Source organism: Glycine soja, chromosome 13 (genome assembly GCF_004193775.1).
Source record: "Glycine soja cultivar W05 chromosome 13, ASM419377v2, whole genome shotgun sequence".
Classification (NCBI taxonomy): Eukaryota; Viridiplantae; Streptophyta; class Magnoliopsida; order Fabales; family Fabaceae; genus Glycine; species Glycine soja.
The window spans coordinates 22,404,514-22,472,606 of record NC_041014.1 but is presented as its reverse complement, the minus strand read 5'-3'; the positions used below and the strand labels follow the sequence as shown (position 1 = coordinate 22,472,606).

General features: G+C 33.5%; 8 protein-coding genes across 8 annotated transcripts; 4 read left to right on the top strand and 4 right to left on the bottom strand.

The window, feature by feature from the left end:
* Positions 1-7,643: 7,643 nt before the first annotated feature.
* On the top strand, positions 7,644-10,857 carry LOC114382055 (pollen receptor-like kinase 3). Its single transcript, XM_028341286.1, has 2 exons — positions 7,644-9,144; positions 9,768-10,857. The coding sequence occupies exons 1-2, from the start codon at positions 7,896-7,898 to the stop codon at positions 10,337-10,339; spliced, it is 1,821 nt and encodes a 606-aa protein (XP_028197087.1). The 5' UTR covers positions 7,644-7,895; the 3' UTR covers positions 10,340-10,857.
* Positions 10,858-11,973: 1,116 nt separating this feature from the next.
* LOC114381098 (ubiquinone biosynthesis protein COQ9-B, mitochondrial-like) lies at positions 11,974-15,091 on the top strand. Its single transcript, XM_028340284.1, has 6 exons — positions 11,974-12,354; positions 12,493-12,600; positions 13,566-13,727; positions 13,818-13,989; positions 14,466-14,539; positions 14,649-15,091. Exons 1-6 carry the CDS (start codon positions 12,031-12,033, stop codon positions 14,727-14,729), a joined length of 921 nt encoding a protein of 306 aa, XP_028196085.1. The 5' UTR covers positions 11,974-12,030; the 3' UTR covers positions 14,730-15,091.
* A 917-nt stretch (positions 15,092-16,008) lies between these two features.
* LOC114381995 lies at positions 16,009-17,130 on the top strand. Its single transcript, XM_028341224.1, has 2 exons — positions 16,009-16,362; positions 16,425-17,130. The coding sequence occupies exons 1-2, from the start codon at positions 16,114-16,116 to the stop codon at positions 16,749-16,751; spliced, it is 576 nt and encodes a 191-aa protein (XP_028197025.1). The 5' UTR covers positions 16,009-16,113; the 3' UTR covers positions 16,752-17,130.
* A 2,447-nt stretch (positions 17,131-19,577) lies between these two features.
* On the bottom strand, positions 19,578-25,071 carry LOC114381994 (inter alpha-trypsin inhibitor, heavy chain 4-like). Its single transcript, XM_028341223.1, has 13 exons — positions 24,611-25,071; positions 24,313-24,465; positions 23,996-24,208; positions 23,808-23,897; positions 23,601-23,717; positions 23,220-23,489; positions 22,832-22,988; positions 22,563-22,640; positions 21,634-21,734; positions 20,938-21,108; positions 20,588-20,662; positions 20,369-20,476; positions 19,578-20,147 (listed from the first exon to the last, which is right to left on the bottom strand). Exons 1-13 carry the CDS (start codon positions 24,998-25,000, stop codon positions 19,806-19,808), a joined length of 2,265 nt encoding a protein of 754 aa, XP_028197024.1. The 5' UTR covers positions 25,001-25,071; the 3' UTR covers positions 19,578-19,805.
* A 3,793-nt stretch (positions 25,072-28,864) lies between these two features.
* Positions 28,865-34,249, bottom strand: LOC114382564 (protein trichome birefringence-like 14). The gene is made up of 6 exons (XM_028342072.1): positions 33,964-34,249; positions 33,104-33,258; positions 32,518-32,835; positions 31,890-32,138; positions 30,883-31,078; positions 28,865-30,443 (listed from the first exon to the last, which is right to left on the bottom strand). Exons 1-6 carry the CDS (start codon positions 33,978-33,980, stop codon positions 29,615-29,617), a joined length of 1,764 nt encoding a protein of 587 aa, XP_028197873.1. The 5' UTR covers positions 33,981-34,249; the 3' UTR covers positions 28,865-29,614.
* A 2,339-nt stretch (positions 34,250-36,588) lies between these two features.
* LOC114380876 (8-amino-7-oxononanoate synthase-like) lies at positions 36,589-38,559 on the bottom strand. Its single transcript, XM_028339986.1, has 2 exons — positions 37,964-38,559; positions 36,589-36,832 (listed from the first exon to the last, which is right to left on the bottom strand). The coding sequence occupies exons 1-2, from the start codon at positions 38,186-38,188 to the stop codon at positions 36,800-36,802; spliced, it is 258 nt and encodes an 85-aa protein (XP_028195787.1). The 5' UTR covers positions 38,189-38,559; the 3' UTR covers positions 36,589-36,799.
* A 5,944-nt stretch (positions 38,560-44,503) lies between these two features.
* LOC114381821 lies at positions 44,504-45,717 on the top strand. The gene has a single exon (XM_028341042.1). The coding sequence runs from the start codon at positions 44,934-44,936 to the stop codon at positions 45,381-45,383; it is 450 nt and encodes a 149-aa protein (XP_028196843.1). The 5' UTR covers positions 44,504-44,933; the 3' UTR covers positions 45,384-45,717.
* Positions 45,718-58,814: 13,097 nt separating this feature from the next.
* LOC114380782 (protein LURP-one-related 6-like) lies at positions 58,815-60,463 on the bottom strand. Its single transcript, XM_028339830.1, has 3 exons — positions 59,979-60,463; positions 59,423-59,653; positions 58,815-59,308 (listed from the first exon to the last, which is right to left on the bottom strand). Exons 1-3 carry the CDS (start codon positions 60,216-60,218, stop codon positions 59,165-59,167), a joined length of 615 nt encoding a protein of 204 aa, XP_028195631.1. The 5' UTR covers positions 60,219-60,463; the 3' UTR covers positions 58,815-59,164.
* Between the last annotated feature and the right edge of the window lie 7,630 nt (positions 60,464-68,093).

Below are 68,093 nucleotides of genomic sequence, written 5' to 3'. Positions count from 1 at the left end.
GCTCAGCGCATGTTGCAGGCTTAGCGCAAGCTTCTGTTAGATCGTGGGCTTAGCGCGCGTGTTGCAGGCTTAGCGCGCGCTTCTGTTGGATCATGGGTTTAGCGCGTGACGCGCGCTCAGCGCGCGTATTGGACTGGGCCTGCTTCAGATTTTCTTCTTTTCTTCAATTTTTTTGGCCTTTTTGCTTGTTACACCTCCAGTTTTTATATCTGCAGCCAAAATTCAACAAAATATCAATTCTTTAATATTTAAGCGCAAATAACTGCTAAATAATTATTTTTAAAGACAATTTTGCCTTATTTTCTATCATCAAAATACAAATTATTTAGCAGTTATCAAAATCCCCCAAATTAAAACTTTGCTTGTCCCCAAGCAAATCAAATTAAAAGCAGGCTCCGAATGCTTCAACACTTTCAATGGCTACAATTTCTCAGATTCCTCCAACTGGTCCTTTCCGCATTTGTCATAATCCCACAATGGAAGCATGAATTACATCAAGATGAAATTGGTTAGTATCGGAAATCAATCAAGTTGGTTTGCCTCACTTTCCTCACAAGGTTAGTGTTTATCTCTACGCACAAGTGTCTGGGGTGAGTGTTTAAAATTTATACGACCTGCAATTAAGATTCCCAAATTTGCACTTCATCTCAGTTAAAGTTATTCTTACTTACATTTGGTGGATCACTAAGGACTGTTATTGGCTTGTAATGGGGCCTGGCTAGACAAGAAATCATGGTTTTTCTGGGATTTCAAACTTAAGGTTATAAGAGAGCATTCATCCTAGAAAAACTTATACTTAGCCTAGGCTTTATTTGTTTTTCAGCCTTAACACATATGCAATCTATTTTTCTTATTTCCAACCTTAGCACTTATGGCACCTTTTTTTTTTTTTTTTTTTTTTTTTTTTTCCCTTTTTTTTTTTTTTTTTTTTTTTTTTTTTTTTTTTTGGAAAGAGACTTTGGGCTTACAAGTTTTTTTTTTTTTTTGGGTGCCTTATTATGTGCTACTTTTACATTCCCTAGACCATCTTCATTCTACCCATCCCCCAAATTAGGGGTTTATTATGACTAAAACCTTTATGCTCTCTTAGAACCCTAAAATAAGGTTAGAGATATCACAATTAGGCTCAGGGGTTTTATTTAAAATTAATAATTACTAATTTTGGCTCAACAAGGGTGCAAGGGATAAATTTCATCACAGGTTGGCTTTTTGGCTATGTGGCTAAAATAAAAAAAAACATGGCCTTGATCATATCCACCTTATGTTAATAATCTAACAGTCTAAGAATGATGCAAAATTAGGAATTTAAAAACAGACGTTCTCTCATAATTAAGTTCACACAGCTCTCCGGGACAAGATAAAGTTATCGGCTTACCGGAACGTGATCTTTTTCCATCAAGCTAACCTTTTCTCTCTTTGTGATTCATGTCTCACTGTTTGACTGACTCTTGTTTCCAGGAAACCAGTATTTTCACAATTGTCATGTAGCATTTCAAGTGTTGAATCCTTCAGAAAAAGCCTAAATAGTAACTTCACAAATATCATGCAATTTTTATTCAATGACTAAATTTAAACTACTGAAATTAAAATGCATAAAATCAAAATGCACAAATTCAAAATAAAGAAAAGAAATAACACAACTATCCTAAAAGAAACAAATTGCACTTAACTAAAAGAGATAAAGTTAGAAATCTTGGGTTGCCTCCCAGTAAGCGCTTCTTTAACGTCATTAGCTTGACGGGTCAAATGCCTTCAAGGTGGCATGAAGGTCACAAAGAACACATCTTCCTTGCATTTTCGTCTCTTAGCTAGAGACGCCATGAAACTCATGTATGCTGGAAACACCTTCCATATTGTAGCAAGAAAAGTGCTGGTGGTCAAGGAGAGAAGGACACTTAAGGGTTTATCATGTTTTCCATGTCTTTCTTCCTTGACTATCAGTTGATGAGGAGTGGTATTGACTTGGAGAATACTTTCTTGTTGAATTTCTACTTGTGAGTACTTCTTCAATTGTTGTGTTTTCTCCTCATTTCTTTCTATCTCTTCCTTCTTTTCTTCTTCCACATCTTCCTCAGTTAAAATTACCTTGCACTCCTTTTTGTGCTTCATCTCAGTATTTACCGCAAAGGTTTCGGTGGGCTTTTCAGCAACTAGCTTAGCTAATTGTACTTCCAGATTTCTGATTGCTGCATCAGTGCTCTTCTGATGTGACCTTGTTTCCTGCATGAATTGTACCAGCAATTCTTCTAGCCTAGTGTTTTCTTCCTGTGGGCTGGGCTCTTGGTCACGTAGAATGACATAATCATTGGCCGCCATATTCTCTATTAGCTCAATAGCTTCTTCTGGAGTCTTTAACTTGATCTTCCCACCGGCTGAGGCATCAAGGAGCTGCTTGGAATGGGGTTGCAAGCCATCAATAAAGATGTTGAGCTGGACTGGCTCACTAAACCCATGTGTAGGAGTCTTCCAAAGTAACCCATGAAAGCGATCAAGGGCTTCACTCAATGATTCATGAGGGTGTTGGTGGAAGGATGAGATTTCCACCTTTCCCTCAATGGTCTTGGACTCTGGGAAATATTTCTTCAAGAACTTCTCCACCACCTCGTCCCATGTCCGCAGGCTATTCCCTTTAAACGAGCGAAGCCATGTTTTTGCTTTACCGGCCAAGGAAAAGCAAAATAAGTCAAGGCGGATGGCATCTTCAGGCACTCCTACTATCTTCACCGTGTTGCAAATGTCGATGTATGTGGCCAGGTGTGCGTATGGATCTTCAGTTGGTAGGCCATAAAATAGATTCCCTTGAATCAGCTGGATCAAGGAATATGGATATGAGAAGTTGGCCGTCTGCACCTCTGGTCTAGCTATGCTGGTGAAGTACTGAGGTATAATAGGGCTAGAGTAGTCCTCTAGCGTCATTCTCTGTGGACGATTTTCTGCCATAATGCGTTCTTCGAAGAAGGAGTGTGCACTGTTAACAAAAGAAATAACTACCGTGCACGTTATCACAGAATAAATAATTTTTTTTAAATTTTTTTTTTTAAAAAAAAAGAATAAAGTAAGAATGAGTAAAGAGAAAAAAAAATTGAAAAATAAAATAAAGCAGCTAAAATAAATAATAGATAAAAAAAACAAAAAAATAAAATAAAAATAAAAATAGAAAGTGAAAACTAATTGCTTACAAATTGGAATATGCAATTAATCAAGTACGAAAAACAAAGTCCCCGGCAACGGCGCCAAAAACTTGTTAACTCATTGGCAAGTATACCAAATCGTCACAAGTAGTAAAGTTCTCGGAAGTCCGAGTGTCGAATCCACAGGGACTTTGTTTGTACTTAGATTAATGCAAACCCAGTTTAAAAGCAAGAGATAAGAATTTAAGAATAAAAGATAAAGAAAGATAGAAGATAAGGTAAAGAAAAGATAAAAGATTTAAAGATAAAATTAGAAGATAAAAGAATTAAAGATAAAATTAAAAGATAAAGAAAAAGATGAAAGATAAGAAAGATAAAAGATTTAGATAAAAGATAAATTCAAGATAAAATAGTGTTAGGAACTGACTTGCCTTATCTGCCTAGGATGTATGAGTTTATGATTTTTTTTTTTACCAATTCAGGTGATTTTATCCCATCCACATCTATTCATTTACTTGCCCCTGATGCCTCACGATGACAAGTCTATTTTACCTATCTATCCCCCAAATGCCTTTGCAAAGACTCAACAGATAAAATGCATGAAGTTCTAATTCTAGATGTTTGCTTTGACGCATGGGCATAATGCAATCACTCTATGCCTAGCAATGATTTTATTATGATATCTTTTCTTCTCGTTCTATTAGAAGTTATCCTCTCCCGAGCGTCTAACCCCTAAAACTAATGCATGCATATCTTCTTTAAATCTTATTTAGAAGTTACCCTCTCCCGAGCATCTAACCCCTAATAGAATATAAAGATGAGTATGCAAGATAAAAACAGAAAAGAAAATAGGAAAGAAAAACCTGGTATTGCATTGATAAATAGTGAAGAGTACATCATACATCACATTGGCTGGCTTCTAGGCCTGCCAGACCCTAACTAAGGGTTTAGCCACTCATGGCCATTGAGGGTTTTACAATGAGAAGGGGTGAAAGAAAGGGAGTAAATGAAACCCCTAGGAGAGGGGGTTCTGTCGTGGTGTCTCTGTCCCTTGGACTGGCTCTCTATTTATAGTTGCTGAAGTGGGCTTTGGACCTTCGTAGGCGCGCTCAGCGCGACACCCCCTCGCTCAGCGCATGTAGATCGCGCGCTTAGCGCGCATGTTGCAGGCTTAGCGCAAGCTTCTGTTAGATCGTGGGCTTAGCGCGCGTGTTGCAGGCTTAGCGCGCGCTTCTGTTGGATCATGGGCTTAGCGCGTGACGCGCGCTCAGCGCGCGTATTGGACTGGGCCTGCTTCAGATTTTCTTCTTTTTTTCAATTTTTTTGGCCTTTTTGCTTGTTACACCTCCAGTTTTTATATCTGCAGCCAAAATTCAACAAAATATCAATTCTTTAATATTTAAGCGCAAATAACTGCTAAATAATTATTTTTAAAGACAATTTTGCCTTATTTTCTATCATCAAAATACAAATTATTTAGCAGTTATCAAAAATCGTTATTCAAAATATTATTATTTTACTTTGGAAGTAAGTAGGTCGCTGATGTTAACATTAGAACTACACCCTAATATGTCATTGATGAATGCGTGTGTCATGGAATGTTACTTTCAAACTAAGGTTAGTTCTCTAAACGTATACATGGATGGTTTATACGGACAATTTTTTTTATTATTATAATTGGAAACATAATTGGCATGTAGTTTTTGGAGTTACTTTATTGACTTTATGGAGAACTAGAAATAGCTTGATTTTTGAGGGAACTGCAAGTGTTTTGATAAGTGAGCTACAAGCAATAGCCAAAGCACTTGAGAAATATCTTGGCAGAGAAACATCAAAAAGTTGTGGCTTTAGTTAAAGATCCCTTACAGCCAACACACCGTTACTTGCAGGTGCATTTTCTTCAACAGAGACTTTATGGCTAATTATGGTCATAATTTTAGTTGGGGTCTTCATTATTTTAGTGACCCTCCTAAAGACCGTATATTTTTGCGATGGATTGATTTAGTGGGTAAATTCCCTTTGTAATTGGGCCTGGCCCACCTTCTTAATAAAAAAGCCCACATATGGATAACATTTGGTCTCTCGCTATTTAGACCTCGATTTCCCAAGTACAACCCCATACCCCCTTTTCTACCTCTCAATTACACATTATACCCTTTTTCTTAAAGAAGCACACACTTTTTGCTTTTCGAAAATGTCTTTCCAGAATTACATATACCTATTCCAGAAATGTATCTCTGCAACTATGATTCATAGTTTCAAAAATATACTTCTAGAATAGATATATATTTTTTAATAAAATATCACTTGAGAATTAAGATAATTAATGAAAAATAAAAAAGAAAAGATGATTAACACTTATCTTATACCCATAATTGTTAGTCTTATTTTTATCTTATCATTAGTGTTCTTTAAATCTTTTTAAAAATCTTATTTTCATCTTATCTTTATTATTCTTTAAACCCTAATTTTAAACTATTTTTGTCATATATTCGTTATATAATAATGTGTTTTCATCATTATTATATAATATTTTGGGTTTTTCTTCACGTGACAATGCATTTCAAGGTTTGACATAATTAACTAAACTACAAATTGATACTAGGAGTTGTAACTAAATTTCCAGTCACCTGAGAAATGAGAAGGGTTAATTATACTCTGAAAGAAAATAAATGAGAATGATAGTTTTCAGCAGCGAAGAATCAAACATTTGGTGGACAATGCTATTGTTAAACAGAGTTTGGTTTTGCTCATTTTGGGGGACTGCTTCAAAATGAAATTTATAAGTGACAACAGTTTGATGATAGCAAGCAGTTTTTTAGATGTTTGATTTTTATTGCGCCTGGGTAGATTTTCCTATTTTATGCGTCAACTACCACTCTCATGTGGGAGTTTTATTTTGGACATGTGTGTAACAACAAGCATGGTTTGGTGGAAGAAATGAAAGATGAGTTTTGCTTCTCGATCAAAGTCTAACATATTGTTCAATATAGTGTGTGGGAATTGTTCTATATATTGTGTGGGAACTCACTTTTTAAAAAAACATAAAGCATGAGGAGATTTTTATGTTCAAGTATGGTTCTGGACTCTTAGGAAGATTTGCTCTCTTCTCTATACCTCTGGTATTTTGTACTTTTTGCTACACAGTTGAGGCATAACTTGTGCTTTCATTGTTATCAATGATTTTTTATTTACCTGTAAAAAAAGCATCTGAATCCCCCTTCCTATTTTTAATGATCTCCACTCAAATTTTAATTACCGATATATGTAAGTATTTTTTTAATTAGTATATCCTTATTACTTACTTTTAATTAATACAAAATACTATATTGTAAACACATATACATCTCCGTATCAATTATAATACTTTCATGCAAAAGTATATGTAACATGTAATATGAAGCATATCTCATATGTAATCTTTATTATATGATTTTTAAAAAAAAATTACATGAGTAATATCCTAAAAAAACACCAATAATTGATTTATCATTGTAAAGTAATTTCATGTTGATCTTTTAAATGTAAAAACATTTTGTTCCCTACAATATTTGTGAACATAATTAGATTTTTCTGTATTATTTTAATGTTTAATATATGAAAGTCAATCTAAAACATAAATAGAGATGAACACAATCCTCTTATGCGTTCATTGTACTTTTACAATTATAAAATATTGCTGTGAAAATAAATTCATATTTTATCTATTCTAAAAATATAAATTATCTACTAGAGTTTAGAATAACAACTTATTATGATATAAGTGGACTTAAGATTGTAATTTTATCACATTCAATTTAATTACATTTAAAATTTATTTAATTTAAAATTAGAAAAAAATATGTAAAAATATATTATTATACAATAATAACCATTTCAATCGATTGAAACCAAAACTCAACAAGTATACATGACCCCATACAAAATGAATGGATACAAAATTTGATAATTCTTAAGAAAATCAAGAAGAGAATGAAGAGGATGTTGGGAAGCAAGGACAAAGAATATCATACAATCTTGTTATACTTCATTGTTATGATTATCATAATCATCATTTATATATTTAATATATATATATATATAATTAAATACTTTTTATTTTTTTTACTTTTTTGTTTAAATTTTGTTTTCTAAGTTTTAAAAAGATCTTTAATTTATTCTTATATTTTTATTAAATCTTTTATTATATGACATCATAAAGTTGATGTAGCAAATTAATATTGTAATTGATATTGAATATATGTATCATAAATACATTTCAATATTTCAATATGTGAATAGTTTTTAATTTTTACTTTTTATAAACAATATACTAATAACATAAAAATAAGAATAATGTCAATAAAATTAAATATATATTTTGTTATTTATAAAATTAAAAAACATGAATGAGAGTAGAGTAGGGCTAGCGTACTAGTTTTTATATAGACATATGAGAGAAATAGGAATGCATGCATGGGTTGATCCCGAAATGGAGCTGACAGGGTCAACATTCCTGAAAAATGAATGGGAAGCATTTGAAGGAAACAGGTCCATGATTCCAATCCAATTGCTATTCTTAGAGTGGCATGGTAATTCTGGAAGCTCCACCACCATTCGCCAATAATCCATCTCTCAAACACGACAACCTAGCTACCTTTCCCATTCCCGTACTACGTACGCGGCCACCCCATATCCTAAAACACACACAATCAGAGAACCTCAATCTCTCCGAGCAGCGGTCCATTTCTCTCCCGGAACACCCATAAGATTTCCGGCACGGCGATGGCCGCTGTTCGCCTCCTTCTCCTCCTCCTCTTCCCTTTCTCCTCTCTCTCCCTTTCTGAAAACGAAGCCCTTCTCAACCTCAAGAAATCATTCTCTAACCCCGTAGCTCTCTCTTCCTGGGTTCCCAACCAGAACCCTTGCTCCTCCAGGTGGCTCGGCGTCATCTGCTTCAACAACATCATCAACAGCCTCCACCTCGTCGACCTCTCCCTCTCCGGCGCCATCGATGTCAACGCCCTCACCCAAATCCCCACTCTCCGCTCCATCAGCTTCGTCAACAACTCCTTCTCCGGCCCAATCCCTCCCTTCAACCAACTCGGGGCCCTCAAGTCCCTGTACTTAGCCCACAACCAGTTCTCCGGCCAAATCCCCTCCGATTTCTTCTCGCAATTAGCTTCCTTGAAAAAAATATGGATCTCAAACAACAAGTTCTCCGGCCCCATCCCGTCTTCCTTGACCAACCTCGGCTTCCTCACCGAGCTCCACCTCGAGAACAACGAGTTCTCCGGCCCGGTGCCGGAGCTCAAGCAAGACATAAAATCCTTGGACATGTCGAACAACAAGCTCCAGGGAGAAATCCCCGCCGCCATGTCGAGGTTCGAAGCGAAGTCCTTCGCCAACAACGAAGGACTATGCGGGAAGCCGCTGAATAATGAGTGCGAGGCCGGTGGTAGTTCAGAAGTAGGGTCGGGTTGGGGGATGAAGGTGGTTATTGTCCTCATTGTCGCTGTTGCTTTGGCTTTCATTTTTGCGTTGACGCGGTCGAAGCGTCGACACGACGATGATTTCAGCGTGATGAGCAGGGATCACGTGGACGAGGTGGTGCAAGTGCACGTGCCGAGCTCGAACCATAGCAGGGGGGCCTCCGAGGGGGGGAGCAAGAAGGAGTCTTCTTCGTCGAAGAAAGGGTCTTCGCGGGGCGGCATGGGTGACCTTGTGATGGTGAACGACGAGAAGGGCGTGTTTGGCTTGCCCGATTTGATGAAGGCTGCGGCGGAGGTTCTCGGGAATGGTGGGTTGGGTTCGGCCTACAAAGCTGCCATGAACAATGGCCTCTCTGTGGTGGTCAAGCGGATGCGCGAGATGAATAAAGTCAGCAGAGACATCTTTGACGCCGAGATGAGACGCTTTGGGAGACTCAGAAACCTTAACATCATTACGCCTCTCGCTTATCATTACCGCAAGGAGGAAAAGCTGTTTGTCACCGAATACATGCCCAAAGGAAGCTTGCTATACGTCTTGCATGGTACTTACCACACTAATCACCTTAGTATATATAATGTCTCCTTAATTATATAGAAACTTTCGCTTCTTTTGCGAGATAATGTTTGAATCATTGAAGACGCTCTTAGATGATATTTCAACCTTGAACATTAATTGGAGTAATTAACCAGAAACATGCATGGATAAAGAATTAACATCATTATCACTAACGTGTGAAATGGTTAGCAGCTTACCATCTTTCTTTCTAAAGTATGTGATCAGGAGTCCAATCCACAAATCTTACATATAAATCAAGTAGTGTAAGATAATCTAGTATTTATGGTCTCGACTAACGTCTATCTAATATGCACTCAAGTTTTTCAATTAATTGGATAAAATTAACAACAATATTTGATTACATGTTATTGATGAAGACCATAAACCATATAATAATTTTGAGCTAGAGGATACCCTTAGCACTCCCCAAAAAAAAGAACACCATTATCATGTTTGTCTTATTCAATCCGGTTTAGTTCGGAAAGCAGAAAATAGTTAATTCCCGTATGCTCTTTTTTATAAGTTACTCTCTTGTTTATTTTATGAAAATTATATGCATGCAATGCAAGGTAATATATAGTTAAGGTATGTGGTATAATGTTTTTTCAGGTGACAGAGGATCGAGTCATGCTGACCTGAACTGGCCAATCCGTTTGAATATCGTGAAGGGAATTGCGCGAGGGTTGAACTTTATTTATTCAGAATTTTCCAACGAAGACCTGCCACATGGAAACCTGAAATCCAGCAATGTTCTACTAACTGAAAATTACGAGCCTCTCCTAAGCGATTTCGCCTTTCATCCACTCATCAACCCCAACTACGCCATACAGACAATGTTTGCCTACAAAACACCCGATTACGTATCATACCAGCATGTTTCACAGAAGACCGACGTGTATTGCCTCGGAATCATCGTTCTTGAAATCATCACTGGGAAATTCCCCTCTCAGTATCACAGTAATGGCAAGGGTGGCACTGACGTAGTGCACTGGGTGTTCACTGCGATTTCTGAGAGAAGAGAAGCGGAATTGATTGATCCAGAGTTAATGAGCAATCACTCGAACTCCCTCAATCAAATGTTGCAACTTCTCCAAGTAGGGGCTGCTTGCACGGAGAGCAACCCCGATCAACGACTTAACATGAAGGAAGCCATTAGAAGGATAGAGGAGGTTCAGGTTTAAATATGTTGTGTCAATATGCTAGCTTAGTACAAAGTTGCTTTTGTAGGTGAGAATTGCAGTGCAGGCCTAGGAAAGATTGCTTTTAGCATCTTGATCCAACAATCACTTTGTGCATGAGAACCACACAGTCCACGGGGCTAAAGAGAATGATTCCGAGGGAGAAAGAAAGGCAGAGGGTGGCATGCTGTTTCAAGAACTTGATGTCATATATCTAAGTCCAAAAACTATGAAATAGAGCATAAATTGAGAGATGCTGAAGCTTGGAGTTTTGGACAATTTTTGGTCCTTCTGAAGAAGAGAGAAAAATGTCAAAGTCCAAGCTAATTTTGTTGGTGGGCGTGCCTCTTTCTGCTGATAGCAACCCTTGTGAATTGTGTGCAATTCGTATAAGATGAAACCATTTTTGAGACAGCATCGCCCAATTTTACTGCTGACAAGTTTGTACCCTGGGATTTTTCCACTTTTCCTTTTATTCCTATCAAATCCAAGGGATTTCTTTTGATTTCTCACTCCCTTCCCCTTTCCTTTTTATGTGCAGGTTTTTTTTCCCTTTAATTTTAAAGTTAGCTAATACAAGTTGCTATGAGAAATGCCTAATGTCCTATGTTATTTTACCTTCATTTTTGTTAGTTTGTTTTGGCATTTTTTTTAACATTAATTTAAGGTTATAGTTGATCAGCACTAGTGGTTAACCTAATTGAAAGCTTAAAAACTATTTATTTGCTAAAAGTTGATAAGTTAAAAGCTAACTTAATTGCTTTCTCAAACACTTAATTGAATGATAAAAAGTAACACTTTCTAATTGGACAATCATAATTTGTTTACAAAAATGGCATACGACGACCACGACCTTGTAGAATGTGGAGCATATCCAATAGTGATTATCTACGTATTTTAACTCAACTAGCTCCCATAACTCTGTAATTTCTAGGGGTGCATACAATTCATTTTTGTTTGATTTTAAAAGAAAAAAAAACCAAATCAATCAAAACCAATTGGTTAGATTTGATTTTGATTTTTTTCCAACAAACTTGAACTAAATTAACTTGATAAAAAAATGAGTTGTTTTTGTTCAAGTAATTGGGTTGGAATTGAAGCTTTTAAGAATCCTAATTAAAAAAATATGAAAATTTCATAAATATGTTATAAAAAAATACATAAAGTTATCATAAAAATTAAATACAGCCGTGAATTTAGAATACTATTTGTGCATGATGATTGCTTAAGCAAATACTATTGTCCAACAAAAAAGTCTTATTTAATGGAAAAAATGACATTTTTATACTAATATGTAAGAAGAAAATTGTTCAAGTGGTATAAAATTATAAAAAAATGTTATAGAATGTACAAGGAGTCATAAAATGGATAAAAATTCACATATAATATCTTAAGTATTTTTTATATTTTTAATTAAAAATAAAAATTAAGTTTGAAAAAGAGTCGATATTCTAAATTACTTATCTAAAAAAAACATCACAAAAAAAACACTTATTAATTACCATATTCAATTAGAGGTGTTGCATTGAGTAATTAGTTGGAAATGATGTTCTTAAGATTTATTATTCTGGGCGGATGGTCCAACACGTGGCAAAACATTTCTCTGCTACGTGGAACTTAAAACTACTTTCTCCTTAAAAAAACAGCACTCTCCTCGTAAGTCCTGCGTTTCCAGACCCAGTGGAAGTAGCGAAATGTATCGAACGGCGGCGAAGCGGTTGTTGTGCGGTGCAAGATACTACTATAATGGCAACGTTGGACTCCGATTCCGGCCTCCTCAGATATTTATACCCTCTTCTCGCTTTTCCACATCCGAGACTCAACCTTTACCCATTCCACACGCTACGGATCGTACCATTCCAGTCGTCGTCACCACCGAAACCGAAAACCCTAACTCTTCAGATTCGTCCGCTTCTTCTTCACCTTCATCTTCCTCAACAGCTGATGATGCCACAAAACCCAGGGCCAAGTATGAGGACCAACACACTCGCGTGCTTCAGGCCTCGCTCTCTTACGTCGTTCGTTCCCTCTTCCTCTTCTACTATATGTTGATGATTCAATTTCCGAAATTACAATCCACACGGTTGATTTTTTATTTATTTTTTTGCATGTGTAAATTCTATGATTGTAACAACAAGTAATTGTGTTATTTTCAGTTAAAGTTGGGGTGGACAGAAGCTGCGCTAGTTGCAGGAGCCAGGGATGTCGGTCTTTCGCCATCTATTGTTGGATCTTTTCCCAGGAAGGAAGCAGCACTGGTCGAGGTGCATTTTCTTCTCTTTCACATCTCAATCATTTTCACTGTCTTATCTGTCAATAGTTTTTTCTTGCAAGTTATTGTTTGGAGTTGGAGTAGATAATAGAGTAGTGATCTTTAAACCTTCATGTGTAGTCATTGAGGCTATTCTATAATAGTAGGACTGATCTTAGTTTGCTCCTGTATTATGAATTTCTTCATAATACAGGAGGAAAAAATAAAAAGAAGATAAAATGCATCTAACATTTGAAGAAGCTAAATGAAAAGAGCTTCTATAAAAGTCAAGGGCATAAATTGATTTTAGCTTATGCGAGAGAAGTTTAATTTATTTTTATCTTTTTATTTTCTTCTCCTATAAATGTTCATGGACAGAGCCATAAGTGAGGATTGCTACCGCTCGTGTTATGCTATGTCAGGTAGAATGTAGGATGGTACTCTGTCAGTTGCTTCACAATGTTCTACATTATGATGTAATTGCTATTTGCTATCAATTTATACTGTATTGCAATCACATTTTGAGTTTCCGTTATGTGGCAAGCCATCCTCTCTAATGTGATGTTTCACCAAAAGAAAGGGTGAATGCAATAATGAAAGGAGAAAAATGTTCTGTTTTTTTATATGAAATAAGTGACTCAGAACACTTGCTAAGTCAGATATCTTTTTTCCTCTCTGGCATTACGTGTGCGTATGCATGTGCACGGATTCTCACTAGCATCCTATCTTTCTAAGATGTGACCATTGGCGAGCTACAAATTCAGGAGTTGTTAATAATGTTTATCAATATTTTTGGGTTGCTTTATTCGGTTATAGGTTTCCAATGCATGAATTCTCTTCCACTTTTATATTATCTAGTATAATCTAGTGCAATCAGTTTAATGGGTTGCCATTATTTGGAATACTGTTTTCTTGTCGTGCTTATTAGTTTATATGAATTGACCATTTTTTTCTGTCATGTCATAAAACTTTTTTCAGTATTTCATGGATGGCTGCTTACAAAGACTTGCTGATAAAATTGACTCAGATGAGAGTTTACAAAATTTGACACCAAGTGACTGCATCTCTAAGCTTATCAGATTTCGTTTAGAAATGCAAGCTCCATATATATCAACATGGCCTCAAGCTCTTAGCATCCAGGTCTCTGCCCGTTCCCTTTTTCCTTGTTAGAGGCTTAGCTCTCTGAATTATAGACCTGAAAGAGTTTATTTGGAAATAATTTGTTTACAGGCACAACCTGTTAATGTTCCTACAAGTTTTAAGCAGAGGGCAGTGCTTGTGGATGAGATCTGGCATGCTGCTGGTGATAATGCCTCTGACATTGATTGGTATGCCAAGCGCACTATCCTTGGAGGAATATACTCAACAACTGAGATTTATATGCTGACAGATACCTCTCCTGGTTTGTTTTTCTTCCCCTCCCTTTTAAAGACACAAGCATTCATAGAATTTGCTCGATTCTCTCTCATCCATTCATCATTTCTAGTGCTTTTATGCCTTTCTTTTTTATGATGATCTTTCATTTGCGAGTCAACTTCTGGTTCTATGATTGTAGTGACCATGTTCTTTTGATCATGTTTTTTTTTGCTAATGCTTTGAAAATATTAACTGGATTCAATTTTCTGTTCTCTTTAAATCACTTTATCTTCTTGAATCAAGACTGTCCTATTTGCTTCCATGGCAATATATATGAGGATTAATTTGATAAACAATGGAATTTTTTCCCGTCCCATGGAATACTCCAGTACGTGTGTTATCTGTATAGTGAATAAAATGACATTTTGGGAAGAGACCCTGCTGCTTGTGGCTCAATGTGGTAAAGCCATAGCTTGTGAGGACTTTTTTAAATGCTTCCGTGGTTTGTTTTTTTTTTGGCAGATTTCCGTGATACATGGGCTTTCTTGGATGCTCGAGTTAAAGATGCCTTTGATTTAAAGAAAACCATTCAAGAGGTAATCCTTATGTTGTTACTGTGATTGGTTCGTCAAGTTTTTCATATTTCAATTATTTCGAAATATCATGCTTGGTGCATCCAGAATTCTCAGTCATCAAAATTTTCAGGCACAGTATTTGGCAGAAGCTGTCAGTACCGGGCTGGGAAACTCCTTTCAAGGGTTTGTCGGGAAAGTTTTCCAGAGATGAGTCGTGGTGGGAATTTATGCTGACAATGTTTCTCCGAGACATTGATTGTTACCTTGAAGGAGATGCTATATTATACACGCCTAGTAATTACTAGTTATCTTTCATTTATTTCAAATTTGCTGTCTTCGGCCCTTCACTCAAATTTGCTCTTTCATTTAATAATAATTTTAAGCTTGTAAATAATTCTATTGCCATTTTATTATGATACAAAAAACTAGCTCTTTTTTCCCTTCCCCCAAATAGCTTTTGTTTATTCATGTCTCTTACTCCTTGGTATATTGTAATTTCTCTCTTTTCAAAAGCGACGTGTTTGCTGAATTAAATATTTTTTTATAGAAAATTGTTGACTATAATCCTTGGTATATTCATTCATCTATTAAAATGATGTGGGGAGTACTTGTATTTTTTTAGATCCTCTTTGGTATTGGAAATTTTCCAGTAGAGAGGATACACTCTCTAGATATTAGGTTTGCTGTTGACTTTATATTACAAATCGAACAACGGTCTCTAACAAGAGTCACAACATTTGCTCATAATATTTATGACTAATAAGGCTATATCCAATTATCTATGGCAAATATGTCGATAAGTTAATAAAAAGTAGACTAAATCTTGAAGTTAGCTTTTTAAAATTACACGTTATAGTTCTTAATCTTTTACGAATTTTAGTTATTAAATCAATTTTTCAATGATCTGAAACAAAATTAGATTAGTCCCCTGAATTAATCTTTCAAACATCCAATTTATTATCAATTAGAGATTCTTTTTTATAGTCGCTATCAATTATTTTCTGAAATTATTAAATTGTTAAATATTTTATTTCTAGAAGTTGTCTTGTCTGCTAGTAATATGTAATTTAAAAAAAAAAAAACTAATATGGCAACGTTTTAATTTTTTAAGAAAATATATTGGTAACGAATTTTTATTGTATGCACGTAATTTGGACTTTGGAGAACAAATTTTAGAATTGATAAATGAATAAAAATTAAGAATGAATCCTTTAATGATAAAAACCAAAATATACTACATCAGTAATTAAAATATAAAAGCTGATGCCTAAAACGAATTTAAATGAGACAGGTATAAAAGTATTACTCCACCTGTTACTGTATAAACACTATGTTACCTAATTCATATTTGTCAGTTCTTTAAATTAAGAGTATTTATAGTTTATAAATAATTAGTATAAGAAAACATTGTAAATTAGATATTATAAAAAAAAAATATCATTTTAAATTTGAGATATTTAATTGGAAATGGAAAATAAGAGTGTTGGTGGGTGGGTGGATAGTGTTGGGTTTGGAATTTGATTCTTCACCTACCGCTGTTGTAGTTTGAAAATTATATAATGAAAATAAAAATCTAGAGTTTGTGAGGAAGGAAGATGAGTTTGAGGGCATCAGAGATAGCGAAGAAGTTGAATCTGCAACCTCACCCAGAAGGTGGGTTTTACGTGGAGACATTCCGAGACCATTCCGTCCAGCTTTCGACCTCTCAGCTCCCCCCCGAATACAAAGTGGATCGCCCTGTATCGACCTCCATCTATTTTCTCGTTCCTTCTGGGAGTGTGTCTCGCCTCCATCGCATACCCTGCGCCGAAACCTGGCATCATTACATCGGCGACCCTCTCACCGTATGTATATCTTCATCTCTCTCTTTCTTTTTTAACCTAATCTGATATGAATTGTATTGCAGGTAGTGGAATTGAATGAGAAAGATGGGAGCGTAAAATTCACTTGCCTTGGATCAGATCTGACTCAGAATCAGGTGCCGCAGTACACGGTGCCTCCCAACGTCTGGTTTGGCTCTTTTCCTACCAAGGACTTTACCTACTCTGCGGACGGGGTGTTCGGAAGTGCTGAAGCTGAAGCTAGAGATAGTGAGAGGAACTACACTCTTGTAGGATGCACTTGTGCCCCTGCGTTTCAGTACCAGGACTTCGAGCTCGCTAAGCCTTCTTATCTCCTCGCTCGTTTTCCCCAATTCCACCCTCTCGTCACTGCTCTCACATTCCCCGAGTGACTCACACTATCTATCTGTTCTGCTTTTCGGCTTTCTAATAATCATATAGACGCCTTCCTTCTATTTCTAATTAATGCCTCTTTCAACGCGAGAAATAAACATTACTATGTTGTTGTTGTTGTTGTTGTTGTTCTTTTCGACGGAAAACTTATCTTATTACTAGTTTTGATTTTAGGTATTGGTCCCTGCCTCTTTAGAGCGTTGAAATGTTTTACTTGTCAACTAGTATTCTGTTTCCTGTCTTAGCAGTAGTACTTATTCTTCCATTCACTTTCCTAATGAGATAATTATTGGGTAGGAATTTGTTTTAACCCAAATGGAGGATTGGAGATTGTAGATCATTTACTGCATCCAGAGTCATTAATTATTGAATCAGTTAGAAAGCTGATATGTGGACAATTTGCATCAAATATTTAACTTAATTCCTCTGCTATTTATAATTCTGCCAAGCGTGATTTTACTGGTGAAAAATTAAGGCAAGTATCTGGAAGAAAAGTGAAGCTGAGCTAGAGCCCCAACATTTTGAACTCTTAGGCAGTTCATTTGGCACTGAGACTCCCGGGCAAATGAAGGCAGCTCGTAGCTCTATGCTTCTGGTTCTTCAACTTCTTATTGTCCCAAGCATATGGTTATTTTATTTTATAGGACATGTGGGGTTTTTTATTTGTAGGATACCTACCTACCAATAATAATCTGTATGGGGTTGGTGGCATGTCATGCAAATTCTGTGTGTCTTGCAAATACTTGTATCATAGAATTAGTAATCTTAGTGAATACTAATCTAGATGCTTGTTTCTAAAGTTGTACAAATACTACTCGCTTGTTCAAGACAGCTATATATACAGGAAAACAGCCATGAAATAATCAAACGCAAAAGTGCAAAACATTATTATTTAGAAAATTTCGAGTCAACGGAGTTGTACATCATCAGATAATGAAATGCCAGAAGGAACAGCCAATGAACCCCAAAGAGGGGAGAAAAGAGTTTCTTTGAGCACAAACACCAAGCTCCAAGTTTCTAAGATTTTGGGATTTTCTTGACACATGTTCAACTTACTAAACACAGAAACAACAACACAACTTAACCGTGTAAGTGTAAACAACAATTTTAAAAGCAAAACTTAATTGATAGAACCGAAAATGCCGTGGTTATCTGGTTTCAAATTTTAACTGATCGCAATTATCATGCAGATTCTTATCACGGAAAAGAAAGGGGAAACGACGATCGAGCCTCACCGCACCACATGTGCATTTCCTTTCATTTTCTCATTCCTGTATCTTTCTTTTCACTTTTAACTGATAGGTTTGTCTTTCTACTTGTTCTATATGAGATGTGTTTTCTAGAGATGTATATAGGCATCATTATAAATTTCCTCTGCAAAGCATTTAATAGTTATATATAGCCAATCAGAATATGTTTTTGTTTGCTAATTCTTCTAACCACGACTCTTACACCAACGGATTGATATCAAGCTCCATTGAAACTTTTGATCAACAAACAGGCCAACAAAGTCATGTTTGCTTAAGCAGGACATTACTTTTCTCTTTTAGAAGCAAACAAAGATTATTAATGATATCAATCAACAAGAACGAAGCACAAGATAAAAAAATTCGGTGACGTGGAAGAGAGACATACAACAACGGGAGCGCAGTTCATTGTGACTGGATGAGTTCTAAAAAATCATTAGTATGGAAATCGGTGTGGGGTGCAGCTGTGTGGTCACTATGGAACCATCGTAACAAGTTGGTTTTCGGGGAGGGTGTGCTGGACTTTGAATCTGTGTGGAAATAATTAAATTTAGATCATGGGCTTGGCTCAATGCAAAGTGTGAGGAGTTCAAATGGTCATTCTCTGAATGGTATTCTAATCCATTCTATTGCATTTCAAACCTTTGAATGCATTTGGGGTATATTTGTGGTGTGGGTGATGGTTTTCGAAGGGTACGGGATGGCTGTTTTTGTGGTGTTTTCTGGAGGCTTAATTCCATAAGTGGTTGTTGGTATGAGGTGTTTGTTAGCAGGGTTAAGGTTGAAGAAAGTTTATAAGGATGTTTATATCTTTCTTTGTTCTTGGGCCATCCTCCCGTGGAGCATGAATCTTTTATCTGTGGAGTAATTCGGTGTGATATTGTTAGGGGTTGGTGAAGGGAGAAGTTTCTTATTGTTATGTTGTTATTTTATGCAAGTTACATGAGTTTTATTGGGGTTTTGGAGCTGCACACCATTCATCGGGCTGCACCGAATTTGTTAATTGCGGGGACCATCATCACGTATATACACATGGATGAAGGGGCTTTATGTGGGGTTCATGTAATTGCTACATGCTTACTTTACACTCATTTTATTTAAATATTTTGTTACCTCTGGCTACCATTTCTTGGTCTGGATCTTTACTTTGTATTACCTTCTACTGACTTTGGGGTACCACTGGTACCTCCCAGAAATTTTTTTTTAATCTATAACATATTCATTTTGCCGATTAAAAAAAAAAACAAAGAGATGTACGATTATTTTGTTTAAGAATCAGAAGAAAAAATGACTCGGCAAAAAGATAAAATGACCAAGCGATTTGTCAGTTATTCAATCATTTGTTGGATATTGATAGTATGCGATTAACCTTGACATGTTTTGCGTTGAATTAATAATCCTATTTTTAAAACTTCAGACCTCCGTATTCGTAAATATCGTTACTCCTAGTTAGTATGCATCTCTCCTGCAAGACACATGTCATATGTTTATTGACCAGGACCTCATCTATAACGTGATTACCCGGACCATGTATAATTTCTCCCGCGTTGTTAGTGTTTCTTTGACGGCAGATAAAACTTGGTTTTTGTATAGTTCACTTTCTTCTTTGTTAATACAATGGTATAATTTATCTATTGCGAGTTTAAACTTGCACGACTATCATCAGAAAAAAAAAAAAAAAAACTATACAATATAACTAAGGAAATCACCCCATTAAACACAATATACATTTCCAAAATGACAACACTACATGCAGTGATTTCTATATGCAGTAAAATACAACAATCATACAAAAAAATTGATATTTCAGCCTTCGTTTCCAGAACAGCATATATCTGAACAACATGAGATGCAGCCGAAGCATCCTAGACCAATGCAGAGTTGTGCCAATGCGGTTGCACATTGGTTGTTTATCCGGGTACAGCACTGGATGCAGCACATGCAACAGCAGTAACTGCACAAGGTTTCAAAACAATTTGTGGCTGCCTTGAAGATTTCGGGCACTTCAGGCAATTTCGATTCAAATCCTGGAGGAGTATTTTCAGCAGTTGCAGTTAAGTTGCCGAAGCCGATACCTAAATGTGGTAGTAAAATCATTCTCTGGCCTTGGACGGGTGCCTCGAATAGAGGATTGCTCTTTTTTGACGCCTGTTTGCAATGAATGAAAAAACTGATTAGAACAGTCTTTACGTGTGATTTTTTATCCATGTTTGATAAGAACTGTTCTCAGATATTTAAATGTTATATCACCATATAGCTAATTGCCGAAGGATTCAATGACAGAAAATACGTTTCCAGGTGAAAGAATTCTTTGATAAATGGTTTATTTATAAGACAACATCACAAAATCCTCAAATTTTGACACATACTTCTTTCGGTCCAGATGATTCCTTGACTTTCTTTAGATGATCAGTCTCATGTATCATCATTCGTGTATACTCAGACGTAAAGCCAGTCTGCAGGCTCAGTTTTGCAACCTGCCAATTTAATGGAGTGGCATGCGAAAATTTATTTAATAATAAAAAGAAACTGAAATTCACATGCACACATTGAGAAGAGTGATAGCATAGACCAGAGTATTAACAAACCTTTTGTTCTAGTTGTTTATTTTCCATGAGCCATGCTTGAGCAGTAAGATGCTCTATTTGATCTCTTGCAGAAATCTGTTAATAGAGAAAACAGAGCGATATAATGAATAATAATAATAAATGAAATGAAACAAAACTGTAAAAATTGTGGACATTTAATAAACCAGCATCATTAATCTAATCAAAAGACGCCAGGACCATGACTGCAAGAATAAGATGAAGCTAACATATTTATGTTTCTCAGGCATACCAAATAAAAATTAGAACCTCCTCGCTCAGAAATTGTAGTTATAATTTCATATACAAGAAAACTTGAATTTTAAGTATGCTAAAGTAGTAGAGTATTTTACCTTTTGCACAGGAATGTCCTTAGCATTTTGTATCTTCATATCTACTACAAAATTACTGAAATCAGCCAAGATACCTTTGACTTTAAGAGTTTTGGGAAAATTTCCCCTGTATCTTCCAGATAAAATCAATGGACCCTCTGATGAAAGATCGGGAATATGAGGAGGGTATACCTATAACAAATATTGCAGATAATCCCATAAGAAGGAGCCACAAGCACAATTCACCATAGCATTATCTACATGTCCAACTTCAGCATATAATAGTGTGCAACAGAAAATAAATGGTCATAAAGGACAAGAGATGCAGATTCACCATGGCATCACATCAATCTTCATTTTTTAATCATTGAATGTCACTCTAAAGTAGATATAATCAGAAAAAGGCATAATGAAAAGTGTAGATAAAAGCACAATTCACCAAAAACCACCCAAGGTATTAGGGAACTACAGTATTAAGAAGGATGGGAGGACAAGAATAAAAATGAAATGGAGCACAATGGCACATTTTATTGTGTGGAATGATCAATTCAAAGGCAGGGCTGTTGACGATGAACTGAAGGAAAAGAATCAAAATTTCAAATGAAAGAAAGTTTGTTACATGGCATATGTTTGGTAATGACCATGGGATAGAGTGAAAAATGGATAGCAAAATGTTTTTTTCCAATTCATTCAAGCAAGGTACTTTACAAATTTTACCTCAAGGTCATCAAGATCATCCAATGTGTCCATTTTGATATTTGCAAGAATGAGAGATGAAGCTTTGTCAAACAATGTCAGCATTCGAGGTTCAATCAAATCTGGCAATTCAAGAAAGAGGGGTCATTATCCAATTACTTTTTAATGCGGAAAGCGTTAACATCCCTCTCATAGTCATACTAGCCAAGTGAATCTAGTTTGGTTATATTTCAACAATCCCATTATATTCCAACCAAGGGTAATTGAGTCATTCAAACTTCAAGGTTAAAATGTAATTATGAAATCCTTCAGAGCCTAGTGATGTATTATTAAATAGTTTAGGGACCATGTTTGGAAATAATAAATATTGTAAACAATTATTAGATAACATTTCAATAAATATTACAACAAAAATGGTATTACACAACGCAATGAGAGTCGGTTAAAGACCAAATTCTTAGGAATATCATTCACCACAAGATCCCTCTTAACAATTTCCTCCAATGTCATTAGAACATCAATGTTTGGTGATGTTGATGGTCTCTCATGCAACCATTAATTTATAGCTAACAAAAAATTTATCGTGAATAATCTATGTTTGGTATATCAATAAATTTTACATTAGCTGCCAATGGCCTTAAACATCCATCTTCCTTTACCTAGGCTTTTAAATAAATGTTGTGAGTGTAAAATCAATACTCTCTCTCTTCCCTAAATTGCAGATAACTCAAAAGTTCATGCTAGAGTCAACAACCAGATGCCCCAAATAAAATGCCTAGACTATGCAACCAACCTTGTGTAATCATATTGCCTGGTAGGCACATATTTAGTGGCATGGTTTGTGGACCAAAATTTGTCTAACACACAACATCATTTAACTTAAAAAAAATATGAAAGATAAATAATCACAATGCTATGTATTTATTTTTTAAGTTAAATTCAGAACTTACCTACATCCAATGCAGCATCATATTGGCCCCTACCAATCATTGCAAGCATTCGCAAGAAATAATGATTGCAGAATGAACCTGGGGTTAAATGAGTTTAACAAAAGTGAGTGATAGATGAAGAATTTTCTACCAACTGTTAAAATGAATTAGATTAAACTAAGAGCAAGATCTTAAGCAGGTTTATTTAATAACTAAAAAGAATGTCACAATGTTTAAATTTATGACAAGTGGCAAGTTTTGATAAAGGCCCAAAATACTGAGAACCATACCAATGCCAAAAGTGTAAATTCGAGGGCATATTGACTCTCCATTGATCATTCGATTCTTTACCATAGCACAAATTTGTCTCTCATCTTCAACTGTTCCATCTGTAACTAGGAAAACTATTGGAACTGAACTTTGAATATTGGATAGCATCTCTATTGCCTGAGAATAAATGGCAACAAATAAATAAACCGCATTCTAGTCAATGATAGAGGGAAGAAAACAATTACAATGATAAAGTTGAAACAGAACTTGAGGAATGGGTTTTCCATGCATCAAACTGAGCAAAGATTGATTTATCTACTCAGTATCGCTTTGTACAATTTGGTTCTGTATTAACTAATGCTCAATAATATTTATATTAATTAATGAAAAGAAGCATTTTATAGGTACCGTGTTTAACGGATGTGAAATATTAGTACCACTCCCAGCAATAAAGTTCGTGTTAATCCACTCAGTGGCCCTTTCAACAGCATCCCCGGAAGCCAAATCCATCGCTTTGGAAAATAGATAAGTCTCTCCATTAAAGGCTAAAATATTAAATGAATCATCGTGATTAAGCTTAGAGAGAGCAGTCAATAGTGCATTCTTTGTGTCTTCAATTAGCTTTCCCCGCATACTACCACTGATGTCAATAATGAATATGATGTCCTTTTTGAATACCTACAAATTAAGTAATCCCAGAATACCAGAAGTAAGAATAAAAGGACACTCTAAAAAATATATATTAAACATGGCATGTACACCTACAAAGTTTACAGTTATAGTACAAACCTTGTGACTCTGAATATCTCCAGGAGAAAGATACATGTAGAACATCTCTCTTTCATCAAAATCTTGCACAGATGCAGATTCCAAAAGAACACCACCATTTATATGACTTGAAGAAACCTAAATATGCATACAGTGAACCAATAAGATACCCTTTCAAAATCTCATACTACAAAAAAAAAAAAAATGGCCATTACTCATGAGTCTTACAGCATATGAAAAGCTAAAATCGACTTTAGACCATGAGAGAACATCGGAATCATATAAGAAGCCCATACTCCCAGCATGACGCCTCACTTCCTGGACACAGCCACAATAAAACAGTCAATCAGGTATAAACTTACATCACAAGTAAAATTTCAACAGTGTTGCCACATAAAAACAAACTCAACACGAACCTTCAGTGGGTGGCTTATTGTCCTGCACAGAAGCTCAACTCCAGTAACAGCATCCACATTAATTTGTATCTTTTCTCTTTTAGATATTCTCTTCCCCGCAGGGTTAACAAAATCTGGAAAGGTAAACGGCACATTCAAAGAGAACTGGCCTTTGGAGTACACTATTTTCTGAGACCACCGAACTTTAATTGACAAATTGGAACCTCCATCAACCTACCACAAACCAGTTAGAATCCAATCAAAATCAGTACCACAACAAGAAAACTCAACCAAACTATTCAAGAAATCAAAAGCTACGTATTAAGCTATTCATTAACCTGCGGTATAGTTAAAGTAAATATATTCGGGATGAGAAACCCTCCGTTTTGAGGTGGCGCGGAATTTTGGCTCCCATTCTCATCTCCCATGACAACCAGTTGAGTAGAATATGATTTTCTAGAAACGCTGACCTCAACACCTAGAATTGAACCCTGTGAAATTAAATCTGCAACACATTAAAAGCATTACTCAAATTAAACAAAACAAAAACCTCCATGATTACTTCTAATAGAATTATTAATTACCACTATTAAATTTAAACGAAAGGAATCCTTCAAAAAGAAATTATATGCGTACCTGGTGGCTCACGGGAACAGCGATGCGGCAATCGCAGGAGCGGCTTCCCATGACGCAGTGGAGTCTCCAAGTGCCGGAGACTGTGACGAAAGCGGTTTCGTGGTAACAATCAGCTTCCATCTCAATCGCGTTCATCTGAAGCGGAATCAGCGCTGGAGGATCACACCTTCCGTACACGTGCGGTTGGTAGCTCGAGATGTCGGGGTTGTCCACGATCCCTGGATCGGAGATCACCGCGTAGACCATCGGCGCCGAGGGGAGGAACGCGGTGGCCGAGCGCGCCATCGGCGGCGGAGGCTTGGGCGGGGACACCGCCCTGTCCTTCACGAAGTATATGCGCTTGGAGAGCTTCAGCCCGTCGTCGACCGCTTTGGAGAAATCCACGGCCATCGCAGAGAGAAGAAAATAAAAAGTGCTTTGGAATGTGAAGACTGAAGAGTGGAGAATGGTGAATTTGCATTTTGGATTTATAAATAAGAAAGGAAAGGTGGGGGGTCAGTGTGGGGCCTCTTCAAGTACCCGTTGGAACTGCGTCTCTTGAAACGCGTTTTGATATCATGTCGGCAAGTGGAACGCTGATTCGGATTTCTTTTATTCGATTGATTAGTAACTTGCAAATTAGCTGCATTATAATCACAATAATGCTGGACTCTAAATTAATGCCATGCACTGTTGCATTCAATTTCCAAGTCGCTTCTAAATTGTTTTGCTTATCCATTAATAAATCTCCCTGCGCTGTCTTCACCGTTGCTATGGCCCTGCTAATCAAATTATTATGTCTTCGGACGGTGATCCCGGCGTAGTCAACTTGCCAGACTTTCCCATGTCAATATCCTGCATATTTTTTAAATTTAATTCAACTTGTTGCTTTTTTCCTTATATTATCATCATATTATCTAATCATCATTACTCAATTCATCACACATATTAAATTTGTGAACAAAAATTGAACTTGATCATTATATAACACATAATTGGAGAAGAACGAAAATTTTTAAGTGTAATTAAATCTCATATAAAATTTGTTTCATGGTTCATCCAAAAAATCTTAATTATCATGGTTATAAAAATAAAATCATCTGAGAGTTTATAATTATATATTATCAATGTAAATTTTTAGTTTTCTATAAATCTTGGATTAAGAATCTTAATTTTTCAAATTTGATATCTATTTAAAAAAAATTGTGAATGTTTTTTAAATAGTTTCTTACCAAAACTTTTTATAAAGTGAGGTAAAAATCTTACTTTTTCAAATTTAATGTATTTTTATGACAGTAAAAATATTATATTATTCTTATTACATTAAGATAAAAATATCATCTAACTTTTTAATTCTAAAAAAAAAATCTGTAAGTATTTCTAAAGATCAACCAAACAAATTGTATTCATTATAAAAAAAAAAACATGATTCTTAGGATTTCCAAACATCAAAATATTTCTCTCCTAACAAACGTGTCATTCTATTTTCCTTAAAAAAAACGTCATTACGATAAGTTTCTATTGATGAATCTCATATGAATTTCCAAATTATAGATAAATCTTAGATATATGAGCACTATCATGCGAATGCTATTATGACCGTGCTTTTGGGTATAAAAAAACTGGAATTGTGTTTAGCTAGAAATTAGCTATGCTATTGTTGGGATAGTTTATCGGCCTATAAAACATGAGCCATGCACAAGAGTGTGTTCTCCACCCTGGGAGAGCTGCTATATATTTTAAAACCAAGTTTATCGACCTTGATGACGAGACATTAAAGCATTATGAATCCCACGAATTTCTTGGCTATCAAGAGAGTTGTCTTTCTTCATATTTTGAAACCAAGTTCAAAGGAGGAAAAAAAAAGAATCATTATGAATTCTTTGAATTTCTATACCTGAAAAGTTAGTCATTGGCTTGAGCAACATGTAAATTGGGTATTCAGTATCAATGAAAAGATGCAATTAATCAAAAAGAGGAGAACTGGTTTAGAAGAAGCAATGACTACCTTTTCAGGTATAGAAATTCAAGGAATTCATAATGCTTTTATGTATCGTCATCAAGGTTCTCTATAATAGTTGCATTTAAAACATATAATAGTTCTCCCAATGTAGAGAACACACTTGTTGTACGTGACTCATTTTATAAGCGAGTAGATGTTGAAGCCGAGTGGAGCAGAGCACGATGAAGATGATGCACCTGTTATTGGGTTACGATGCTGGTTCGGGGTGCGAGGTGAAACTCGGATATAGATAAGATATTGTTTGCGCATAAGATAATATACTGTACGTGGATTTAAAACACAATAATGTACGCAAATAAAATAAGATATCACAAGTGATAAAGTGACAACACACATGTCAGTTGCGAATCCACTTGCTGGTTCATAAACTATATCGCAGCCAAGGGTGGATCCAGCATATTTTCTCAGTGGGGGCCAAGAAATAGTTGGTAACATTTTTTGATAAATTACCACTTTGTTCCTAAATATAAACTAATAACATTTTTTTGTGTGTGCGAATAAATCGGTAATAATTTAATCTTAATAGAACAAAAATTCTAATTTAGTTATTAAATATGTAAAAAGTATGATAATTATGTATTGTCGCTAAGTTTTGTGAAATTATTTTATAATTAAGATGTAATGTTCAAACAATATTTTGATGTTAAATTATATTTTTCAATGACCAATTTGATATTAAGTGGATATAAAACATAATTGTTACACATTTTATTTGTTTGTGGACTAAAACTGATTTTCTTTGTTTCAAAGACTAAATTATCATTACTTTACACATTTAAAAAGACCAAAATAATCATTTATTTGATTTTTTCACAAAATAAAAATAACACATGCTTTAAAAAAATATAATGTCATGAGAGAAAATCCAAATACTAAAAAAAACTAAATAGTATAAAATAGTAAAATTAGTAACAATTTTTTTAATTTCTTATATTTATTTTGCATTCATTTTAAGAAAAAAAATATCTTATGAGGACCATACCTATTTTTTATGGGAACAAAATTTTCTTTTATTATCCATATACAAATAAAAAAATAATTTGTGTGGGCAATTACCCCCACACATAATTATCCATATACATACTCATGTCATACAACGTTCATCAAAACAGACTTATATATGATAAATAGCATCAATTTATAGCCTACCAGTAATTGTCTTCTGGTTGGATTCATTTCTGAACTCCAACACTTATAATAAGCTCACTTGTATTTAAGAACATCCCACTTGATGAAAATAAAATCTTCCTAAAAACAAAAACAAATTAAAATAAATATACAAATAATCACAAATTAAAATAAATAAATAATTTAAATAAGCAAATTAGCATTTAGTTTCGCATAGTTCTATAAATTCGGACATCTTTGTTTTCTGGTTTAGACTAGAAAAGTGATCAAACATCCACCAAAACTTAATATACGAATCCATTCCTGCCAATTGCAAAGGAAAACAATATCAATACAATAAAATGGGATTTCAAATTTAATGAGGGAAATATTAAAGGAGAGAAAGAGAAAGAATTGCCATCATTATTGGCTTTATCAAAATAGAGAAGCCAGTCGAGGAGATTAAAAAAAAAAAAGACAGCTAAATTAACCATTTTTCAAGGGGAAATTGAAAAAGAAAAAATCAGATTGATGTCAACCAATACCAAAAAGAGAAGAAAAAAACAAAATCCTTTCTTTATGATCCCCTATCAATAAAAATGAGAGAAAAAAAAACCAATACCGTAAAAGATTGCACCTTTGAGTTTCGAGAACAACAACAAAGTATCAACTGAGTTTCGGGGAACATGGTTACGGCCTTTAGAGAAAGCGGGAGAGAGTTAGAGTAACTGAAAAAGATGAAATCTTGCGCAATGTATATGCTCGGTAAAAAATGCACCTTTGAGTTAAGAGAAAACGAGAAGAAAAACAAGTTAGAGACATACTACTCATTCTAAGCATTGTCTACTATTTGATTAAAAACTAAAATTGAGTAAAATTTATTAAATAAAAAATGAGACCACAACATAAAACATTTCTTTATTTCAGTCAATAATAAAAAAAATTGTATCTAAAAAACATGTTAGACAATATGTTACTAAAATTTCTTAAAAATTAATACAAAGTTTTTAAATTGTTTCTTTTTTTTCGCTGTTGAGTTGGATGTGCTAACAAGCCCAACCGCATCCCGCGAAGGAAACATTAAGCAACACTATCAGCTAAGTTCAAGGATTAGGGGTAGTATATATATCATTGCTCACTTGTGGTATAGAGAAGATGCACATACATTATTAACAGACAAACTAACATCATGCTATTAAATACGTTTGCAACGTATTGTCGGGCCTATAAGTAGATCGATGAGCACATAAAAGAGTAGTCAACGTAACTATTGCACTCAGAGACCCCACTAGCCACTATTAATATGGTCCCTGGTAAACTGTAGAGTATATACGTATAGTACATTCAGCGTGAAATGTATCGAAGCTTTGAAACTCTATGATATATGAAAAATCCAAGACTAATAACTCACTATTCTGTTCCACCCTGCCCGATTTGTTTTTAAAAGGAGAGCAAGGGTGTTTTCCTGTTCTATGGACTTCAACCTCCAATTCAATACATTATGAAGAACTCACTCGGTAACAATCTTCAAATGCTCCTATTCTGCAGATTTGCCTATCAACACTCTTTTCAACTAACTTGCTATGTGCCGGCCATATGAAGGAGTAATTAATTTACATGGTAAGTAAGTTATACTACAGAAGACCTCAAAATTTGCGTAGTCAAAGTTAATTTAAGACAATGTACATAACAAATCTCTGCATCGTACGACTTCAAATATCTCACCAGATCAGCTCTGAAGTACAAACTCAGCTAGGACACATTGCAACCTCCATGACTGCGTCCTCTGCAAAACTATAGTTTTCTTTTAAAGTGAATGACCATTTCCAAGCGAAGGAATGGTTGTAACTTTTTCAACGCCAACCAAATACTCTCCAGCCAACATAATGAGTAAACTATATTTGAGCAAATAGTATTTCATTCCATGTATCAGGAACACCAGGCAAACACCAGTGTAAGCAATCCTGCACCCCAGGCTTCGCTGTAAGACTGAACCGTGATATATGACCCTCATCCCTAAGCTGAGAAAGAGCTGTTATGTCTAAGAGCTTAACCCCTGTTCCCTTTACCGCACTTGCAGCACCTTCATCAATAGACTCCTCTCCCAATATTTCCTTTCCAACGGACATGGGTTTGGTATTGTCACAACTGCCTCCTGTGTTCCAGTCCCCACCAACAAAATGCCTAGGAGAGATGGAACGATAGAATACCTTCAAACCTGGATATTTTGGAAGCTGTGAATTCGCCCAACTTACAACGCTGTGAATTGTAAGATTCTTGGCACCCCAAATCACTGCTATCTTCTTATCAGTATTTGGCACACCACCAACATGCATTACCCATCTATTAGCTGTGAGCTTTCCCCGATTCCAGTGGTGACCTGTGTTGAGAACCAGGACATTGAACTTGTGGATATATTGGCGCAAGAATGCTGGTGGCCGATCAAGATGCATTGCATAATCCGTGTTTGGGTTGTTTACATCAATAGGTTCAACATCACAGAGGCTTGCCGACCAGTAGTACAGGATGGTAGTATTAGTGCTTGAGAAGCGGAATGCCCACCCACTAGGGCGGGCAGAGCCCTCAGCTATAACCAATCCATACTCCCTCCCCACATCTTCAACCTCAAGCTTATCCTTACCACCAGTGATCATGCACATTAAAGACTGGAACTGCTGCCGGCCCAACGAGTCTCCAACAAAAGCCAGAGTTTTGTTTTGCATCCTGAATGCACAAAGATTATCATCAATTGATCATGTTTATTGACTTTTACTGTTGAACCCAAAAACAGGCCAATAAAAAGAACTCAATGTAGATGGGAAGTTGGGGGGAATTTATTTTCTAAATCAGAGGAAATCCACAAGAGTAAAAATGGCATCTCAAGAAACATCAGTCTTGTCATCTGAACAAAAATAGACTAAATAAAGTAACATGACTACCATGCTAACACATGACCTCATCCAAAGCTGACCAACCCACCCCCTTTCAAGTCAATTGAGAAGCATCATCCTTTTTTCAAAAAAATATTGAGAAGCATCCTATGCCTCCATCATTTTAAACGAGTCTATGGGTAAAAGGAATTGAAAAATCATAATGTTCAGCATCAAATTGTACACAATTACACAAAAGTTCAATCTATACATGGATCAAGAGAATGAAATACCTTCTCAAGAATTTAGAACCTTCAAATTCTTCCATTTGACAATCCTTGGGTTGCCACCGAAGCTTCTCATATTCAAAATCAGTACGTTGCATCAAGCGGCAAGCCCACATCCCTGATAGCCACTGTTTGCAACCAAAACCTGAATACAAAGGCCGGTTGTTGTCTGGGACCCATTTTCCTTTTGCGTAGTTACAGACTGGATAAAGAGTCAACAAGGAACATGCATTAGTTATCAATACTAGCAAATATTGTTTATGATAGATAGTCCAACAAATGTGCATGGTGCATTGCTCTTGTGGAAAAATAATGATTTTTGATGGATGATGGAGCAAACAGGTTGTCTAATATGAGAAATTTATTTTCACAGGAGTAGTCTCTGGAAATCAATTATGTGTTGTTAACTAATAACTACACATACTCAAAGTTAGCGATTGAGTGCTACCAGAATAATAGGTAATTTACTCACAAATGAAATGGGGAAACAAACCAGCAAACATTCTAACTTAAGATAATTATAAAAGGTTTAAAGATTTCTTGAGGGAAAAAAAAGAAGTTTCTAATAAAAGTTAGGAGATTCCCTTCATTAGGAAGCACATTGTTGGAAAATAAGTTGAAGAACATGTATCAATTTTCCTACACCTATGTGCCCGTTTAGCACATCTCCATAACCAATTCCGCTTATTGTGACACATATTCCAACGTAAAATCATAAGCTGAAATTAATTTAAGTGTACACTAATTATTTTTTACAGTTCAAAATTAGTTCCACCAAAATCAATTCTTCTCAACTATGAAACAAATGGACCTAATGTTTCAAGTTATATTTAGAAAGTAGAAACTTAAAAAACAACTAAGTTACTTAGAAAAATCCAGAGATATTCTTTAAAAGGAAGCTCATTTTTTATAAAACAAGTTTAAATGCATGTATCAACTTCCTTTCAACTTATCCCCCAAGGAGAGAAACTTGGCAATGGAGTTTTATAGATGATTAGTGAAAAGACCAGTACCTTTATTTTCTGTAGCATTATTCCAATTGTTGTCTTTTCCACCAGTTAAAGAGATTATTTGAGGAGATTTAGTCACAAAATCATTTCTATGCTTATTTTCTTCTTGTCTCAAACTTTTTTCCCCCTCAGCTTCATTTCTTTTAGCCCCAGATGATGTTGGGCTGGAAAAAGTCTGTACGTCATGATTTTTCTCACCTTCCAAGATTCTCTTGTGTTTTGCTTCATCATCTGGCACACTTGAAAGAATTTCTACACCATCACAACAAAATTTAAGATTTAGCCCCAAGAAGACAACATGAAATTAACAGAGAGGGAAAGTAAACACAAAGACCACTTGGTAATGGTTGTATTTCTAAAAGGATGGAGGCATCTAATAGATGTATTTTCGGAAGAAGTTGTCTATATCTAACAATACTTTTAACTCAACCCTATCACTCTGGCTTAGCACAACGTTAAGTGCAGAATTCTGACCAATACAGCAAACAACAGGATAAGTGAATAAAGCAGGCCCCATATATAAAGGACACATACATTCTCACATGCTCCTTTGATAAAGGGCATGGTACCACATCATGAGGTAGTGTAAACCCTTTTGAATCATAGAGGATTAAAGTAAACAATATCTTACGTTCGGTATATGAAGTTGTTTTGGTATTACTTTCACTCATGTTCTTTCCAAAAGAGCTTTGTGCAGGAACTGTTCGCGATGCTCCCTCGAGATTTAGTTCTTCTGTTTCATTGAAGATCTTCTCCGTTGCTAATGATGAGCCCTCTTCATCCATGTTCTTTCCAGAAGAGCTTTGTGCAGGGACCGTCCATGATGCTCCCTTGAGACGTAGTTCTTCTGCTTCATTGGCAGTCTTTGCCTTTGCCAACGGCGAGCCATCTTCACCCAAATGTGGATCTGGTTCTAGCACCTGGTCTGAACGACGACTAGCTAAATGATCTGCAAACATGTAAAACAACCCCCTTAAAAATCAGTACTGAGAACAATGCAAGGGGCATTATTCAGCATGAACTTTCCAATCTTTGGTACAAATTCTATTCCAGACAGTTGTTCAGTCAGTAAATATTAATTTTTAAGGAACATTAACAACAAGTCAAATACTTTTACCTTCATAAAAGAAATATATAAAATTAATATTTGTCATATTGACAGGATATAATATCAGTATTTTTCAATGAAAACAATTATTATATAAATGAAAGTAAACCTGAAGGCAGTTGCAGTGGTGGTGTTTGAGGAGGAAGAAAGGCACTAAGACCAGGCATTTTCTCCCATGACCATAAAATGATAGTTACAGACATGAGAACAATGGAAATAAGCGAAATTTCTTTACCCCTTAATCCATTAAAGCCTACCTTCATCCTGCATAAACATAAACATAAAATTGCAAATAAAAAACAAGTGAAGACATGACCTAGAAGCAGTGGAAATAAAAATAAGAATAAACAATGTTCTAACAAGAAAGAACAAAAAACTTCACTTTCAGCCAACAGAAGAAACTAGACAATAAAGCACATCCACGTTATAAAGGCAAGAAAATCCTCACAAACTGACAACTGTTAACAACACACTATAAATCAACAAAAAAAAACATTTATTTGACAGTTAAACCTTAACCCTGTGTTTTTATTAGTTTGGTCATCCCGATTCCCTAATAAGTAGTTTCCACTCCCTCCTCCGCCTCCTCCTGTGCATTCGAATTCGCTTCTGCTCTAACATATCAAACAAGAAGAACCCAATCCAAATTAACAATTGCCAACGCAAAAATGGCTCTTTTCCTCTTCTATTATGTCCCATTCACCCTCTCAATTGTGAAACTCAGATACGTCACCGTGATCTATATCCAGCTCTTCACATTTGTCAGAAACACACAAATTTACAAAATCACTAGAAACACACACACACACACACACAACGGTTTATGTAGTGTCGGACAATTTGCGGCATGCAGAGGAACCCTAAAAACGAAATAAACCCAAATCGAAGTTGACGAGCTAGCTAGCTAGAAATCATTAAAAGACACAGATAAATTAACAATGGATCTGGCAGGTTTATAAGAACTTGCACCTGTTTCGGGTGAACATGAAAAGCCTCAATTTGCAACTTTGCCAAATCTAGAAGAAATCAGATGCCAAACAGAGAACAATGGTTCATTAAATAGTTAGTTAGGAGAATGAGAATTTAGGGTGAAGAGAACAAAATACGAATCTATGGATAAATTAATAGATCAATCGTATAAAGAGAGGAGAACAGCGGGGATCGCGGCCAGACATGAACTTTATTAATTAAATACATTATATTATGTGACTCTTTCCCTTCTTTGTTACCGTGCACTTTCTTCAATCATATGATAATCAACTTTTATTTGGGCATGAACATGATGGCCTTAATTTCAAATTTCGTACATTTTTTTCTTCTTCGCGTCCATCATTAATATGAAATATCTAGTCCCTTAGTACCACTAAAAGTTATACTAATAATTGTTAATTATTTGTACACTTTTTATTGGTCATTTTTATTTTTATTAAGTAACTATCATAAAGTCAATTGTATACTTTTATATTCTATTTAACTTCTTCTTTTTCTTTCTTTGTTTTGTTTTCTAAGATAAGAATATAGAGGCCCAAAGTATATATCATTCCTCTAGATCGTATCGTGTTTTTGTATTTGATTAGGTTATCTTTATGCTTATAGAGATTATTTTAGGAAATATCATAATGTATTGTTAATTTTTATTAGTAGGAATTAAATATAAGTAATAGAAGGATTATAATAATTCACAAACTCTCGTTCTGTTTAACTAAATTATATTTTAAATATAAATATATCGTTATTTATTATGAAGAGTGATGTTTTTTGAAATTTTGAAGACACTTTAAAATGATTTCAGGTTAAAAGACATTTGTGATAGTTAAAATATATTTTTATATTATAAATTAGAAAACATAGTAAGAATTTTGTATCTCTTTTTATCGTATACTATTAATACTCTCTTTTTTAATGTTCATTTGATCATATATTTATTCTCTTTTAATTATTTCAAATTACTCTTATTTTATCTATATTTCTATCATTGCCTTTTTTATTGGTATATAGTTGATGTTTTAAACTACTTATTTCTTCAAATCTATTATCTTTTATCCATATCTCTAAATTGAGTTTTAAATCATTTTTTTATAAAGGAAAACATTAATATTTAAAAATAATCTTGTTTCACAATTTAAATTATTTATTGTAAATCTAAAATATAATTTATATATTTTAAAATATTTATTTATTATTATAAATTTTAATTATGTAAAATAAATATTTATCTTATGTAATGCACAAGCTAAATATATTAGTTAGATTATTACTTATCACACTAATTGTATGAGATCTTAGACTCAAATTTCATTAATGACACTGGGCGCAAAAAGAAATGGAGCTAGTAGATAATTTATAGATGTTTTTATAAAAAAAAAAAAAAAAAACTCTTAATAAGTTGAAGTTTTTTTTTTTTTAAAGAAGAAGTTAAACTAAACTCTCGCCTATTCTTGTCTGATCATGTTAATAAATTATTTGAGTAATATTTATACATGTGATGTGTGATTTAAGATTGGAGATAAGATTTAAACGCTCACCTTTTTTTTCTAAAAAAAAATTGAAGATAAAGTTATTCTAGGAATAATTTTTGTTATATTGTTAAATAACATTTTAGTATATAGTAAATTTTAATAATTCGACTATTAAATATTTTTATAATATCTCACGATCATGCAAATCAAATTTCAGATAGATTGAACATATGAAGTTAGATAATTTTATAGTTAACATTTACTTACATTTAAAAAAAACACATTACATGTTAAATTGAATTTAATTAATAAAGTACTAAATAGTTTTCAAATTTTATAAGAAATTTATAAACTAAAACTATTTAATTAATAAGAAATTTTAATTTCACGATTGTATTATAAATTTAACATATATAAGGAATTATTTCAAGTAGTTTGTTTTTTTGGTATATATGATCTCATTCTTCTATTATAAACGATCTCATTGCATACGCGTCATTCTTAAAAAAAAAAAAACTACATTACAATGTTTAATCAATAAAAATAAATTTTAATTTAATAGTATATGAGAAGAATTTTATATTAGAATCATGTATCATTTTTCTTGTCTCCTTTTCTCTTTAACGTGCTGTGACTTACTACATAAGATTTTCTATCACCTCCGCTATTGTGTTATTATTGTTGAATCCCATTAAGGTTACATGTCAAAGTTAACAAACCTTAAGAGTGTTGGAAGAATTTAAAATTTTGAGAAATTTTAAATTTTATGAATTTTAAATACTTCAATTGAAATTCTTTTATTTTTAAAATTTTGTGTTTAGATAAAAAAAAAAAATTATGAGGGTGAAAAAAAAATGAATGAAAAAAGAAAAGATATGATTGGTCTACTAGTTATACGTGTTCTTTTATGTTCTCAGACCCCCGAACGATGTTCCATAATCTCATAAGGTGTTTCTTGAGAAAGACGGTAAGAAGAGAATTTCAATTTCTCACGGAAATTAAAATTCCAAATTTTTAGTTATTTAAAATTCTCTTTTAAAATTCCAAAATTTTAAATTTTTCACAAAAAAAAATATCTAAACAATGAATTATAGATTACAGAAATTTAAATTTTGTGATAAATTATTTTCCTGAGTTAAAATTCTGTATCTAAATATACTCTAATGGTAATGACAGTAATGTGGCTATCAATCCTTCACGGATTTCTAAAAAACAAATTCTCCTCAATTCATTTTGTGGAAAAGCATATTAAGTTTCACATGTTAAAGGAGAAATTATTATGGCTTCTAAATAAATAAATAAATTATCATGTAGTCGGAGTTTCGGACGGTGATTCTCGGGCGTAGTCAACTTCGGAGACTATCGAGGATGCCAATCTCCTGCAATTTTTTAAAAAAAATTAAATTCAACTAGTTGAATCCGCTTCAGAAAATAACCTATATTATAAAATATTTTAATATTATCATTCAATAACAAGTTATTTTTTATAAAATTCAATAACAAGCTAGGGTATAAAATAACTTTATTAATTTTATAATAATTATTTTAAAAATATACTAATAATACTTGTTATTGGTTAAAATATAAAAATTACGCTGATGATATAAACTATAGTTATGTCAGGACTGGCTTTACAATAACGTTGAAGAGAAATGCTATATTTTCTTAATAATAATAATAATATATTAATTTTTACATTTTACGAGATAAATATTTATTTGTGTAAAATTATAAAATATACTCCGGGAAATGGATATTAATTAACAATAATTGAATATTTATAAATTATATTTTAAATTTATAATAAATAATTTTAAATAATATAAGATTATTTTCAAATGAAATGGATAAGCAATAAGCTATTAATTAATAAAATCAATTGTGTAGATAAAGGAAAATTTATTACATTTTTAGATGATCGTGCATTCTAGGTTGACGAAGTCGAAAACTGATTGTGTCAATCTAGTTGAAATATATTTTTTATAATCAGCTATAACTTAATGATAATTTTATAAATATTTTTTTAGGGATATTATTAAATTATGAATAATATATTATTTTAACTTGTAACAAATTTTAACTTGTGAAAACTCATTAAACTATTAGTGCTTACATTATCTACTCTATTTTTGTTTTTGCTTTCCCTTTATGAATTCTAAATTTTGTTTCATTTTGTTTAAATTAAAAATAAATAAATAAAGTGAATTATTGAAATTAAGAGAGTGCGAGTCAATTTAGTTTCTAAAACTACAGAAATGTGACTTTAGTCTTTAAAATTATGAAATATAGTCATTTTAGTCTTTGTTTTGGCAATTTTAAGAGTAAAACGACTGTCTTTTAATAATTTTAGGAGATTAAATATATTATTTTATTTTTGATGTAACTTCAATTATACTTTGATGAATTACTCTGGCCTCTGGGGTAACTAGAGTCTAGAGTTATTAGTGAAACCATTTAAAAATATAAAAAAATATAAAAAAAAAAACATGGCCGAAGAAGAATAAAGGTACCAGAACTGGGGTGTCATGCATCCATCTACTAAACGTGGTTTCAGCAATTTCCACTTCGACAGAAGATCGGTCCCGCTGCTGCATTTCGTCGAACACTTGGAACGCACCATCGTCCGCCCCGAATTCTCGAGGCTGGCTATTGCGGAGGCAAATGGGTCTGAGAGAGTAAAGGGTCTCGAGCGCCTCTCCGACCCAGTTGTCCCAGCATGCAATTGGCGTCTGCATGGTTGGCGCACACAACAGAAATGTTGGGTTGTCTACTGTCTTTGGGTGCAGTTACCTGTTAATGTTAGCTTTTCATGCCAGCATATCACGTGTGCTAATTTGCTACATCATCCTCTTGAAATTGACTTCTCTGTTACTGTCTCTTGAAATTGTAAAAATATTAACGCAACTCTTTCAACAACGTCATTTTGAACGGACAGCACCACGGGAACAACGCTGTTTGAAACGGAACGGAACAGTAGAGAAACTCACGTCCGTTCCTCTTTACTTTATTCCAGTAACTATCAACATCCTACCTTTCAAGTAACTCATTTATCTTACTACCAATTTCTTCAATGTACTTACATTAATTTAATTATTTCAATTTAATTTAATTAGAGTTCTTTCTTTAAATCTTAGGTAATGCAAAGGTATTAAATATTATTATTATTATTATTATTATTATTACATCTTGTAAAAAAATAGTGCTAATATTGTAAATTAAAAAAAAAGTTTGCAAAAAACACTAAAATATGTAAATAAAAATATGTTTGATATAAATGCTATTTAGTCACAAAAAATTATTTAATAATAATATGAAATGTAATTTAATATATATCTATTGTATTAAATAGAATATAAATGTAATTTCATAGTGGTTCAGATGACCAATTCTAGAACTAATCAAGCATGAATTTGCTATGGGCATATGGCACTATGCTAAATTTTCTATTTGCTAATTTGGATTTTAATGGATTTATATCATAATAATTTGAAAGGATTTTATATATTTACAAGATTTGAACGGATTTTATGAATTTTTTAAAAACTTTAAAATTATAAGAGTTAGTAAAAAATAATAAAAATGATGAGGTTTTGGATAAAAAAATAAAAATAATATAATTTTTTAATCTTTTAATAATTATATTGATTCTAATTTTATGTTTTCCTATACTAACCTTTCTTATAATAACTTGTTCTCATTCTCACTTCTGGATTTAAATAATAGATTTAAAGTAATAGGTCAGTTTCTTAATTTTTTGTATTACTATAATTATTTCATTATAAATTTAACGACATATTTAAATGAAATACAATAATAAGCATATATTAGAAGGAAGTAGTGAGGATGAAAAATTGGTAGAAGAGTTAATGAATTATGTGGATTACGAAACAAAGGATGATCATCACGAAAACACTGTGTCAAACAAGTAATGAATATAATCAGTATAAGAAAAATGCATGGTTAGTCTTGGTACATATTAATTTAATTTAAAAAACAAATAAAAAAGTGGTATAAGAGGAAATGAGTATATTTGAGATTTCTTTAAAAAAATTAAAAATCTTAATTGAATACCACAAAATTTATTTATACTATTTAAGAATCTTGATTGAATATCATAAGACTTCTTTGTATTGAAATCCTAATTCAGTGCACCTCCTTAATGATTTTAGAGTTAAGTTAATTATTTTATATTTTTCTTTTTTCTTATTTAAATATTAATAAATATGAAATATATAGATAATAAGGAAATATTTCATAATTTACTTTAATAAACTATAATATTTGATATATTTTATTTTATAAAGATTACCTTATCAAAATTTGACCATCAACATGATTAATTTTGAAATATTCACATAATACTTAAAAGTTCTATTTATAATCAATTGTTTTTAATAAATTATAAACCGATAACAATTTTATTTTTTTAAAAATATTATATAACGTACAAGTTTAATAAATTTTAATTTAAAAAATTATAAATTTATATTTACTATTTTATTTTGAATTTATAATTTGGAGAAACAATCAATCAGAATAAATTTCATATAATTAATTTTTTTACTCAGTTTTAATGTCATCATATTTTATATGATACTAAATATTTTAAAAATGATAAATTTATTTATTTATAGATATAGTTTTCAAATAATAACAAATCCAACTAGTAAGTACAAATTAAGAATGAGCATGACTGAGAAAGACGCAAACTTAGGAAAAGAACATGAGAGTGAGAATTAGGGTGAGTAACTGAAAAATATAATTATCATTCAAAATAAATATTTTAATTTAATAGTATATGGGAAGAAATTTATTTAAAAATCATGTGTCATTTTTCTTCTTCTTGTCTCCCTTTCTCTTAATCCGATCTGCATGTTCATTATGTTTACTGCATGAGATTTTCTGTCACCTCCCCTATTGCGTTATTATTGTCGAATCCCATTAATGGTACATGTCAAAGTTAACAAATTAACCTTAACTGTAATGACAGTAATGCGTGGCTATCAATCCTACACGGATTTCTATAAACAAAATTCTCCTCAATTCATTTTGTGGAAAAACATATTACACAAGGTTAAAAAAAAAAAAAACATGTCTTTTACCATCACAGGAAGAAAAGGTTTTGTTGTAAATGTATAAGATATTGAAGAATTGTTCACACTTAAAATCATAATTATTGATATGAAAAGTGAATCTTATGTTACAATAAAAGTATAAATGATATTGATTATTCAAGAATCAAAGTCCATTTGCTTTGTACACAAAATATATCAATAAACTTTTATGATATGGTTTTACGGGATTCTTGCTGAGGGTATAGATGGAATTTTCGGTATGTTAAGGGGATTAATATATCACTGCCTAAACTAACATTATCTCATTTTTCTTGTTACACTGAGAAGTATGAGTGATGGTGCCAATTTATTAAGGTTGTCTTTCTAGGGACTCTACAAACTCTTTTCTTTTTCATTACAGAGATCTAGTTCTGGAACTGACTAGGAAAAAAGGAACACAAAAAATAATTCAAATATCAGGACAGTACCGTATGCATACATTTTTCATATCAGAAGATGACATACAAAGTGAAGACTGAAGACACCCTTATTCAATAAAAAGTTGAAGCTGTCAGTTACCATTTCTACGCACACGGCAATTTTTGTTTTGTTTTGTTTTTTAAGTGAAGTTGAAAAACTGAAGTCATAAAAAACATCACTTTCCCTCATGATCATCAAACTTACTGATCATCTTTGCAATCAGTCACCACATTTACCTGCATAACCATTGCCTTCTTATTTATCAGGTAGTCTAGCTTAATTAATTAGCCTTGTAGTTAATTAATTACATGATTGAGAGTCGATAAAATTGATTTTGAATAAAATTTATTTTGCTTAAAAATGACTTTGAAGTGATCTAATTTATGTTTGGATATTTTTATTATAAAATTAAATTATGAGTAAGACTTTATATAAAATTTTAGATCTAACACAAGTTATTTAAAATTATTTTAACCTAAAATCAATTCTAAACTCATAATCAATTCTCAATACTTTTTCAATGTGAATCAAACATGTCAAAATTGATCCAAAATCAATTCTAAACTTAAAAATCAATTCTCTAATGTGAAATCAAACACAACCATGAAATTGATATTGAAGAAAACCAATTCAACATCATGTTTGAATCTTCATGTTTGGTGACCATAATCCTTCACAATTTAAATATGCTAACAATTAACATTAATATTACCTGAAGTATTAAGTGACCAGAGAACGACACATCAGGCATCAGGAGCATAAAAGTCAGAAAGCTTGATGGGCAGCTTATCAATATAGAATAGCACAAAAATAGCACTGCTTTTTAGGTGGAAGGCAACGGGAGTGGACAGGAGAATCTCATCAAGGAATAAGCTTCCAAACTTCATACACCACAAGATAGTGCATGCTTGAAAATATGTTGAGAAGTGAAAAATAACAACTGATATGTAGAACCTATATTTATTAGCTTCTCACTAAAGGTGGAAAATCATGTGTAAGATGTGGAACCAACCACGCTAATAATCTTCTAGTCTGTTTGGAACCTCGTCCATTATTCCGTATACGTACGTCCCCATAGGTATATCCTTTAGCACATCAAAATGCAAGTAGTAGTGGAGACCAAGTTTAGTGCCAAAAACAGCAAGAGTGAACATCCACTGAATAATTAATGCTTCTATCACATCATCCCTAAACCTGGTTCAACCATTTGAAAATTGAAAGATTCACAGCTAGAGGCTGCAAAGATAAGTAAAACCTTAAAAATCTATACTCTATAACAGGTTTTGTCCGTTAAACTGATTGCCAGCAGAACCCTTTGGCTTTGGATATGATGAGTGTTGCAGTCATGGGGCCAACCACATGGACCAGGGGTCACTTGGCCTTCAATTTTATCCCTACTGGCTAACAAATCACTAGCTCAAGATTTTGACTCTTCCTAAATACCATATTGAAACCAGTGCAGGTTGCTCGCGAATCACGACAGACATACTTCTTCAATATTTTGTCTCCAACCAGGTACAAAAAGTCTTGAAAGTAATATTTATTCATTCATGCATCTCAAAAGGCACCACTCCTTGATGTATCATTTTGTAGTCACTGGTCCCAATAGGAAAAGATTCCTTCACTTATTATAGATTACAACCTTACTCTTGTTGGTGGATACAAGTCCCAGGTCTTTTATTTTTTGTTTCTCACATATATTTTCTGTCTGAGACAATTCTGTTTGAGTAGTCATGGGCACTAAATGTAAGTATCTCTCCGGCTGGGAATTTGAATCTTGATTTGTCACATACATTACGAGGATTAGCCCTTTGCACCTGTTTTCTGGTTAACAGAAGTAACCTCGCCTTCAATATCATGATGCCCACTTATCACTTGTGTCTACGTCACTCTAGAAGAAATGGCAAAACTTGCACATGGCTAATTTTAAGTCATTGCAATGTCATTTTCATACAATGAATGAGTCAATAAGATAGGCAATAAGGAGCCATCTGAGTCCCGCACTTCAAGGGCCACATCTACCACTTGGTTAGGGCATGTTTAATATCGTCACATTTAAGATGAACTAAAGTAAAATAGCCCTTTGGTATGAACTTGAAAGAAAAGAACTTAACAAACTCGTCAAAACATGAAAGCACTCTGCTCATAAATTATTTGGCAGGCCAGGACTGTAGCCTTACTTATGAAACAAAAAATAGTGATACCATCTGCTATAACCTTGAGCAAACCCTGAATTTTAGAATTGTAATCTTTAATCTTGCTGTATACTACTTCATCCAAAACTTTAGCCTTTGTGACAGGTAGAATCCTCTATAGATATAGCCATAATAATGTCTTACAAAAATCTTGTACTCAAGATGTGGTTCACTTTTTGCCTATAAGAGTTTTATGTCAACTTTGCGGAACCACATACAACAAGAACGCCTTATCTTCTTGTAGTGATTCCTTTGGAAGATGGAGACAATATAATATGCGTGAATGTTTCCCCCTGCAATTGGTAGTTTTTGCTTTTTGGTGAGCTAAAGCTGAAAGTGGATGTGGCATCTCCAGTAAACTTGGACTATTGAGTGAGAAGTGGAAGATTTGAAATGTGAAAACAAATAAAACTTCCAGAACCAAGCTTGAGCATGATGTCACATAACTTAATTTTTCTTTTTTGGAGAGTTTAGTTAGCAATCATTGAGGTTGAAATCCATTCTCATTTGGGTGGGTCCTTTGCCACATAATAGAGTTCTAACTTGAGGAAAGTTAACACATATTAGTCATTAGCCAGTCCATGTTTTTCCTATCAACAGTTCAACACATGGGAACTACTTGGTTTTAGCCAAAATACACCCAATCTTACTATGGGCTAACTGTTTTCCTCTAATCATTTGATGGGTTGCTCATACCTATATTAATTGAACAAAGTGACACTTAAGAAGCACGTAGTTATACCGGAAAAGAATGGCGGGTGCAGTTGAAAAATAACTATATCAAGTGCAGTTTGAAGTTTGAACATTAAATGACACTAATTTTTTGTATGACATGTCATGCCAATCTTATGGACCAAATTACAGGAACAGCTTTCAAAGTAAAGCCACAATCCAATACATGGATACATATACATACATACATATACATACATATCATATAGTATATGCATGTATGTAATGTTTGATTGCACACCTGCATCAGTCTTGAAGAGACATAAAACACATTAAGACAACAAGCTGCTTTTCACATGTCAAAATAATTGACAATCAATACCTACAAGTTAGCAAATAACAATGAATACGATCACGGATTCAAATAAAAGAAATTTCCTTAGCATACACGTACAAGTAACTTAAGAATGATGCCTAGATTGTAATTGACGACAAAGTGAAACGAATTTCGATCAAAATTGAGTCAAACTAATCCCACGTCCCAAAAAAGCGAAATATACACTATAGTTTCCAATAAGCACTGGCAATTATAAAAAATATGATAGACACTGAGGAGTGAGATGTCACAAGTTTGGAGGCTACCAAGCAACGATCCCGTTTTATTGCAGTATTTTTCTTCTACATACCTGTTTATCAGATTAACAAGATAAACTTAAACGGTTGAAAATTAGATAAATGTGCCTAAATCAAACAAATGACAACGATCTACTACCAGCCAATCAGGTTAGTTTTCCATGCTGCCATATGCAAGGAGTGACACGTGACAAGAAACACCAAAATGACAAGTTAAAAGCTCGTCAGTGACTCATGTCTAATCCATTTCAAGGACCCTGATATATCATGCTTACAGTCATTTATACTAATATAAATAACACTTTTTTTTTATTTTTCTAACATTAGTTTATTAGCATAGGACAACATAAATCTGTGTTAACTCCCTGTGTCCCTCCCTATATTATTACTACCGAGAGAGAAAGAGTGATCTTGCAAGTTCTGTTCTATTCCTGTTCCAGCAAGCCATGGCAATTTCAGGTTCAGAGACTCAGAGTCCTTCAGTGAAAAGCGTTTCTCAGGTGGAAGTTGAGTGTGTGAAATGCGACTCGTGCGGGTTCACAGAGGAATGCACCCCTGCGTACATCACGAGGGTGCGTCAGAGGTACCAGGGTCACTGGCTGTGTGGGCTGTGCGTGGAGGCTGTGAAGCACGAGGTGGTGAGATCAGATAGTCTCATCACCACGGAAGAAGCGCTGGACCGCCACATCAGCTTCTGCAGAGAGTTCAGATCATCTACGGTTACCAATAATAAAACAGAGCACCCTATCTTCGCCATGGGACGCGTTCTCCGGAGGAGCCTCGACTCTCCCAGGCCTCTCCGATCGAACTCGAGTGGGGCTCTTCCGTCCGTGGACGGAGTTCGTGCCTCACACTTCCTTCGATCGGAGAGTTGTTTCTCTTCTATCTCGGGTTAAAAAGGTCTTTTTAGTTTGCTTTATCAGACTCTTTTAGTTGCAGCAGGTAAAGTATGGAGCGTGTGTTTTTCTGTGACTGACAGGTTTTAGAAATCTATAACGAAGGCTCTCTAACATTAGCCCTTTCTGTTTAGATTGATTGAGGGGTTTTGTTCCATGGCTTCGCTACTAGCTCCTTTTTTTCTATGATCTTCAATGTATATACAGACTGATTAGCAAATTCTAAAATTTAGTTCTTCTATTCTGTTTGTTTGCCTTTTCAGTATCTTCTGCAGAATTAGACAAAAATTAGATACAGTTTCTTATGTGCTTTTAATACTTTTTCTAATCAAAATTAGAGTTTTACTTATGTTGACATGCTAATCTTTATTACACAATTGTCAACAGGAAACTACAATTCTGGTTTAAAAATGGTACTAAAAACACATGAAAACCTCATGGATATTCCACCGGATTTTTATTGCTTCATTCTGGTTCTGTTTTTCCATATGTTGTTAATTTAGTTTTTTTGGTATTGGGGTTGTTAAGGAAATCTGCTTTAAGGAAATAAAGCTGAAAACTCTTGTAATTACCTAACTAATAAATTCGAATCAGAATAAAAAGACAGCGCAAAGTTGTGATTATGATGGCTGGCTCAAGGCTCAAGCACTCCTTAAAAGAAACAATTTTGTGTTCATTGGCTATAGCTGTACGTATGCATAAAAGAATATGAGAATCTTAAACCTTTTCCAGACTAATAATTCCAGGTGTGCTTAGCTGTTTGTTTCAATTTTAAGCATGTCCATTTAACAGTAATGGCTTTATTAAATAAATAAATAAAAAGAAGTTAAGGAAAGTTGATTAATTGGGGCATTTGCATGCGAGATATTGACACAAAACGAAGGTGCAGCGAAATTTCCCTCAAGTGAAAGTGCCATCGCTTTTGTCGGAAAAGTTTAGCATTTCCAAGCTCCAGTTAGTATTTGTATGCCAGACAAAATTTAGATTAGAGCTCGGGTCACAATAAGAATGCACTGGACTGGAATGAAGCTGCAAGTAGCACGTTTTCATTTTTGGTACCTTTTTCTAACGCTTATAACTGAATGCCTTGTGATGCTGCTTTTTCATACCTGAATTGCATTGCATTCTTGCGTTACAGGATATAAAGTTTATTAACTTTTCCTATATGATCATCCACTTGGAACCTTTTGCATAAGCAATTAGTGCTCTTTATCAGAACACCCCAATTCACGTTTTTGTCGCCAAGGATATGCAGTATAACATGAATAAGACGAACATGGTTGTGTTGTGCCTGATGTGAACCTTCAGGATGCATCTTCTCCAGGAGTTTTCTGCAAATTGTAACATAATATACATCGAAACAGACAAAGAGAGAGAGAGAGAGTGGGGACAGTATACACATCCAACAAATCGGATCATTATCAATTACATTATATGTCGTTTTATTGCCATTTGCGTGTTTTTGTTGAAGACTTGGACCTCATTCACTAGAAGAACATGATAAAAAGATAAAAATATATCAATAAATAAATAAGAACTCATTCACTCTACGTTTTTTTCGACCAGTTAAGTTTACTACTTACAGATTTTCAAAGTTTGTGCTTACGTGTTTTTGTTAGAGTAAAATATCAAAATCATCTACTATTTTCTTCATATAGGTTCATCAAAAAATTGAAAGAGTCAACAACAACTTATAAGATCACGTATTGTGGTGTCTAACTATAATTTCTCGGAGACAGACTTTGAGATTACGTAGAAGCATCGGGATTCTCTTAATTTGATGCTAGAAATTAAGTAGAAGAGAAACGAATGTTAGAAGCAATGAAGTATTGAAAGGAGTTTCCTATGGTTCAAAACCATAATCAAAAGAAACCTGTACAAAATATTATTTTTTAATAAATGGGAACAGACTACAAAGTGGTGCTACATGGCATGCACCGAGTTTGAAGTAGTAGTAACCTTCAAATAAAACAATATTGAAAAAATACGCACCTACATAAAGTCATTGATTTTCCATGTGAAAAAGAGTATTTTCTAAGAACAATGCGGTATGTTAAACTTGTCCTCACTGCTATTGTATTGCCTCATAAATTAGCTCCATTCTCAATCATCAAAACAGTCAAGTGTTTTACTGAATGGAATCCATCATTTCATGGGTCACCGAAATAATTTCCAATTATGCACTTTTGTTTAAAAGGTAGTTTACCTAACCCCTCTTGTAGTGCTCATGAAATCAATCCGCGTTCTACTCCTCGTGCAAGTACACCCTCAATGAAAAATGGCCTAGTTAATCCAATAAGGCAGAGCTTTTTAAGAGCATTGCCAACTTCTGTCCCCATTTTTCTACTAATACCTTAGATACTGAACAGGAACTAAACGTGCGAATCATCATGGATCTTCTTTTACGTGATTTCTGTGACCCTACATTGACCACAAAGATCAATTAAACATATAAAGAGCTTCAAAATAAGACACTTCTTATATTTTTCAATTCAGATATTTGAGTGGACACTTCTATATAATTCAAATACTTGAATCCATACTTAAATATGCATAAACAGTACAAGGACAATGTCAATGGTATTACAAAAAGATATTCAATTTTTTGTTTAACATTCAGAAAAATGGTGAGTCTAAACTCTAAAATATAATATAAAAATATTAAAATAATGACTTCTTAACATTTTTTTTTTTGTGAGGCTCATTGTTATACAAAAGAAATCGAATCCTAGCACATTGTTTTGAAAAGGTGAACATATGTTTTTTCACGGGTATATTCATCTTATCGAGAGATATTTTTATGAGCAGATAGAGTGATAATATTGTAAAATAACGACTTTTAAATATATTTTTACGACGTTTATTATGTGTATGTGGTATACTGGTATTCCCATATCTTATATTTTGGACATTGACCCTGTTAAAGCATTAGTGTTTGGTGTCTTTGTCAAAATTCATGGTTAATAGATAAAGAGTCATCATTAATGCAAGGTGCTATCCCAAGAACTTCATAGCTGCTCTAGATAGCTACTCAATCCTCCGTATGATCAGGGTGCATGACATGAGACATAAGTAAGGAGCAAGACTCTGCTACTTCAGTACTGGTCATTCCCAGATACCATTTAGGCTCTAAAGAGCCTGATGAAGAGTTTGACTTTTCAATACCTTCATTTTCATTGTAAAATCAACATCAAAGCCCAATTTTCACCGCATAAACAGTACTGGATCATCTCCACCTTTTTTTTTTTTTCAAGACCCCTTTCTGGTATCCAGGGAAAAGAAGCTTTTGAAGAACAGCATATTGAGTCCAACTGATTGGAAAGATTTTAATGTGAATCATACAAAATCCAAGCTCTACTTGTACGGGAAAAGATTCTACTAGTTTTTTTTGCCCAACATATCTCATTTAGTATGTCAGGTTCATTATATTCAATAGCAGCTGGCAGCTGTGTGATGTCCCTCAAACACAACACTGGATAGATAGGCTAAAAATTGAACTTCCATTCCCATGTTATTCAATAAGAAGAATCTATTTGATAAGCATATTTCAAGACAAACTATATGAGTGGGAAATAAAGTTTTTGTGCCAATTTACTGGATGTGTTTGATGTATCTTTATACATTGAAACTGCAAGTTGAGGTACCACTCTGACTGCATATCTAGTTAATACTACTACATTTTAAGCCCACATGTCAGCCTGACTTAATTTTGGTATTGTACTTTCCTAATGATGAAATTTGCATTTGAGCGTATTCCAGTACAAAAGATGGCTTCCTATCCAAAGTTTATTCCCTAGGCCAACAGATAATTTAACACACTAAATTCTACTGAGACTTACCTTGTGGAGTGTCTCATGTATTGTTTCCAGGAGTCACTCCCAACACCCATTTCTGCTCCATATGCTGGACCATAATCCCACCTATAGTAGGAAATGCATCATTATCAACTCAATAGCACAGATTACAATATTCAAATTATACAGAATCAAGTAATTTTATACAAAATATCTCTACGTAGTGTCCTTCAATTTTTTTCTTCTCTGGTAAGTGGGATGTGGATTATAGCAATATATATGATTACAAAGCACATGATACCTGGAGATAGCACAGGAAGAGGTCATGTTTTAGGGCATCATATATCAAATATCATAATAGGGACTATAATAAGGCTGGAATCATTATAAAAGAAAAAGACGGAGGACGCTTCACTTTACTTTAGGCAACTAAACCAAGCATCATTCAGGTGGCTTATACATCCTTTAACATAGAGTAGAAACTTATATATAACCAATTTAAATAGTTTATAGTATATAACTTGATTATAACATTATGTACCAGGACCAATTAAGTATACCTAGAAACAGCACATAAAAGTTGAAGGCCATGATAACACCTACTATTCCTAGTGGGTTTCATATCTGAGATTAAAAAATAAAAATGCATGCAATATAGTTAAAGTTTATACCTGACATCAGTAAGTAATCACAGCTTAAATAGTATAAGCTCAAACATCATATGATCTGGGCCAGTAAAGAAACATGCAGAAGAGAACCTAAACTCAGAACAATCGGGAGAGAAAGTCGTATAAAAATTAACAAAAGTGTATCTGTAAGTACATCAAATAGCTGTCTCACTAGAAGGGTTCTAAAGTAAAAATTTGGCATCAACATATTATAAATAATTCGTATGGTCTGATGGTATAATTGATCCATTCAGCTGTCTGCTTAGCCCAACAGCATAATCACATATATTATGGAGATAGCTTGATAGGTTAAAGCAAACGCTATGTATGAAAGATAAACTTTCACATGATAATTTTCTCTTGTAGATAGGTAGTATGTGATTAGATAGTCTTGTATTCTGTCAAACTATACACTGAACCTCCCCAATTTCTTCTGAAAGAATTTTTGTCTGTTTCAAGCAACACTAGACTACTCATAGGATCAAATTTGGCCCTTAATGCTTCACCAATTAATCTGTGTCACGATCTCACCTCTCTTTGGTTCAGGAATCTGCGATTTAGTTTCCAATATATATATTTTTTGATCATGTAAGAAATACAAGACAAGTAAGCAGAAAACAGAACTAGGGTCTAGCAATGGAAGGTCCAGAGGAATCAGCCAAAAGAGAAAAGGTGTCTGCGTTAGAAGCACCATGCTTAGCTAACCAGTCAGCTGGGGCATTGTGATATGAACAGAGAAGCTTCAATGGAGGGCAGTATAGACATAACAGCAACTACAGAAGGTGAACTCACAAACAAAGAGGTGCAAAGGGAAACAGTACTCAAAAGAAAGATCAAAAAGCCCACCTATTTGAAGGATTTCGCCTGAAGGAATCTAATTGGAATTGCCAGCTCACGCGATCTTCCACAATCCTCCTGCTGATGCTGCGTATCTGAGGGGAAGCAGCCATAACAGAATTAGTGATGTAATATTCCTAGGATTATACCAATTCTAGAAGAAAATTATTCCTTCCTAGGATGTATAAATACTATGTAAATAACAGAAGGATTAATAAGAAAAAGCTGGTATTCCTTATCTTAGAATCTTCCTTGTTTTCTTCTCTTTTCTGGAGGAGCTGAACCTCTAAATCAGCCAAGTTCATAACATTGGTGCTCTCGTTTCCCTTGATACTATGACGGGTCCCCACGAGACATCTTCGAGCAACCTGGAAACCATCCTCACTCGCCTCACCGACACCATGCAGACCATGAACCTTAAACTTGATGAACTTCTTCACCGCCCTTCCTCGTTTTCCTCTACGCAACGAGAACCCCCTCCTATTTCCCCTGTTCCTACAACACAACATAAAATGAAATTAGAGGTTCCCCGTTTCGATGGAACAGAACCTTTAGGCTGGATATTCAAAATTAATCAGTATTTTGAATATCACGGGACTCCTGAGCGGGATCGTCTTACCATAGCATCATTTTACATGGAGGGAAGGGCACTTGCTTGGTTCCAATGGATGTCAAGCAATGCCCAGTTCACCTCATGGCCTGGGTTCCTACAAGCCCTGCAGACAAGGTTTGCTCCGTCACAGTACGAAGACCCAACCGGAGTTTTATTTAAGTTGACACAGAAGGGTTCAGTGAGTCAGTACCTTTCTGAATTTGAGGACCTTGCGAACCGGATAATCGGCCTGCCATCTCCCTTTCTGCTGAGCTGCTTCATCTCCGACCTCACCTCGGAGATTCGCAGAGAAGTCCTAGCTCACCAACCGTTCACCCTCGTCCAAGCCGCCGGTCTGGCCAAGCTTCAGGAGGAGAAGATTGCCGACAACCGCAATCCCCCACGGCCTCACGCACCCCCCCAGCCACCCAACCCCATTCGTGTTCTCCCTGCAACCTCTAAACCTCGTCAACCTCTACCCCCCTTGCTCCCAGCCCTTCCGCGACCCCCTCCGCCGATAATGAAACGTCTCACGCCGGAGGAGATAACCTCACGCCGAGAGCGTGGGTTATGCTTCACCTGCGATGAGCGTTACCATCGCGACCATCGTTGCGCCGCTAGGGCTTTTCTTTTGGTAACTGAAGACGAGGATACCTCAGACCCTAAAATAGACCCAACTGACCCACCACCCGACCCGTCAAATGAACCCGACCCGTTCCAGGCCCAAATAAGCCTTAATTCATTTTCAGGCCATCTGGCACTTGAGGCTTTACATATGGTGGGGATTATGGCCAACCACCGTGTGGTGCTGCTCGTCGACGACGGCAGCACCCACAACTTCGTGCAACCCACTTTGGTGACCCAATTGGGCCTTCCATGCTGAAGTATCTCACCTCTACGAGTGATGGTTGGCAATGGCCAACACCTGGATTGTTCTTGTATCTGCGAGGGAGTCCCCATTATGATTCAGGACGTCCAATTCACCATGGACTTACACGTATTACCCGTTGTTGGCGCCAACGTAGTCTTGGGAGTCCAGTGGCTCAAGACATTGGGCCCAATTCTCACTGACTATGGTTCCTTGCGCATGCAATTCTTCTACCAGGATCAGTTGATTGAATTAAAAGGGGACAATGCAATTGACTCTGGCCTCCTTAGTCACCATCAACTCCGGCGACTCTGCAGGACACAGACCCAAGCCTCTTATTTTCGAATTGCGATCATAACAGACAACCAAGAGCCTACCCACTCTCAGGACTTACCCACAGAAATACAAGCCTTACTCATACACTTCTCTACCCTATACCAGAGTCCCTCCGGCCTACCTCCCACCCGAGACACCGACCACAATATCCACCTCCTTCCACACACCGACCCTGTCAATGTACACCCCTACAGGTATCCCCATTACCAGAAGAAGGAGATAGAGCAGCAGGTGAATGATATGTTGCAGAAGGGGCTCATCAGGCCAAGTACCAGCCCTTTGTCGTCTCCGGTTCTCCTCGTCCGTAAGCAAGACGGCTCTTGGAGATTCTACGTTGACTACAGGGCCCTTAACGCCGTGACAGTTCGTGACAGATTTCCGATTCCCACAATTGATGAATTGTTGGATGAATTGGGAGGAGCTCAGTACTTCTCAAAGCTTGATTTACTTCAAGGATACCACCAAATCCGCATGCATGACCCCGATATACCCAAGACTGCTTTCAGAACCCATCATGGACATTACGAATTCAAAGTAATGCCATTTGGGCTCTGCAATGCACCAAGCTCATTCCAGGCCACCATGAATAGCATATTCCGGCAGCATCTCCGCCACTTTATCATCGTTTTCTTCGATGATATCTTGGTGTATAGCACCTCACTTGAAGCTCATCTTCAGCACTTAACAATCACGTTTCAGGTCCTCCTTGACAATAATTTTGTTCTGAAACTTTCTAAATGTTCTTTTGTGCAGAAACAGGTTGAGTATCTTAGCCATGTCGTGTCTCATAAGGGAGTTGAACCTGTAGCCTCGAAGATAGAAGCAATTCGACAATGGCCGACACCACGATCAGCAAAAGCTGTCAAGAGCTTTCTAGGACTTGCGGGCTTTTATCAGCGATTTATTCGCAATTATGCCACCATTGCTGCTCCCTTAGTTCGACTCACGACTAAGGACTCTTTTGATTGGTCCCCTCAAACTCAAGAAGCTTTTGATCAGTTGAAGACAGCTTTGTCCACCGCCCCAGTCCTAGCTCTCCCGGATTTCACATTACCATTCACCGTGGAGACTGACGCCTCCGGTGTCGGCATGGGGGCCGTGCTCACTCAGAAGGGGCACCCTGTGGCGTTTTTCAGCAAACCTTTTACCCCCAAGCTTGTCGTAGCCTCCACCTATGTTCGTGAATTAGTTGCCATCACCACCGCGGTCAAACGGTGGCGACAATATCTGTTGGGTCAACACTTCATTATTATCACAGACCACCGTAGCCTCAAGGAATTACTTACTCAAGTAATTCAAACTCCCGAACAACATAAATACTTGGGGCGCCTCTTGGGATATGATTACGTCATTTACTTTCGCTCAGGACATCAGAATCAGGTTGCGGATGCATTGTCAAGGCAACCCGAACAGGAAACGTCACAGTGTTTGATCCTCTCAGTTCCCTCCTTGACCTTCTTGGACGAATTGCGATGACAATTGGAAGCTCACCCTGAGTTCCACCGCTGGAAATAGGAAATCAGAGATGATCCTGATAACCATCCCTCATTTTTGATTACTCAGGACTTAATATTAACAGAGGGGCGAATTTGGCTACCCAGGGATATTCCGATCACGACCACATTGCTTCAGGAATATCATACTACCCCGACAGGGGGCCATGCGGGAATCACAAAGACATTGGCCAGAATCTCCGAAAACTTCACTTGGACTGGTCTTCGGGAGGACGTCAAACAATTCGTGGCCAATTGCATTGATTGCCAAGTCACTAAGTACCAGACATAGAGGGTTGTCGAACTACTATGCCCCTTACCAGTGCCCCATCGATCCTGGGAGGACCTTTCGTTAGATTTCATTGTTGGACTGCCAGTGTATCATGGCAATACCACAATCCTCGTGGTAGTGGACCGCTTTTCGAAGGGGATTCATCTGGGAATGTTGCCAACATCCCACATAGCTCATATGGTGGCATCTTTGTTCATTGACATGGTGGTCAAGATACATGGGGTCCCTCATAGCCTGGTCTCCGATAGGGACCCCTTCTTCATCAGCAAATTTTGGCAGGAGCTGTTCAAGGCTAGCGGCACTCATTTTCGCATGAGCTCTGCTTACCATCCGCAGAGCGATGGTCAAATAGAGGTGCTTAACAGGGTAGTGGAGCAGTATCTCAGAGCTTTCGTTCATAGGAGACCAAACCGGTGGGGAAAGCTTTTGCCGTGGATTGAGTGGTCTCATAACACATCTTGGAACGCTGGCATTGGAACAACACCTTATGAGATCACATTTGGACGGAAACCATTCAATTTCCCTGAGTATATCACTGGGTCTTCAAACATCGAAGCCGTGGAACACTTACTGATGGATCGAGATGCTATATTCCAAACAATTCGCAAGAAGCTCCTTAAGGCACATGAGGCCATGAAGAGGCAAGCTGATAGCAAGAGACGTGATGCACAATATCAGATAGGGGACTGGGTCCTTCTTCGTCTTCGCCCTCTCTGACAAACCTCAGCAAAAGGGCCACAACCAACTTCAGGTAGAAGACCGCATTGGCACCGTAGCTTATAAGTTGAAGTTACCAGACTTAGCCAGGATTCATCCTGTATTTCACTGCTCTAAGCTTAAGCCTTTTCGAGGCGATCTAGAGCAACACCCAGAACTGAATTTGCCTTCCACTTTTGTCAATGACCAACCTGTAGTGTATCCCTTGGCTATTTTGGATTTCAGAAAAACTCAGGAAGGGACTTGGGAGGTACTAGTTCAATGGCAGGGTCTCTCTCCCGACGAGACCTCTTGGGAGGATTGGGAGCAGTTACAACAAGACTTCCACCTTGAAGACAAGGTGCGTCTACAAGGGCCGAAGAGTGATATGAACAAAAAAGCTTCAATGGAGGGCAGTATAGACATAACAGCAACTACAGAAGGTGAACTCACAAACAAAGAGGTGAAAAAGGAAACAATACTCAAAAGAAAGATCAAAAAGTCCACCTATTTGAAGGATTTCGTCTGAAGGAATCTAATTGGAATTGCCACCTCACGCGATCTTCCACAATCCTCCTGCTGATGCTGCGTATCTGAGGGGAAGCAGCCATAACAGAATTAGTGATGTAATATTCCTAGGATTATACCAATTCTAAAAGAAAATTATTCCTTCCTAGGATCTATAAATACTATGTAAATAACAGAAGGATTAATAAGAAAAAGTTGGTATTCCTTATCTTAGAATCTTCCTTGCTTCCTTCTATTTTCTGGAGGAGCTGAACCTCTAAATCAGCCAAGTTCATAACACATTGCCTTCACGATAGCAGTGTTGTAACCGAACACTCCAGTTCCGACGAGCAATTAGATTCGCAGATAACATTCGTATAGCCATTGTTCCAAGCTAGAAGAAGAACTTGGTGATAGCAGACTTGGAAAGATGTTGAACGATGACATTTTTTAGAGTCTGAATTTGACTGATTTGGGTCCAAGAATGTGGCACAGCCCACATTCTTGAACCCGATACAGTCTCCTTCAGAAAGCCCAATTTCTTTGTTATTAGAACCCCTTCCCCTACCAACAATCCAATTCATCGATTTTGCAATGCAACCTCAAAAGTCAAAAGTCAAAATAATAAGTACATAAACCAGTAATCAATAAAATTCAATCCTAGAAAAAACAAAGATAAATAATTTCTTAAGTTTAGTAATATTTTAAAATGTGATTTGCCTTAAAAAAACGTGATTAATCTTTGAAAAACTAAACTTTTTACTTCGTTTAGGACAAAATTACTAGTAACTTAATTATTTTTTAAAAAATATTAATTTAACGAATTGAAAGATTAGCTGATCTCATGTTCATAATTTTAAAGATTATTTAACAATTTTTTTTTCTAATAAAACCTAAATAAATAGGAATGTTTTTTTTAATGATCGAATGGAGCTTTTAACTCTAAATAGTAAATAATTAAATGACAAGAAAGGAGAAAACCAGGATTACGAGAAAAAAATAGCTAGAAAGCTGGATCTGCTGACCTATTTTGAATCAGAAAGTAGTGTGATGTGAAGGATCAAAGAAAGTGAATGAATGCCTTCATAAAGTAGTGATATTCTAGGAAGTTTCATACACTAAAAATGGATGAATATTGATTGGTGTGGTAATTAGTGTCCTGAAATTATTCGTGATTTTACCATGTGTTGTAGATTTATTAATTTTATAATAATTTTTTCTAATAATTCTTCTAATTGTTAAATAAAATACTAAATAAGTTTTTTAAATATTAAATATATTGTTTACTTTTATATTTTCATTTCAAATTTAAAAGAAAATTATTAAGAAAATGTTGCAGAAAAATATTATTATTTTTTTATACTACCCTTCATCCTTTTTCTGTGACATGGAAAAAAGAGAGAGAAAACTGCAAAAAGAAAGAAAGAAGAGGGTATAAAATTCAAGGTAAGAGCAATGTAAAAAAAAATAAACTAGGAAAGAATATAATTCTACTTTTTATTAAATATTCACTAATTGTCGATAGAATGTTTAAAATTAATATAACATTAAGTGTATTTTTTATTTGTTTTCTTTTTCTGTCCATAAAAAGTATCATAAACAATCTAATTGATCTATTTTATAAATTTTCGGTAAATCAACTATCATATTTTATATTTTTGTCTAAAGTAAATCAAAGATTAATCAAATCATTTTTATATTGTGCTAATTTTATTTACACAGATAGATTGACTATATTATTAAGAAATTAACTCAAAGTAAAAGTTAAATTAAAATCAAATCAAATAAGATTTAAATATGAGACTGTGCGCTTAAAATATCTAAATCCAGTTTCATTCGTATTAGCGATATGTTAGTGAATCTTATTGAGTTTAAATACATTTTCAGCATATCCAAATTGATATATACTTGGATTTTAAAAATAAAAAAATTTTGCAACACAGAGATTTTATTTATATATTAAATTAATTCTTAAATTTATTATTCAAAATAAGCTGAAGAAAAAAAAATAAAGAATTAGTTTTTCACTTCACTATGTTTGAGGATCTTTCTATGCTACATATAGTACATGCTATTATAGCATCTTTGAACACCGCAAAGAATTGGCTCATCATGATTTCAAATTTTCAGTTTATATATCACAACTATGTAAAATATTTGTTTCCCATTTCAGTATACAAATCAAACAAAAGACAGAAAATAAAACTCATTATTTTCTTTATCTTTTTTCCTTGATTTTCATCGCAACCAAAAGAGACAAGAAGAGAAAAGATCGAGATACGTGATTAATATGATAGATAATGTATTGTGACATGGAGGATAAAAAAAAATATTAACGAGGTATTCCTAATTTGTGGATGTTCAAATATCAGCATGAAAAGAATAAGAAAAGTAATTAACAAATTATATCTTTATTCCAACAACTGATGAATACCATGCATACGATACGAATAACAGATGAGACTAGAACTTGAAGGAAGTAAAACAACGGTTCTTAACCCCTCGTCTTGCAAATTCCCTACATGTTCGAAACATCTTTACTTGCAAAGACTGAGCATATTTATAAATATTATAACATCATCCATAAAATCTCTTTAATTAGTAACTCCATGTGAGAGATAGATCAAAATATTTACGCAATCAGAAGCCACTGTTTGAAAGATAAATAATGAGAATATTTTTTTTCAAATAAGTAGGTTAAATTAGTATTTTAATTTTTTAATTTATTATTTAGGTTCAATTTGATTTTTTATTTTTTTTGTTTAATTTGGTCTCTAATTTTTAAAATTGATTTAATTTATTATTTTTATTTTTAAAATCGAATTACTTTTTAAAAAATATGTATTTTGTAATGGATTAGAATCATTTAGTGATAATTTGAAACCGTTATAAAATATGATTTCTTATCATTAACAATAAAGGATTAATTTAATTTAATAAATTAGAGAATCAAATTAAAGAAAAAAACTAAATAATTAAATTGAATCTAAAAAAATTAATTAAAATACTAAAAAAACTAACTTAACCAATTAAGTACACGCTTTTTAACTGTACATTACTTTTTTTAGGTAAGTGTAACAATACATTACGGGCAAGTATCAAATTAAGTACACGCATGTTCAAACCAATTTCGTCAAATCCGTGCGTAATAATAAATTCAGTACTTCATTTTCAATCCGTTAACTAGCATCAGATATCATTCTTCACCAATCCAACTTCACAAATATAAATTCAGTCTCACAGATATTCGATATCAATAAGTAGTAAAAGTTAACGTTTAATTGGAAGAATAAAATAAAAGGCTAGAATTCAATGCTAAATGGTACGATCATGAAGACTCTTGTATCATGTCGTGAAAAAAATAATGAAGACTCTATTATCATGTCGTGAAGTAACTATCTTAAAAGGTTAAACGGTTGAGTGAAAGCACTTCTTTTTTTATAGGTAACAGATCACATTGATCATTATTATACATTTATACAAGACAAATCCCTTTATTACAAGGGAAAATGCCTTAATAGCCACATTTCTTCGTAATATACAACTTTAGAAAATTAATTCTAGACAAGTTGATGATCCCTTTCTTCTTAAGAAAATCTTTAATCCCCGTTTATATGCCTGTGTGAGAAAGAGTGATCCTACAAACAAAAAAAAAAAAAGCACAAAACTCAGAGCACATGCTCAGTAGAGTTTTGGATTTAGCAGTGGGTAGATTCGCCATAAATGTAATCAAGGATAGCGATGACTCCAAAGACAAAAGCTTGATCCATCCCAGGATTCACCACTACATGGTACAAATCCTTGCTTTCAATCAATTTCTCCACTTCCTTCATCATCCTCACCTAATAAATAAATCATCAACCAACACATTCAAATAACAACTTAATGTTACTTCCATAGTATCATGTTGGAACATATAATTCTCAACTCAAACAAATTAATTGGTAGGCGCGTACCTGGGCTACCTCGTTGCCTTTGGAGTCAACAATGCTACAACACTTATCCGGGAAACAGCCACTGATCTTAAAGTCACAGCCTCTGTTCCTAGTGAAGATTCTGATTGCATTGTTCTTAACCAAACAAGAATTGGATTCTCTCAAGCTGAAAACCAGCTTCCTTGATCCTTCGTAGTCTAAGCTATAACCTTTCCACTTCTTGTAAATGCTCAGGGCCTCAACCATGCCTCCCTGCACATTTATTGAAAATGTTAAATTAACCAAACTGCAACCTTCCCATTTGTTAATATGAAACTCAATCACTCAACCTCAAAAACAATTTGGTGAAAGAAAAAAAAAATTGGGTGCCCAAGTATTCTAACCAAGAGCCAGAAACCTTGAAAATTCCAGCATATATTTTTCTATACACAAACTTAGAGATTGAATTTCTAACCACACGCTTAAATTGCATTTTCTATCTGCAAACAATATTGAAACCCACCACTTCTCTCCTCTTTTTTTTTTACACACACACACACACACATATATATATATATAATGCAATAGATAAATATACCATTCGACGCATGAGAAGCAAAGCGTCTCCATCTCCTTCTCTTAGAATCAAGTCTCCCTTTTTGCCACGAACACCACAACCATCGACCCTGAACACAACCCTCTGGGCACTACAATCCATGACTACAAAACCCCCACCATTTACCACGTGTGGCCTCCTCCTCACCACAAGCACCGTCTCAGACGACGAACAGTACAGTTTGCCAATGATAGGCATCGTGTAATTTGTCTTCGCAATCATGTGATCTTAATTTCTCTGTACTTACAAACTACAAACTTTGTCTTTGCGCTCTCTCTCTCTCTCTCGATCTCCTCCAATATTATTATTAACTATACCATGCAAGTTGTTTCTACAAAACAAAAACGATCAAGTTTTCTCCCCCTTCTCTCACTCCTTTGTCTTTGTTAAAAAAGGGTTTGGCAAGTTTAGAGGTAGAGGTTGGAAGTGTAAGAATCTCTACGAGTCATGGATTGAGATAGCTTGTGGAGGAGATGCAAATAAATTAAGTTTGGCTTTATTTATTATGCGAAAATGATACGCCATTTTTAACCACGTTCTGATCACAAATATGAAAACAATATTTTGTTGAATTCTTAATTTTAATACTAATGACAAATTACAGTATTTTAGTTAATGTTTTTTTAAATAAAAAAAACTATAACTATAATATATAATGATTTAGATAAAATCAATATAAAAAAAGTATGCAAGAATATATGTGTGCATGACATTATCATACTTACTAGCTAGTTTCCCAAACGGGATTTCATTATGACTAGCTAGTTTCCCAAACGGGATTTCATTGGTCCCATATGTGTGTTAAACTTAAAAAGATTTTATTCCGCATAGACGAGGAGAAAAGTTAAAGAAGGTTAGCAAGTGGTTTTCAAAATAGTGTTTGTGTGCTTTAGAGATTCTGTGTACCTGGATTTTTTTTTACCAAAACGAATTATTTCATAAAATTAATTATCAAAATAAGTATTTTACAAAATTATTTATCGGGATGAATTTTGTTATATAAGATATAAGAGACATTATCCTAAGTCGTATTTTATGTTTTTTGTTTATCTTATAACAGGAGATATTATTGATATATTTTATCTTTAACAAATATTTAGTATCAGTTAAACTGACACTAAATTGAGTAAAAATATGACATAACATATAATCATTAAATAGGTATTTGAAGATTGACGTTAAATTAAACGAAAATGTGACATGAAATCTAATAAAATATATATTTAGTGTTGTTCAAATTAATATAAATACAACGTATCCAGATAATGCTTCCTGTTATAAAACAAACAAAAAATACAAAATGTCACTCAAGTTGACACCTTATGCATCTTAAGTCCTAGCTGATAAAAATGACCAGTAACAAATAAATAGTTTTATAAAACACCCATTTTCATAATTATTTTTACGAAATAATTTATTAAAAAAAAAGTCGTCTACGTGTGGCCTGCTTCAAAGACGGGATGAGTGAAATATAGGAGACGTGTACTTTGATATATAACAGGGGAACTTGTGTTGAGCACGTCGTTTATCTTGTAATGTTATTTTTACACTTTTGAAATTGTATGATTTTGTTTTTAATTGTTATTAGTGTATGATCTTATAGGAAGAAGAGGAGAAAGTGAATTTAATTTTTTATGTAAAAGGAAATGTGTAAACCCTAGAATAGGATTGGACTACGAGAGCAACCCTAGTCGATTTGACCCATTAATATTGGAATAATGTTATGATTCTTGCACGGGGTTGTCTAATTCTAAATTCTAACGCATTGGGCTAACGGGATTCCTGCGTATGAGCCACGTTGCTCCTGTTCGTTGTTTTTTGCCTTTTTCAATTATTATCTTTTTTAAAGGAATTATTATCTAATTCTATAACTTGGACGGTTGGACCACGTGTATAATTAAAACACCTACAGCTTAATTATAAACCTTGGACCACATGTATAACTAAATAAAATATTCATAGCTTAATTTTATTGGATAAGGACATGTGTCTTAATCATAACATATTGATTAGGGATCTATAGCACGAGAAGACATTGCTTCGTGTTATCAAATATTTATCGTTTTAGTTATGTTATCATTATTTATTGTAATTTTTTAAAACTTTTATTACAAAGGAGGAGACAAATAATAGTCAATAATGTCGAATAACGAATTTCCTGTTCAAAGAGTATATAAATTCATTTTATTATCTGCATTGTTTAGTTTATAAAACAGATACATTTGACGGGAAACCTTTAACGTCAAACCAGAAAGTACGTACTACGTCGGGTGTATGCTCATGGGAAATTATTAGGCAGATTTTAACTATTACAGAATATAGAATTTATAGTCCTTGTCTAGTAAAAAAAAATTTTAGTCCTTGTTAATATTTGTATGAGACATAATTAATGTTATTAATTTTTTCTTATAAATTGTAAAATTTAAATATGAATTATACAAACATTATTTAAGATTATGAATCTAGATTCACCTAATATTTTTTTCATACGCTCATGTTTGAGCATTTTTTTGTAAATTACTTCTTAATAAGCGCCATGGCGCCCTTGCATGAAGAGTCCATTAAAGTTTTTTTATGAAACTTTGACGTGAGTAGAGGTTTTTCTTGCTCTGAGGTATTTTAAACCACTAATATTGGTGAGTAATTAACAAAATATATATGTACATGATGATAATATAAATTTAAAATATATTTTATAGAAATTTTTAAAATATAACAAAATAATTTCGTTTTTCTAATTTATCTTTTAATATATATAATTGTATATTTTGTTATAAAATGTAATATTTAATAATATTATTAAAGTTTGTTGTATAGTATATTTAACAAATAAAATATTGAAAAACTAATTTTTTTATGTATTTATATAAATATTATAACAATACATGGGTTCAAGTATATTATAATTTTTTAAATTGATAACTTAAAAATATATTTTATGAACAATAGTACTTAAAAGTAAGAATTTTTTAATATGTAATTAAAATTAAAATAATTCATCAAAATTGAGAATAAAAATAATTGGGTAATTGATTGAAGTGATCATATCATAAAATAACCATCATAATAATAGAAGAAAAGATAAAAATTTATAGGTTTGTGATAAACTATTCAAGCGGTAAACATCAATATTATACGACATTATTATAAATATATATATATATATATATATATATATATATATATAAGCTAACTTATAAAAACATAAAAGTTAAAATACAATATTTAAATAATATACTTAGTAAATATAGGATATTTAAATTATAAATTAATTATTACTTAAAAATTATATTTTTAAAATAATTAAAATTTAACTTAAAAAATAATGTATATGCATTATTAATTATACTATGAATATACTGTAGGGCTAAATACAACTTTAGCCCCCTATTTTGTCTCATCCCCAATTGTGCTTTCTTTATTTTCAAATAGAGAAATTTCATCATCTTATTATAAAAAAAAATTCATAAATTTGATTTAATCCTCAATTTGGTCTTCATTCATTTATTTTATTTATTATATTATAATTAATTAAATCATTTCTTCATGTTAACTTAAATAAATGTTTTGAAACTATAATTTAATTGAAACAAAATTAAAAATAAAACATTGACAAAAAATACTTAAATAATTACATAGGTAAAATTGAGAATTTAATTAAGATCACAAATTTTCTAAAATGAGAGAAGTAATTGTCTTTATTTTTAAATGAGGGAATCAGAATCATATTTTAGACTAAAATATATTACCTATGTTCATATATATATATATATATATATATATATATATATATATATATATATATATATATATATATATATATATATAAAAGAAACAGATACTTAATCATCAAATCAATAAAAATTGTTAAGTTGATTAACTTTAATTAATAATATATAAAATTTAAATTATTATAAAAACATTCATCAAATTAAATGGTTTAAGTAGTGATGGTAATTAATGACACTCTTGATTTTTTAAGGGATAACTTTTTCTTTCAATGAGTATGACTTATCTCATCGTGTTTACAATAAATAAGGATACAAAGGTAAATTAAAAATTAATACATTCAAAAGTGGTCATATATTACTTATGTTTAAAAGAGAAAAAAATATTCTTATTTATTCTTATGTATATGTATAAGAAAGGAAGTAGTATCATGTACTGTTGATAATTATTTTAATCTCTTATTAATTTTTCAATTTTTCCTTAAACATCCATGTATTTTTCAAATCTATAATACTATATAACAAATATTTAACTGGAATCATCATACTTCTAGGCGCAATACGTACTACATTGTTCATAAATCTTAAGAGACTTTTAATCTGATTTAATATTTAAAAATGATATGATAATACAATTCTTTAGTGATAAACTTAAAAAGCAGATTTAGAGACGGACCGTTTTCGTATCTAATATATTAGAATTTTATAGAATTAGAATTCATAACTAAGACAGATTTAGAGACATTAACTAGAGGCAATTTTCGTCTCAAGGATCCGTCTCTGATACTGTTTACATCATTCAGACACGGAGCAAGAGAAAAAATAGTCTAGAAAACGCACTTTCCGTCACTAAGATATGTCTCTAAACATAAAATTTTCATGAGTCTTTAAATGTCACATGTATATCAAACTTTTCTAGTTCTGTGAACTAACAAATTACTTATAAATTTGGTATAAAAAAAACAAATTACTTAGAATATTTGGGTAACTAAAATTATGGTCAAACAAAAAGTAGTGTCAATACCAACACCTATTAGTTTGACTAATACAAACTATTGAGCTTAGGTTTAATTTAAAAAATATGCTAAAATACAATTTTGTTGTTTTTATTTTTTCAATTTACAATTTTAGTCTCTGTTTAAAAATAAAGATATTTAGTATCTCACATTTCAAAAATAAATTATTTTGATCTTATTGTCTAAACTAGTGTGTCGATCCTTAAAGTATTTTTAATGTAAGTTTTTTAATGATTTCTTAAGTGAAAAAAGTATTTCTTACAGTTTCTTTTCTATTAAAGCGAATCTACGTGAGAGGAAGTGTTTTTAGATATAAGATTTGTATGTTAGGTAAGAAATTATTTTTAATAATAAAAAATAATATTTATCAGGCACATAACAATATTATAATTAAGTGAAAAAAATATATAAAAATATAAATTTTTTGAAGTCTCTTACCATTGAAATAAAATTGTGTATGAATAATATCGTGGACATCATAAAAAATAACTTAAGAAATCCACTTAAAATTTTTTAATGGAGATGCTCTTATTAAGTTACTAACGTTAACATATCAACATGTCGATACTATAATTATATTTTGATTTTTTTATTAATGACTAGATAATTTAGTTTAATAAATAATTATTTTTAAAATATAAAAATTTATTAGTTTTTCTAATTTTTACTTTTGAAATCATGACCACTGAAAAATAAAATAATAAAATTATGACAATTAAAGGAAATAATAATCAAATGATCATAAGATAAACTGTGTCAACTAGCGGTCAACGTAAAAACTTAATAGTCAAAGCATTAAATTAGACAGTGGAAACAAATTTCCTAATTTAAAAAAATAAGAGGAATTAAATGTCTTTATTTTTAACAAGGAAACCAAAATTAAGGATTGGAAAAAAAAAAAGAACTAAAATTGTATTGCAACCTAAAAATATCAATTTGAATTTTGTAAATGAAAAAATAAATAAGTATCAGATAATTTCTGATTTTACATAGTTAAGTCTGCCAACTTAATTTCGGTTAATCAAAGTCCAACGTTACGTTATTTTTGCATGTCAGTAACAATGACTAAGAATTACAAAAAACTAAGAACATAAAATATTAATAAATACTTTTTATCTTTCATTTATAAATAATTTTTTTGTTTTAAATTACCAGATTTCTTTTTAATTTTTAAATCATACTAAATATCATTCTTTCAATTGCTTCTTCGTGAAAAATAATAAAATATTAAATATCAATGTAATAAATAAGAGATATAAAAAAACTATAGGAACTTACAATTCTTAAAAAAAAAAAAGATTAATTTGTTTAGACCTGACAAATTAAAACATCACCTTTCTAAACGTTCATAATGATTAATGTTTTCTTTCAAAATATAAACTCAAACTTTATATTTTTAACTAGGTCTAGAGTTGCTCTAAAAAAAAAAGTTTAAAGTTTAGACCTAACAAAACTTCACCTATCTTAACTTATTTTCACTAATATTTTTCAGCAATTTTCTTTGGGTATGTGCTTTTTGTCTTATCTTATTCTATCTTTTTCTATATAATCTTCTGTACTATTTGCTCTTTTTTTTTTCCCTGTTATGTTTTGAGTACTTAGTTGATTTTTTCGGACCCTCGTATCTCATACTTATTATATTGCAGATCGACTTGCACACAAACACTGGGACAACGTGTTTACCATTTCTCCGTGTTCACTGATCCACCTTCCGTATTTGTGGTTGCATGTTTTGTTTCAAATTTCACATTGCTATTTAACAATTTTTCTCCGTTGCAGAAATTTATTATAAACGGCTAAATTCCAGGCTATGGTGATCTTTATGTCTTAAAAGGTTAATCTGATTACTTTTGTTTACGAGGATACCTTAAATTCAGGGGAAAAACAGTTAAATTCCACTCTTTATTTATCTTCTATAATTTCATTATTTCTACACATAGTTAGATAAATTAAATGCTCCAATCTTAATTTAGTGATTTTTTTTCCAGATGTTAGGATTAAAAAATAAAATACTTATCGTAAAAAAGATCTTTATCGTCGACATTTTAATTTTAATGAGAAAAATGCATTTTAAGTTGGATAAATAAAAGGCAGTTAAGTTATTAACAATGTATCAAGCAAACACGATCCAGTAAAGAAAATTAAGAATACAATGTCATCAATGAAAGTTATACTACTATAACGTGCTTTTACAAGTTAATTTCGATGGTAAATTAAAAGTGAAGCATTATACATTTTAAAGTGAGAGATTCACTTTAGAAAGATAAAACAAAAGATTATAATTATTGATTAAAAATAACCAAAAACTGTAATAGTGATAAACACCCGCACATCGCTAAATTATACATTTGATTTTTTATGTTATTAAAAATTTCAGTTTGGTGGTTATTTTTTGGTTTTTAATTTAGTTTTTCTTTTAAGTGTGAAAGTTGTCAAAATACTTTTAAAACAGTTATTGAAATCAATAAATAAATAGAACGTGTCAAATTAGGATAGAAAAATGATCAAAATGAAAAATATAAAAATTCAAATAACACTTTAACTTATGATAAATTATATAGTTATTAAATTACTTTTTTTTATAAACAATTGTAATTTTTAACTTGCAAATTGCAACTAGTTAACTCTAAAAAGGATATTTTTTTTACATATAATTAATAATTGAGTTTGTGTTACGCACGAGATAAAAGGTTATTTTATGTAATTAAAATTTATAATAAATAATTAACTGTGAATATATAAATTATATTAAAAATGATAATAAATAAATATTTTTTAAACAGATAAATTATATTTTACATTTATGACAAATGGTTTATTCTATAATACTACGCAAAGATTATTATATATTATTATTGAATCTAATAAAAAAATAAAGATATAAATGATAGGTTGAAACTTGAAATAGATATAATATTAAAAAAATGTTTTCAAATATTTAAGTACCAAATGATTCACAATTTAATTTGGTATAAGTATTTTTTTTAAGGTGAGGGTAAGAAGCGATGGTGTCAGGTTTGTGCACGTGGCGCGTTGTACGCAGTCTCCAGAAGCTGTCAAGGTCACCGCTCAATGAAGATAAAAACCGGACAATGATTGATTGCTGCACTGCACTCCCAAAATTCACCGCTTTCACTCTGAGGACACCAAGCTCACGTTAGATTCAAGTTGCTTCGGGGATTCTACCATGCGCCGGCAAAACAGTGAGACACGTCATCATTCACTTTAACTTTTTAACCCTTTTCGCCGCATAACGTTACAACTTTGGGAAAGAGCAGCAAGGTCTGTTTCATCCTCATTCTACGCGCTACTCCCCTTCATTCAACAAAATTCATAATATTGTTTCCTTCAAT

Bases quoted from the DNA above. Each gene is read 5' to 3' on its own strand.
- LOC114381994 (XM_028341223.1), bottom strand. From the start codon at position 25,000: ATGGCCGTGGATTTCTCCAAAGCGGTCGACGACGGGCTGAAGCTCTCC. The intron at 20,663-20,937 runs GTAAAATACTCT...CTCTATTAACAG, and splicing joins AGGACATTCCTGTGCAAAAG to ATTTCTGCAAGAGATCAAAT. The intron at 20,477-20,587 runs GTTTGTTAATAC...TTAAATTGGCAG, and splicing joins ATAAACAACTAGAACAAAAG to GTTGCAAAACTGAGCCTGCA.
- LOC114382055 (XM_028341286.1), top strand. From the start codon at position 7,896: ATGGCCGCTGTTCGCCTCCTTCTCCTCCTCCTCTTCCCTTTCTCCTCT. The intron at 9,145-9,767 runs GTACTTACCACA...ATGTTTTTTCAG, and splicing joins CTTGCTATACGTCTTGCATG to GTGACAGAGGATCGAGTCAT.
- LOC114381995 (XM_028341224.1), top strand. From the start codon at position 16,114: ATGAGTTTGAGGGCATCAGAGATAGCGAAGAAGTTGAATCTGCAACCT. The intron at 16,363-16,424 runs GTATGTATATCT...ATTGTATTGCAG, and splicing joins ACATCGGCGACCCTCTCACC to GTAGTGGAATTGAATGAGAA.
- LOC114380876 (XM_028339986.1), bottom strand. From the start codon at position 38,188: ATGCAGACGCCAATTGCATGCTGGGACAACTGGGTCGGAGAGGCGCTC. The intron at 36,833-37,963 runs GTACCTTTATTC...AAAAAATTGCAG, and splicing joins TGCATGACACCCCAGTTCTG to GAGATTGGCATCCTCGATAG.
- LOC114380782 (XM_028339830.1), bottom strand. From the start codon at position 60,218: ATGATTGCGAAGACAAATTACACGATGCCTATCATTGGCAAACTGTAC. The intron at 59,654-59,978 runs GTATATTTATCT...ATAAATGTGCAG, and splicing joins TGCTTCTCATGCGTCGAATG to GGAGGCATGGTTGAGGCCCT. The intron at 59,309-59,422 runs GTACGCGCCTAC...TTTATTTATTAG, and splicing joins AAGGCAACGAGGTAGCCCAG to GTGAGGATGATGAAGGAAGT.
- LOC114381821 (XM_028341042.1), top strand. From the start codon at position 44,934: ATGGCAATTTCAGGTTCAGAGACTCAGAGTCCTTCAGTGAAAAGCGTT.
- LOC114381098 (XM_028340284.1), top strand. From the start codon at position 12,031: ATGTATCGAACGGCGGCGAAGCGGTTGTTGTGCGGTGCAAGATACTAC. The intron at 12,601-13,565 runs GTGCATTTTCTT...AACTTTTTTCAG, and splicing joins AGGAAGCAGCACTGGTCGAG to TATTTCATGGATGGCTGCTT. The intron at 13,728-13,817 runs GTCTCTGCCCGT...ATTTGTTTACAG, and splicing joins CTCAAGCTCTTAGCATCCAG to GCACAACCTGTTAATGTTCC.
- LOC114382564 (XM_028342072.1), bottom strand. The intron at 32,139-32,517 runs GTAAGATATTGT...GTGATGGTGTAG, and splicing joins AACAACTTCATATACCGAAC to AAATTCTTTCAAGTGTGCCA. The intron at 30,444-30,882 runs GTATTTCATTCT...TTGTGCATTCAG, and splicing joins GGTTCTAAATTCTTGAGAAG to GATGCAAAACAAAACTCTGG.